General features: G+C 44.7%; 3 protein-coding genes and 1 long non-coding RNA gene across 4 annotated transcripts in view; all 4 read left to right on the top strand.

Annotated features, from left to right (window-relative positions):
- The first annotated feature begins 1,609 nt into the window (after window positions 1-1,609).
- Window positions 1,610-4,606, top strand: LOC135899755 (uncharacterized). The gene is made up of 2 exons (XR_010563709.2): window positions 1,610-2,498; window positions 4,464-4,606. It is a non-coding gene; the product is annotated as an uncharacterized lncRNA (long non-coding RNA).
- Window positions 4,607-12,188: 7,582 nt separating this feature from the next.
- Window positions 12,189-14,610, top strand: LOC135898577 (uncharacterized). The gene is made up of 2 exons (XM_065427628.2): window positions 12,189-12,753; window positions 14,468-14,610. The coding sequence occupies exons 1-2, from the start codon at window positions 12,325-12,327 to the stop codon at window positions 14,483-14,485; spliced, it is 447 nt and encodes a 148-aa protein (XP_065283700.1). The 5' UTR covers window positions 12,189-12,324; the 3' UTR covers window positions 14,486-14,610.
- A 6,377-nt stretch (window positions 14,611-20,987) lies between these two features.
- LOC135897955 (trypsin-7-like) lies at window positions 20,988-57,238 on the top strand. The gene is made up of 8 exons (XM_065426675.2): window positions 20,988-21,146; window positions 27,645-27,672; window positions 39,493-39,566; window positions 46,342-46,442; window positions 49,062-49,215; window positions 53,237-53,351; window positions 53,830-53,987; window positions 56,989-57,238. The coding sequence occupies exons 1-8, from the start codon at window positions 21,033-21,035 to the stop codon at window positions 57,196-57,198; spliced, it is 954 nt and encodes a 317-aa protein (XP_065282747.2). The 5' UTR covers window positions 20,988-21,032; the 3' UTR covers window positions 57,199-57,238.
- Window positions 57,239-63,705: 6,467 nt separating this feature from the next.
- The window catches only part of LOC135898569 (gastrula zinc finger protein XlCGF7.1-like), a 16,394-nt gene continuing 8,010 nt past the window's right edge, over window positions 63,706-72,089 (top strand). The window contains exon 1 of the mRNA XM_065427605.1: window positions 63,706-63,919. Coding sequence (XP_065283677.1) covers window positions 63,802-63,919 — 118 coding nt within the window. The 5' untranslated portion in view covers window positions 63,706-63,801. The remainder of the gene's footprint in view (window positions 63,920-72,089) is intronic.

Below are 72,089 nucleotides of genomic sequence, written 5' to 3' on the forward strand. Positions count from 1 at the left end.
AATTCGCAGGAGGCTACATTCATTCTTGACGAGGATTTCCCCCCATTATATCGCAACTTCTTTCATAATCTATTAACGACTCAGTGCTTTATATGTCTTCGTCTAACTTTAGCCAAAGCATACAATGGATTACACACATTCATCTGCTGCGAGCGCTCCTCTCCCAGTTACTGCTTTCAGAGACTATCAGCGATCATATGCTTCTGGCATTTTAACGCGAACCTTTCCGTGCCTACCATCAAATAGCTTCACCTGGGTCCTCAGTCACTGGTGAGGTTCTCACGGAATTCATTTCAATTGATTTTTTTTAAATGGAGAGAGTCAGGCGGCGGGATTCGAACCTTAGTCCCACACCGAAGTACCCTGACAATAACTATTACGAAACACCTACTTCTTTTTTTTGATACATTGGAAAGCGGACATGGTAACAGCCTAAACAGAAATTCAACATGTACAGCATGTAAAATATATTCCACTATATTGAGTGCGTCTGCCTTTATAAGAGGGGTGAATATTTTACGCATTTCTCAACGCGTTATTTTATGAAGAAGTGGGTTCAATAGGCATTGGAATGTAAAAAGAGTATAACTATAAGATAGAGTCAAATCTTTGTAATATCTATCGCCACTTCTGGTATCCTGTTCACTCGCGCTGGTGAAATGTTTTACCATATTAAAACCAATTAGACAACGTAACATCATTCGTGCCCTTAATTATAAGTGCATTCATATTTCTGTTGCAAGCCTCTGCATCTAAATTTCGGTTCAATACCTACCACATGTGCTAAATGTGTTTAGATTAGGACGGTGTGGTCAGTAATATATAATAAGGACAAAGGTAAAATGTCTGCGTGTTGCGACCGACCGGATGATTACTGTTTTTCTGAAATTATCGTTTTTGTTTTCCAGAACAAAGGCTTATCCTTTCCTTTACCATAATGAGTCATCACAGCTCACCTTGCTTGCACAAGCCGCCGCGGTTCCTTAGTGGCTATGGTGTTGGCCTGCTATGCACGAGGTCGCAGGTTCGTATCCCGGCTATGGCGGCCACATGTCGATGGGAGCGAAATGCGAAAACACCCGTGTACTTAAATTTACGTGCACATTAAGAAACCCTGGTGGTCCAAATTACCGGAGTCACCCACTGAGGCGTGCCTCATGATTAGTTCGTGGTTTTGGCACTTGAAGACCCCTATTTCGCCTTGTCAACACAGCTGTAACCTGCTTGACTTCACGTTTTCATACGTTCAAAGCAAGACTATAAGCATGCGCGTAAATGCTCATGCTTCCATAAAATAATTTTCTTCCACATCAGGCAGCGATGGAATCTGAGGAAACTAAAACGCACAATGCCGGCACATATTTCATTGTAGTAGACAACACTTCACTGCTCTTAAATTTATTATTTCTGCTGTCTATATCTGTCTGAAACGCTAGCTTCAACCAAGCCATTCCAAAATTCTCTGCACATTATTTAAACAATGTGACGAACATTGAAAGTTTCCACATTACAGAATTCGGCATTGCGATCCTAGTACCTTCCGCCCCTTAAGTAAATCTAGCTAAAGTGTCAGTCATTTCTCTTGAGCAACATTTTAAAACATCTGCATTAAAAAAATGTCAGCTTTTGTACAATACCAGGCTGTAGCAAACAGCAACGAAATGGATTGCGAAGAAGATCCGAAGAAGCCTCTTTATCATATCTAACTTACATATTACACATGTATATGCTCGCGTCGCTGATACATGGCAAGACGTTCACTATAAAATAAGCAAATCATTTAAATGTGCCAAAATTCCGCATTGCGCTTGCGCTCTCAGTGTATCTATATCTGATACAGAAGCCCAAATAAAACTAGGCTTTCAAACACCCATTAGCGACTGCCCCTTCGGGAGTGCTTCCCCCTCTCCAAGCGTGGTGACGTCAATCGCGGAAACATGTGTATGTGAACGGTGGCCTTTCAGCCTTCACCCTCACTTTCGGCACTTCAGAACCACAAGTCGGTGGAAGGCACCGACAAAGCGATCCAGCAAAACCACTGCACGATCCTGCCTATAGCCTGCAATCGGTTGGAAGGCGTGCAGCTCGGGCCAGCATGAAACGGAGCCCGAAGGAGTGCGACTGCTTGATGTGCCCGGATTGTGAACAGAAGACTCGTGCTAAGCTAAGGGGTTGGCTGCAGGGGCAGCCAGGCCCTCTAGAACTCGAGGAACAGAAGCGGCTGTCGCGAGAAGCAGGAGAAGCTGGTTTTCCGGGTGCCGCTCTGGTGTCTGAATCGCCGGCCGCTGCCGTTGGGTGTCGACAACGTTCCACTGAAAGCGAGTCGATGGAGGGCATCAAGAAAACGGAGACTTCCAACGAGGGATCTGGCGGCGCAAGTCGTGGAGGCCCTCCTTCGCAAGTAGGAAAGGCCTCTAGCTCAAGGTCTTCTGGCGACGCTGAAGGGCCTCGAACCAAGATGCCCTTTTACAGCGGCTGGTTCAGAAAGTGCTGAAGTGGTGAGTGGTTTCTTCGGCTGACACGTTTTCGTCTCCCAGTAAAGCTAATGGAACCGCTGTCATTGGGGAGGGGGGGTGGTGGAAGTACTTCTCGAACGGCCGACATGGACTCAAGAAAGTGCAATTTGACAGCACAAGAGCTTAGCCTCTTTTGCGAGTCCGTTTTGCTTCGTCCTTCTCATCTCCTCGTATGACAAGTCACCATTTCATCCACCTGTCTGTTCTACGTGAAGGTATCCATGGCGCTCAATTTAATGTTTCTTCATGAGCAGTTATCTCTACTATGTGGTTTCATGGCGCCTTTCATCTTGCACTATTTCACGCGTCTCACACGCGAACACTATTTTCTTTCAGCGGATTCGGTAAAATCGCCGGCCTGCAGATTCTTCGCATTCTTTATCCTCTCGGGTCTTCATGTGCTACCTCATCGCGATAACGCATTGCTGCTGTAGGAAAGGTGGTTCCTGGCCAAGCAGTTGGGCCGGCAAAAGTATAGCTCGGGCATTACCCAGCATCGCCATTTTGCATTCCCCTACTTTGATCTTTTTGAACGTCAACACGGGAGCCATAGCATTCGGCACGCATGCTCACTTTGCTGAAGGGTTCAGTGTAAAAACTTTATTGGGTCGCCCGTATGACGTCACGTTATCGTGCTCGTCATCTGCTACGCCCAGATTTACAGCCGAGGAACGAAGCATTAGCCTCTGGAATATGAATATCGGGGTGCGTATAACAGCCATGGTGGAACATACTTTGTTCTTCTACTGCATACTAATGATGAGCATTTGTTTCCGAGTAGTTGTGAAATATGAAAGCTGAAATAAACATCTTGGCTGTTGTCACACTATTTCTTCCCGTGTGGAATGGCACAGCTAGTTCCGGCTGAATAACGTCACAAGTATATCAATGTATGCAGTGACTACTAGCAAGCAGCCATAACGCTTCTAATTGTGCCTAAAGTATCTACAGACATGAAATAACTGACAGAAATTCTCTGTGGCATCCCGCTTGATTTTAAGAAAACTGTGAATACATTCGCCGGCAGAAATCATCGCCCATATGTTTTCCCTAAGCATCTAACCATTTACCACCTTGTCGAGCAACGCATTGTTTCATTCTGCACAGGTGGAGCGTGGTCTGAGTTTGCCGAGAACCGCATTGAATAAAATACTGCCTATCAGACTATATCTGGGATTGCCCCCATGGCGTAGTGCATGCGGATAGAGGCTATTCACTTGTAAAATCGGCACAATGCTTCTGCGCGGCTGCTAGGCTGCGCTCATAGTACCTAAAGCCACTCAATACCGACTGCATGCTCAAAGAGGACGGTACCTTCACGGCGTGGAAGGCCTATTCTTGATTTATCCGTCATTGCCAGCTGAATTTGTTACACTTTTGAAAGCTCGAGAAAAGGACGACGCAAAGGTTAATGGACAAGAACCCTCGGCATGTACTTGCTTGTCCTGACCCGCACGCACTTCTGGGCGTTTGTTCATTCATTCGTTGACCCACTGAGTATGCGCTTTACCTCTTACAAACTAGCAATTTCGTTGAGGGCCCTGTTTCGATGCTGACTACTGTGCCTCATTTCTAATGCACGAGTTGCATAATGTCACGTCCCTGTGCTACCGGTGTAAATCTAACCCCCCCCCCCCCATATGCCGAATACCACTCCAATGCGTGTTATTTCTTTTCTTCTACCCTCATTTTTTTTCAGTGGCTACATTTATACGTTGAAACGGTAATTCTGGGAGTACTGCCTGCCTAAAAACCGGTTGCAGTGCCATTACACGTTCCACTTTCACGTAATTTTGTGGAAGAGGCTTGCTGATCAGTTCTGTACGGATTCCAGTTGCTGCTTATGTTATATGGGCATTGGCTCGCATCAATATCAGTGTGGTCTTCTATACTCTTTGCGCAGATCTCGTAACGTTCACTTATGCTAAATTCAATGTTCTTTTTCAGCCTCGTGATAGTCCATGATGGCTATCGGGATCATCGACCCCGGTGCTTCCAGCACCGTCTGTTTCGTCATTGATGAAGCGATGCTCACTGCAATTATCGAAAACTTCGATCTTTAGACAATAAACGTGCTTTCGTTTCTTTTACTCATCTTGTTTCAATGTGTGCTCCCTGGCTCAACACGCTGCGCCGCAACAATTGGATTGGTTTCGCTCTCCACTGGCGATTTAACGATCTTGCTAACACAACGTGATCACTCTACACACATGAGTGGTCTCGGTTACGACGACACTATGGAAAACCAGTGGCTGCCGGTATTCCGTGTGCCCAGCACTCAAGAGTACTCAATCGCACATGCGCGGTATGTCTGTCTACGTTATCATGTGACTGGGCGTATAGCGTCATCGCAGCTCTCGTATGTCGCACGCATTCTCTCTGCTGATTGCCTCGTTGCGATTGCATTTTACTCGCACAACCTCGTCTTAGTTCGAGTTATGTGCGTCCATACACCTACCACTTTAAAAAATTTACTGCATAGCCATGCTGCACCTTTATTGTACTTTGAAGCTCATACCTGTTATTGCTATACTCCAAGCCGAAGCAGCTCCAGTCGTGTACAAGGAGCATTTGACATTACGATAAGAACAAGCGTAGCTGCGCAGCCCATGTAATGTGCAGGTTAGATAACCGGTGCACAATTAGATTTGCAGAATGCGTGTTTCCTCGCGTGCTACGGCGCATTTACAGGGTTTTTTTTTTTTTGCTGCTTGCTAGCAAACGCTGCCGTGGCTCAGGTAAGCTTGCCAGAAGGGAATCGGGTAAGTAAGATACCAGGGGAGCATTAGAAGCCACTGTAGTGATTCCGCTGGTAGCAGCGAAATTTCGGTTTAGGACCATAATATTGTTCAAGGTATTCTCAAAAATTCGAAAGCTCGGAACAGTTGAAGCGCGAAGTGTAGAAATTAATAGCTCTGTATCAAAAACACATATCGCGGGTCTGTAAGTGGCATCTATTAGGTTCAAAGCGGGCAAATTCATCATGTCAATTTATATCTAGCGTGAATTCGTTACGTTGTGTGCAAGTGTTCTGCAAGAGCTGTATTTCCATCATACCAATTGTTTTGAGCTTTGTGCCTAACATATCAATTTCGTCAGCTTTACATGCGCTGTTGGATGCCGTTCGCATAATTGTGACATCGTCCTGCGTTGCTGAATTGGAGTTTGAAAGTTCATAGTTTCGTTTCCTGAAAATTTTGTGATTTTGCCAATATAGAAGAAAGAATTTACGACTTAAATAAAAAAATTAGAAACGACCTGTCACTACATCTTAAGTTTTATCTTTTATATGCAACATACCTCGTCAAATCTGGTACAATGGATGCCGACGAAATCGAACTCTCATTTTACATGTATTCAGATAAGATCACCAGAGCTAAAGCTTCCTCTTCAATGCTAGGTCATTTGTTGTCTCGCGGATTTAAATATTTGCTTAAATAAACTTTATATACGATTTATCTACGCGAGTAGATGTTAAGAAGGAAATGCACACATACACACCCTCGCACCCACAATACGCACTCACGCACACACAATGCGCACGCAAAGGCGACCATGCACACTTAAAGGACGACACATTTGTTCGTAAGCATGCATACTAAAGCACGAACGCACTCAATCGCACACGTACACATTGACATGCTCCCGTGCATTCGCGCGCATGCAAATGCAAATACGGAGGCACAGGCACGTGCACACGTGCATACAGCCATACATGCGCACTCTCACGACATGCACACGCATAATCGCTCTCTCTCCCTTCTGGCTGCCTGTCAAAAACCTGCGCAGCAAGCAGACTGCATAACACTCTCCCTACCATTACCGTACCCGCCGCGGTTGCTCAGTGGCTATGGTGTTAGGCTGCTGAGCACGAGGTCGCGGGATCGAATCCCGTCTATGGCGGCCGCATTTAGATGGGGGCGAAATGCGAAAACACCCGTGTACTTAGATTTAGGTGCACGTAAAGAACCCCAGGTGGTCGAAATTTCCGAAGTCCTCCACTACGGCGTGCCTCATAACCAGAAAGTGGTTTTGGCACGTAAAACCCCATAATTAATTTTTTTTTTTACCATTACCGTTACAACGCAGTCTGTAAATAAACTGCTTTAGGGGTTAATTTTGACGCTTCTTCAAGTCTATGTGCCCTCTGCGGGGAGGGTGCAAAACGATTTGCTCTTGTCTTCTGGCTTCACCCCCATCTCTGACCAAAACACTGCTTTAACGCACCATAACCCACCAGTGCCCTAAGTGTATATGTTGTTAGAAGGGACTAGCGTCTTGTTGTAGTGTGTTGAAACGTTCTTATCCTCTGCCAATATGTTGAAATATATCTATATATATTTATTTTGCCATTCAGTTACGCTTCTATATTCCCGCGATGTTCCGAACAGGAATGTCCAGAAATGCGGGACATGTGTCAAGACGCGTATGACAACTGCTTCGCAATCAGTTTGCGGAAGCGAATAATGGAAGCTCTTATATTTATTTGCTCTAACGAAATAGCCACATTACTTACGAAACTCACTGAATATTGCCTAGGCAGAATAGAAACTGTGGCAACATGCATTGCAGCCGCAAATTCCGGCCGATTAACGCTTCGCTGCCCATGCTCACTCTCAACCATTATGCCCTATGAATGACGGCAAATTCAAATTTTACCGCACTCCGATCACTCGCGGACCGTTAGCGCCATCTAATTGGAGGTATCAAAAATATTTTTTCAGTTTCGTTTTCGGTTTCATTTTTCTCCGCGCGGCGATATTGAAAGAGTGCCCCCCGAGTCGGGCCATAGTCGGGGCCAGGTTGATAGGTGCTCATAGTTACCAAGATGACATCACAGTCGCGTGCCATTTTGTCCACTGAAATGTCGCATTTGTGAAGTTTCTGAAGGATCTATGCGCGAGTTTTCGGACGACGTCAGCAGCACTAACATGACAGACCGCTCCGGTTGGGCGGATTTCAGGCCAAAAGTATTGCTTTCTTCTCGGAACCACTTGGTTGCTGCCCCACTCTGATCTAAATATATTCTGCATGTTCTAATCGTAGCAGCACTTACCTGCGGGGTGCGAATGTTATTAACACGAGATAAGATGCCACCGCCGCACAGAGAGCCGTATTTCCGCTAGAAAGCGACCGGAAGTCGCACTGGATGTCATACAAGAGCTAGTCTCTGAGGCTAAGGTTTTCTGATATATCTCAAGAAATTATGTGCATACAACGGTGAAATTTGTTGTAATATGGCGCAGCTTGCCGGCAGCTGATGTATACTCTCATCTTTTTCTTTTTTGTCTGCGTTGGCTTTGTGTAATTGACGTCATTAGATCTGTTTTCTTTTTGTTACAAAATATTTGCTGAAATGCTTTTTTTTCACAGTTTATGTAATAGACAGGTTTTCTCGCAGTAGCATTGTTGTTAGAAAGACAATTCTCTACACTAAATTTGAATACAACATACTTTAGTATGAACCATTCTTTGTGACTGGAAAAAACAATGTACTTACAAGAATATCGGAAATATGAATCTTTGAACACGTTCAGGACGAAGAATTTGCATTGTTTGCCGCTTCTATAGAATATATGTTTGAACAACGCTTTTCGGTCCGAGTAGTCTTTGAATGCTGCCAGAAACAGTATTTAGCTGGCATGCAATTCACTTCTCTTGAATGGTATCGTTAGACGATGTACAACATTTAAGCGCAGCTGCTTATCTTCACTTTCATTCTGCAGCGCTTTTCGCAGAAACGGTTATTTGATTCTCGTAATCTGCCGCAATTCCGGCTATCCTCAGCAAACACTGCGGTGATTTATTTGCAGTTCCCATCATTCCCTAAGATGAAGTACTTTCAATTTATCATTATGAGTGGGTGAAGCTGGTTACGTAAGACGCACTTGTAACATATTCTTGAGTCCCGCTTTTACACCTGCATTTCCTGCACACGACTGTTCTCGCCATCTGTTGGAGAAAGTTGCGCATGCGGCAAAGTACGTGCATTTGCTACAAGGTGGCGCTTTCGTTGTGTAGCCGCAGATTTGAACCTATATCGCTCAAATGTATAGCGTTCCCACATCGCTCTAAGAACGTTGGATTGAATGGGAGGATCCTGAAAACATTTTGTCGTAGTATAAAGCAACGAAAGGGAAGAGCAGCTAAATCAAACAGCGGAAATAAGAGACAAGCGAAATAAGAAACTATGACCAGCGCATGCGAGCAATGAAACAGCAAATACTTATCAAGCTAAAGAAATGTGAAATGGAGCCACTATAAGAACAAAGTGGGCATGTAAAATTAAAGATTAAAAATGCATACTAGGGGAAACAAAAGTAGAATGGCAAGTGGAATAACCTAGCTATGCCCGAGCGTGCAATAACCGAGAAGGTGGTGCTGATGCAGCAGGCAGAATGAAAAGTATGTCGCAAGTGTAGAAAAATAATCAAGAAAGGGGGCTGCCTAAATTATGAAATTCGAGTTGATAGACTGCGTGATTCCGGGAAAGTAGATTCGTTGTGTGCGGAAGTACGGGTAGAAATAGACGCTTGGCCTTTGTTTTTATGCTCAAATTCGCAGCAGGCTACAGTCATTCTTGACGAGAATTTCCACCCACTAGTATCGCAATGTCTTTCATAATCAACCAATGAATTGGAGTTTGATATGTCTTCGTCCAACTTTTGATGAAGCGTACAAGGGATTAGCCACATTCGTCTGCTTCGAGCGCTTCTCTCCTAGCTACTGCGTTCACAGATTATCACCGATTACATGCTTTTGGCATATTAAAGCGGAGGTTTCTGTGCCTGCCATTCAATAGCTTCACCTCGGTCTCCAGACGCTGGTCGGGCTCTCACCGACTAGATCCGCATTGATTTAACAAAAAAATGGAGCGCGTTAGGCGGTGGGACTTGCGCCTCAATCCCCTACCGAAGCACCTTGATGCAATAACTATTACGCCACACCTGCTTCTTTTCTTTATACATCGGAGAGCGCACATGCAAACAGCCTAAACAGAAATTCAAAATGTACAACATGTGGAAAATACCCAAAAATTGAGCAATCATGCGCATGCATCCAGCATCTCCATCAAACCTTGCGCTTGCACCTGAGCCGCATGCACACCGTTTCGTGGACTGCAGACTCACGATAAAAAGAAGTATCTTGTAGACCACGGGCTTTAAGCACGAATATCACACATCCTGCGTTGCCATATCTTATGCAAACCAAGGACTACAATCATAACGTAAGGCAGGCCACCAGGATTTCTAAGGGGCAGATATCGAGTTTTGTTTAGTGCTTCGTCAACGTCTTTCGTTTGTGGTCACTAGGCCACAACTACAAACGTACACTTGTATCGTGTCAACGCGACCTAGCTCTTCGCGATAATCGCCTCGTGTTGATGGCTATGATTACCATACTACGGAACACACCCACAATGTCTGATCCGTCAAGAAACGTGTACGGGTGTCGATTACGATGATGAATTTGATACTACATCACATACCCATCACGTGGGCAGCCACGAAGCTGGTGCTAAATATCGTGCCAAGGCCAACTAGCTTTTTGAGGTGATTGCCGCCTGTTGATGAAGAATATAATTTCCATTCTATGCCACATACTCTTAAAGGATGATTGGCCAAGAAGGGACGGTAAATATAGTGCCAAGACAAACACACAGTCTGGGGGGATCGCCGCCTCTGGATGATTATAATTTTCATACTACAGCACCTAACGACAGAAGGGAATTGGCGAAGAAGCGGGAGGTAGATACCGTGTTAAGACCAACCACTTCTTATATGGCTTTATATGAGGGGTGAATATGTTAGGTATTTCGTTCCCAGTAAATTTCATGAGAAAGTGAATACTATATGCATGAGAACGTAAACGGGATATCATGAAAGGCTACAGTCCAGCCTTTGCAAATCTGGCATGACCACTCGTCCGTGTACTCTTCACCCGCGATGGTGACATGCTTAGCTATATTAACAACCAACTACACCATCTAACCGCATTTGTGACCTTTTTTATTTACCTGCATATTTCTGTAGCGTACTTGTGCAACTATATTCTGATTAAATGCCTGCTATATGTGCTAATTCTTAACACGTCGTCTTATTCAATACGGTGATGTATATCAGAGACAGAGCTAACAAATATGTTGCCTGTTTCGCCCTGCCGGTTGTTTCCTGCTTTTCGAAAATTGTCGTTCTTGTTTTCTAAAACGAAGGCTTATCCTGCACTTTACTATATGGAGTTATCAAAGCTCACCTTGCTAACACACCTGTATCCTGCATGACTTTGAGCTTCCGTACGTTTCGAGCTAGAAAAATAGTGTCCGGCTTAATGCTGAAGCTCATATAAAATAATTTTCTTCCACATCAAGAAGCGATGGTATTTGAGGAAAATGTAACGCGCTATGTCGGCATATTTAACCGTAGCAGATATGACTAAACTGCTCCTAATTTTAATATTCGTGCTTAATACATCTGTCTCAAGTGCTAGCTTTAACAGAACAATTCGAAAATGTGACGAAGGCTAAAAGTTCGCACATTACAATATTCGGCATTGTGATCGCAGTACCTCCCTAACACGCTGTGGTTGCTTAGGGACTTTGGCGTTGCGCTGCTAAGCACGATATTGCGGGTATAAATCCCGGCCTCAACAGCCATATTTCGATGAGAGCGAAATGCAAGAACACCCGTGTCCTTAGATTTAGGTGCACGTTAATGAACCCCAGGTGGTCAAAATTATTCCGGAGTTCCTCCTGTGGCGGGCCTCATAAACAGATCGTGCGTTTGTTGCGTAAACCGACGATCTAATGTTAATTTAATGCTTTCCAAGTCCAGATCCCTTGTCACTCCTCTCTCAAGAGCAGCATTCTAAAACTTCTGCATAACAGAAAAAAAAATTGCCAGGGGCTTAGCTCAGCTATGCGAGGATATACGTAGCGAAAGGTTAGCCTTGGTCATTCTTGATTGCAAGTCCAGGATGGTCTGGTTGTCTAGCTATGGTACGGCGTTTAGTCAGTCGTTCGACGCGCTGTTCATCTGTTTCCTGGGCGATTCGTTTCCTCTTCATCTCGTTCCGATGTCGATTCCAGGCCCCCTCCTGCTGATCAGTATTGCCGCAGTCCATACAGGCGCCTCAACTCTGGTTGCGGTGCACGCGAGCTCTCCTTTTCAATCCTCCCACATGTTATCAAGCATGCGACGCAGCTGGCGAAGCGAGCGGAGGCGAGCGCAACGACGATGAACGCAGTGTGACGAGAAGCGCGGTGTGACGTCATGTGCCTCCTCGGAGCACCGCCACGGCAAAATCGCAAGTTCGCACCAGTAAAGCTGTCGCTTTAATAGAAACTTTCGTACAATAGTAGGATGTAGCAGACTAACGCAAGACATAGCAAAGAAGATCTGAAGAAGCCTGTTTATCGTATCGAATTTACACATTACACACGTGTATTTTGGTGGCGCCGAGACACGACAAGACGTCCAACAGAAAATAACCAAATAATTTCAACGCACCAACACACTACAATGCACTTGCGCTTTCACTCTATCCATATCTGATACAACAGCCTAAATAATGCTAGGCTTACAGGCACCTATTATCGACCCCCTATTCGGAGGTGTTTCCGCTCTTCAAGCGTGGTGACGTCAATCGCAGGAACATCTGTATATAAAAAGTGGCCTAGCAGCCTTCACCCTCACTTTGCGCGCTGAAGAACTGGAAGTCGGTGAAAGGCACTGACAACGCGATCCAGCAAGACCACAGCCAGGATCTACCGAGGCTGCAATCGCTTGGAAGTGGTGCAGCTCGCGCCAACATGGAGCCCGGCCCCAAGGAGTGCCACTGCTTGATGTGCCCGGAATGCCAGAAGAAGATTCGTGCTAAACTACCGGGTTGGCTGCAGGAGCAACCTGGCCTGAAAGAGCTCGAGGAACAGAAGCGGCTGTCTCAAGAAGCAGGAGAAGCTGGTTTTCCGGGCGCCGCTCTGCTGGTGACCAAATCGTCAGCCGCTGCCGACAGAATGCTTGCTTCAGCCCTTGGGTTTCGCCAAGGTTCAACTGAAAGCGACTCCTCCGAGTGCAGCCAGAAAACCGAGACTTCTGAAGTGGGCTTCGGCGGCCCCAGTCCTGGAGGCACTCCTTCGAAAGAAGGAGAGGCCTCGAGCTCGGAGTGTCCTGACCAGGCTGAAGGGAAGGAGCCCGAATCTGGTGCATCCCTAACCACTGGTTCTGCAAGCTCTCAGCTGGTGAGTGGCTTTCTTCGGCTGGCTCGTTTCCTTCTTGCAGAATAGCAAATCGAGCCATCTCTCCTATGTGGCTTCGTGGCGCCTTCGATTTTACACTATTTCAGGTGTCTTACGCGTCACTATTATTTTCATTGGATTCTGTAAAATCGCCACCCTGCAGTTTGTTAGTCTTTATTATTTCAGACCTTCATGTGCGGCTTCTTCCCGACAATGCACTGCTGCTGTAGCTAAGGTCATTCCGTGCCAAGTGGTTGTGCCGCGCCAAGTATAGCTCGTGAATTCTCTAGCATCGCCACTTTACCTTGCAGTATTTAGTACAATCCCCGTAAGCTAACGTTTTCGCCGAAATCTTATGTGCGAAATCTTTTATTGGTTCGCACGCATGACGTCATGTCATCGTGTTCATCGTCTGCTACGCCCGGATTTACGGTCCAGCAACGAAATATTAGCCTCTGAAATATGAATGTCGCCGTGCATTAAGCAGCCACGCTGGACCATGCTTTGTTTTAGCATTGTAGACTAGCGATTACCATTGTGTTGCCAGCAGTTGTGAAATCTGAAAGCAGTAACAAATTCGTGGCTGTTGTCACACCATTTCTCCCCGCGTTGAATGGAAGAAATAGGCATGGCCGAATAATGTGTCACGTGTACCAATGTATGCAGCGGCTACTCCTAGCAAGAAGCTATTAAATTTGTTAGTTGTGCTTGAACCACTTACAATCGTGAAATAACCAGCGGACACAGTCCGTAGCGTTCTTTTTATCTGTCTAGGTATATTGGGAATAAATGTGAGGGCAGGAATGACCGCGAAAATAGTTTCCCGTTGTATTTAGTCAATTTCCACCAGGTCAAGAAACGCGCTGTTTCATTTAGGAGCGGCCGAGCGTGGCCTAGGAGTTAGCTGAGACGCGCATTGCATAAAAAAAATTTATTGCCTGTGCATGAAAGCTTTATTGACGTTGTGCGCGCGCAGAGAGGCTTTTCTCGTCCTCAATCTACACACTGATTCTGCGGTGCCACTGGGCAGCGCTCATAGTGCTTAAAGCCGCGTGACGTCGACTGCACGCTCAAAAAAAAAAAACGGCGGTACTTTTGCGGGGTGGAGGGCTTAATCTCGATTTCTTCGTCATTGCCATCTGTACTTGTTTGAATATTGAAAGTTGTAGAAATGGGCTGCGCACAAGTTACAGGAAAACAAAAAAACATTCCTCGTCATATTCTTGCTTGTCCTGCCCGCACGCACTGCTCGACATTTGCTTGTTCACTACCTGCGTCCCTCAGCGCGCGCTTTGCCTCTCGAAAACCAGCACTTGCGTTGACACCCCTGTTTCCGTGCTGACCGCTATGCGTCATTTGTGTGGCATGAGTTGCATAATGTCCCATCCTTGCACTACCTGCGTACGTGCAAGCCTCAACGTGTTGAATACCACTCCAACGAATGTTATCTCCCCAATTTTACCTGCACTTTTTTTTCAGCGGCTATATTTATACGCTGAAACATGCATTTTGGGAGTACTGGGTGCCTGACAAGCGGTTACAGTGCGCTTCCGCGTTGTACTTTCACGTGCTTTCGTGGAAGAAGCTTCCTGATCAGTTCTGTTCGGTTTCCTGTCGGTGCTTATGTTATATAGGAATTGTCTCGCATCAATATAAATGTTGTCTGCTAAACTTTTTGGGTAGACGTCGTAACGTTGCCTTCAATGTTCATTTTCAGCCTCGTGAAAGTCCATGATGGCGGCCAGGACCACCGACCACGGCGCTTCCAGCAGCCTTTGGGTCGTCATTGATGAAGCGATGCGCACTGCAATTATCAAAAGCTTCGATCTTTAGACAATAAACGTGCTTTAGTTTCTTTTACACGTCTCGCTTCAATGCGTGCTCCCTGGCTCAACAGGCTGACCCACAACATTTGGTTTAGCTCTTCCACAGCGATCTCCCTTACTTAACGTCCTTTCTCTGCATACATGGATAGCCTTTGTTACCACGACACCACAGAAAACGAATTAATAGCGCTATTCAGTGTGCCCACCATTGAAGAGAAACCAATATCGCATGCCCGGTATGTCTGAGCCTACGTTTTCATCCCACTGAACGTATGGCATCGTCGGAACTCTTGTATATTGCGGGCAATTTCTCTGCTGATTGCCCCGTTGCGATTGCACTTTACTCGCAAAGTCTTATTTCAGTTAAATGTGTCCATAGACCTACAGCTTTTAAACAAATGTACACCATAATCATGCTTCACCTTTATTGTGCGTTCAAGCTCATACCTGTTGTTGCTACATTCCGAGCCGAAGCAGCTATAGTAGTGCACAAGGCGCATTTAACATTACGATAAGAAAAACTAGTGTAGCTCGCCAGCCCATATAATGTGCTGGAGAGATAATCGCTGCACCATTAGTTACAGAATGGGTACTCATACAAGAGAAACGCAGTCGAGGATGGTAGAAAATTAGGTGGGGCGATCAAATTGAGAAATTTACAAGCGCAAGTTGGAACCAGCTAGAGCAAGACGGGTGTGATTGGTGATCGCTAGGAGAGGCTTTCCTCCTACAGGGGACATAATAGGCCGACTTTAAAGCAATAAAGCATTGCATACCAACCTCAGTCGTTGTAGTGCAGGTTTTCAACAGATTTTCTAGACGGCCACTCTCGGAGGGCCAGGTTGGGGAGTAATTTTTTTTATTGGCGATATTTCTCACCCGATAGGAAATTGTGAGTGCAAATTTGGAAAGATGCGGGGAAAGGTTGGTTCTCTTATTGAAAGAAAAACCAATATCACGTTTTACGTGCCGAAACCACGATCTGATAAAGAGGCATGCCGTAGTAGTGGACTTCGTGTAGATTTTGACTATCTGGGGTTCTTTAACGTGCACTCAATGCGCGGCATGCGGTTGCTTTCTTACTTCGCCCCCATCGAAACGCGGCCGGCGCTGTTGGGATGTGATGCCGCGACCTCGGGCTTAGTTTTATTGAAACATTTGCAACACTTGAACGAGCTGGTTCAGTGTACGCCAACGTCAGGTATTTGCTCACAGATCACCAATTATTTACATCGATACTTCTGATAACATAGAGTTTGTTAAGTCATGGCCATAGACGCAGCGTGAAGCTCTAGGCTAACCATTGCTGACAGGCAGACATGGACATCTGGCAGGATTGATCTTGTGCAGGCAATGCGACCCAGTATTGAGAAGTGTAAACAAATAAATTTCATAAATGTGTGCATAGCTCCTTCCTTGCCTTCGGTAGAGATGGAGTGGGTAACCTGTTCTTTATGCTCACCTCATGGTGATGAGGCAGCTGTAAATGAGCAGGTGCCCTAAGGATGCCGACCCTGCAATGACGAAAGTGTAACGGAAGGGACAGATAAGCGTAGTCACCCTAGTTTCAAGCTCATAACTGCTGTTGCCTTCTAAGATGTTTATACAGAAAACAGAAATTAGAAAGCAATTGTAGACCAAGAACAATTAAAATCTACAAACGCACGAGGTACAGAGGACAGCAGGAACAAATGCATGTACATCGACAAAGACTTCATACACCTTATGTCGGTTATGGAAGAGGCAAGTCGTGGGAGGTGATGCGATTCATTGGAAGTTGTAGGAAGGACGCCCAATAACAGGCTACAATTCTACAACATTGCACGTCACATTTTTGCTGGTGGTCAATTATTGTTAAAAGAAGGACGTTTATTCACGAGCTTATGGAGATTATTATTGCTACAATAAGTTCTCCTAAAATAAATGCACCTTGACTTCTTAACGCCAAGTTGCCTGCTCTCGACGTAAAATTCTGAGTGTATAGTAGTAGCAATATATCGGCTGTTATAGTTCAAGAAGATGAAGGGATTGGTACGATTTCGCACAACATCTATAGGCGGCTTCGTAACGTAGTGCTACGGTAGTCGTAAATAATTATGCATACTGCTGCCTGTAGTAGTGGGCACTGTGCTAGAGGCGTGGACAAAAAGAAGTGCGAACGTACTAAGCTAGTGGCTTCATCAAAGATTACCATCATGAACTTTCATTTTTTTAAAGAAATTATATTCATTAAGAGGAAAATATAGGTAGTAACAATCACCAAGGTAACGAGAAGCAAGGACTGATATTATGTCCCATATAAGGTTTCCATCGTCAAACTTGACGAATCCCGCCTTGTGGTTACGTACCATATGTTAAAGGCAACGACAAGAACAACCTCCTGTTCGAGAGCCAGTTCCAAAGAGTTTCTGACTATAAGAGATAACGGGAAGTCTAGAGCTGCTTCGCTTTTGTAGCGATGGAAACGCCGGGATATGGTGGCTTCGGATCGGCATCTTCATCGAACATCCAGGACACCATGTATGCGCGCCTCGCTGGCACCGTTCCATTATGGACGATGTTTAATTTTCAATGAAAACAGCACTTAAAGAACAGTTTCAGCTGTTTAATCAAACTAAGCATACTTTATTCAGTCATGAATATTTATACTTGGTGGTACAATCATATGAAACGTAAAAAAGTATCGACACGCCGCTAAATTTGAAGGAGCGATCACATGGGCCGCACATGCATAGAGACAGTTTGTCGCGTGTTCTTGCTTTCCTTTGCTTTATTCGGAACTGCAGGTAGATAAACTTCATAGAAAAATGTTATAGGGGTGAATAATAATAAAAAAAAAACTTTGATGAAGGTTTCGTTTTTACAACGCATTATCCCTGCTGTAATGTCGATGGTTTAGGCGAAGCCTCGCTTAATACTTGCCAGCACCAGCCTCGCCTATACGTACAGCGTCACTCTCATGACGTCACAGCGACCGTAAGGAAACGCGCATCGACGGTAGCGCCATATTTGCCTGCAGGCAGTATTCTGAAAAGTTCACCACGATTCTTGGTGGTATGCTGCCTCATGACTGCGATGATTCAGACGCACACGCCGCAGAAATCACTGAGCGTGCCGAGCAAGCACGATAGCTCGCGCGCGCCAGAATAACCACACAGCAAGAACGTGACGCCCGACGATACAATCTCCGCCACCAGTTCGTCGTTTACACAACCGTGCAAAGGGTCTGGGTTAGGTATCCATTACGACACCGAGGCATCTCTAAGAAACTTCTACGCCGATACTTCGGACCATACAAGGTTCTGCTCCGTGTTAGCCACGTGAACTACCAGGTCGTGGCGTAATCACGACAGCGTGATTACGAATGAATGATAGAGAGGTGTAACGCCAATGCAACGACGAAGCTGGTGGACAAAGATGACTAAACGATATCAGATCTATTCTGTTTGGCCGCATTTTCTGCCCTAGTTTCATGGCGGCATACTGTGAGTGCAGGAGAGTGCGTTGCTAGTTGAGAAAGTTAAATTTGAGGGCCTGCCCTTGCACTGAACATTTATTTCAGAAATGAATAGAGAAGCGCAGGCTTTGTTGTCTGCTCGGTGCATTGGGCGCATAGTGTCGTAGCGCCTGCTGTTGTGAGGTACCACAGAGTGCAGTGGGGCGTGTGGTTGCGCCTGCTGTTGTCGCCACATCATTCAACGGCCGCATTTTCAGTGGGTGTGGCTCCTCACGGTTCTATATGCCTTTTTCTATGAACTACGCTGAGCTAAATTATTTGCTCCTGTGCACACATGTTTCTGCAACTCCCCGATCGTCCCGTCAACTTAATGCAGGCGGCCTGCTGTGAACCATTTCAGCAGATTTAACGCGATAGCGTTTAGGAGTCCATGTCGCAGAAAATCCGTGTTGGACATCGTCTCGGCAAAAACGTTTTCGAACCACACATACCCAGACATTCCATGTGACGCAAGGGACGGAATAAACTAATTGGATTTCTCAAGCTAAAATACATGGAAAAATCGCAAACTACGACTTACGCACAACTTAGAGGCATGATAGCTCTCGAATGGTAACATTAATATACGTGAAAACATAATTACGTTCCGCGAAAACTCAAAACGAACTCCTTTTCCAGCGTTCCTACAATGCATAGACCGGAGACGGCGTCCGCCATTTGCGCACGCCGGCGCGTAAATATCTGAGTCCACGGAGCGGCGTGCCCGCTTCCTTCAAACACTTCCAGATAAGTAGATAGAATAACATTTATTATCCAACGGATAAGGGGATCTACCCACCCCCCGAAACGCAGGTCAGCGGGCGAGTACCGCCGCCTCAGATGCAGGCTGGGATGTCTTGGGTCCCAGCAGCCTCTTCAACGGGTTGGATGAGCCGGAGCTGCAGCTCAGAGTCCGAGTTACGCAGCAGGGTCTCCCAGGTGTCTACTACCTATATTGTGCGTTCCCCCGGGAGAGCACGGACATTCCCATATTATGTGGTCCAGTGTTCCTCTCACCCCAGAAATATTACACCTAACGCTCCTGGCCTTGGGGAGCATGTGGTTTGCCATAACCGGGTGCGGATACGTATACCTTTGCAGTCGTCTCCACGCGACTGCTTGTCTGTTGTTTAAATTCGGGTCTGGCGGGGATACGAGGCTACGAGCCAATCTATAATGCTGCGTGTTCTCCCCATATCTTAGCATGCGCTTTCCACTCCCTCGGTCGTCGAGGGGCCCCGTAGCGGCTAGGCGGTAGAGATTTCGAGTCAGCTCGTGGGCCGCGTCATTGCCGGGGACGGCTTCGTGCGCCGGAGTCCAAATTATTTCAATTTTTCTATTTAACTTTCTCTGGCCTAGGATTCTGGCCGCTAAAGGCGAGATCTTTCCCTTGCTAAAATTTTGTATAGCACTCGCCTCCGCCACGTCTCGGCGCATGCAAGAGGCCACATCTCTACCAGAAAGCCCACCTTTGCGCATAGCGTTTGCCGCGAGTGTTTCCCAGTAAACATTATGGTTACATACGCTACAGTTGCCTGGAAGCATGAGAAGCAGTCAGGGATCTTATAATGCTATCGCGTGCCACTGTTAAAGGCGAAGATTAAGCGTCCTCCAAATTTTTCTTGTAGCAAAAGAAATTCAGTTCAGTTCTGTTTTTATGCAGCTTTTTCAAAAAAAAAATGTATTTCCTTTTCGCTGTCACAAAAATGGCTGTCGGGATAGTATGACATCTTTAGAACAGAGTGGTGAGCGCAGATCATGTTTTTTTTTGGTCAGCCAACGGCATTCAAAGCAGTTTGACGCGCCACAGATCTTTATTAAGCTACCCTCTCAGCCATTCCCAAGTTGAATTAGTACCTCACATTTTGAGTTACTACTTAAACGACGACCGTGAACACCGCTGTCGTTGCGAGGTATACGCTCTGCTTGCTTTCCTCAGCACAAATTGGCGCAAGAACTGCACTATCCGCCTTGACAATTTTCAGTGCTTAACACTTTGAGCATCTATTCAATGGGTCCATAAAATAAATTAACATTTCAGTAAGGTAAAAGAACTGCAGTGAAGGGATAAGCCCGGAGCTGCAGCCGCGTCGCCAGTCTCCGGAGAGGCTCAAGCTCGAGATTGCCTGTACGGCTCTGGTTTTGAACAGTTGAAGATTTTGCAATATTTTTTGTTGCAGTGGCGGTACGCACCTTAAGGCGGCATGTGCACACGTGTGATATTTAGCCCCCTTTGTTTCCATCCGCCTGTAAAGAGAGATTTCCGTTAGCACTATAGTCATAATATTACTACTGTATTTAACGCATGGTTATCTTCATATATTATTGGTTTGAAAAGGTTACGCACATATTGATGGACGTCATATGCAGGAGGAGGACTCATAATTGGAGACTGTACAGGGACATCCAACAGTGATGAGCTTAGTAGAAAGTATAAGTTGCAATGGCATACGCAGTAGGAGGTCGTTTGTTACAGCGTGCCATACAATTTTAACAATACAGGACATTCTCATGGAAAGGCTTGTACTGCTTGAAGACAGCCGTATGTATGAGAATACCCGTCAGAGAACGTGCTAGTGGTTTTGCTGTGAATAGTTGGTGCGGGACATGCTCGAAAAGCAAACAAAAAGAACGTACGACACAACTGAACATAGCCTACGGTGCGTCAAGCATTCACTGCCATATTTCATGGTTTCTTAGAGTTAGTTTGGCGATGCATTGTGTTGCTAGCAGAGAGTTCGATACAAAATGAAAGAAAAAAAATCAAGATCTTCCGACAGGTTTACGAGGTGGACATCGCGGAAAATGAAGCTTTTGACAATCGAGAGGTAACTAGTGCATCACCGGAAGAAAAATAAATTTCTTGTATTTTCGAAGATACTATTTCATATGGATTCATATGTAAAAATTCACGCTACGTGCTTCGCGTTACGACATAACCATTTTCACTTCCTGTGTGGATGTTCGTAGGAGAAAATATGCCATCTTTCGAAGCTGTGCAACATATCCCTTGTTTCCAGCTCCTCAAAGTGGCCTTTGGCATCCTCGTATTGTTGCATGGAACCGCTGCTGATGTAAGTGCTTCCACAGTAACAGGACAAAAAATTGTCAAATAATTGTCTTTTTTATTTTTATAGGTTATCTTCCTGCGTTAAAGCGTTAAAGGGGCATTTGTCTCAACGGATAAAAGAACTATGCAGTGACAAATATTTTGCGGAATGAGGTGACTTAGGGAAAGATTCTAAGCTGTCTAGAGTTTGTAATTTAGCAAGTTCAATTATTATCCAAAGTTACCCGCGGGAACGCAGATGACAAAAGCTGACAAGCAACAATATATAAAACAATGCTCGAGGTCAACGAGGACCCTGGTACTGTGGACATTGTTAGAACAGGAAACTACAATAGCATGTTTTTTGATAAAACTAGTTATTTGCAGAAAAAAATATTAACAAGGGTGTTTAATTCATTTTTTAAAATTTTATCTATAGAAAGATAAATTCCAAAAAATAAATTTTGGCATTGTGGGTTAATAGAATGAAGATGATTACAAACAATTTAGAGGAAGAGAAAACCATGGTCCTGCAAAGGCGCACACGATGCATCGTGCAGGCGTGACACTCATGCCTATACTGCGGCTCGAATCGGGTGGACCCCATGCGTACCTGGAAACAGCTGATAAGTGAAGTTTTCTATGATCTTTCCTGAAATGTCTTCGCATCATGTCCCCGTCACGTTTGCGCAGTTTTATCCTTGCAGCTGAACGCACGCTCTGGTGTAATTCTGCTAACTTCTGTCTTCCCGCTGGGCTGCTTCGGTTTGCGGTAGCTTCGAGACTTCTCTGCAGGCTTTTTCGCTGCACAATTCTTCACTGCTGCGTAGTTCCTCGTTCAATTCTGTCTCTCGTCACAGTTGGTTTATTTCTCTTCGTTCTCTATACTCAGCTGCTCTTGTTGCTGACTGTTCCCTTTTTGCCTCTCCGTAGAAAGGCGGGCGTCAGGAATAGAAGGAACGTTTTATTGCGTGAGGCAGGCGTATTCCTACACAGGCAGACCAGCATTGCGCATGTGTTGTAACAATATTTTTGATGACGTTGCCCGTGGTCACATCTTCCTTCCTTTGAGGGAGAAAAAAAAAAGCAAAGAAAGCACAAGAAGGAAATGTACAACGAAATAACAGTTCAATTTCCACAGCACCTGTTGATCTGCTTATATGCGGCGTTCTGGGAGAGGAGAGCGTTGCTGCTCTCTACGCGGTCATGCACTTCCACGAAGCACTACCGGACGCACTTGTTGCTCGGTGGTGCACGGTCGACGGGAGGACTGCCACGTCGCTAACGCACTGTCGGTCTGCTGGGAGAAAACCTGTCATTGTGTTGATCTCAGGTGTTGTCACATGGGTCACAGGTGCCGTCCATTCTCTGACGCAACGACATGAGAGCGTGGTGCTCGATGGGAGTACGACGACCACTAAACGGTCACCATGGAACCAGTGGGTCATAAATGGTCACCGTGGAGCCAGTATGAATATCTGCTATATTTCGAGGTATTTCGGCCGCATTTCGTCTAGTGGCTTTCGGGCCATTTTGCTCGGTACGGTTTGTGGTTTGAGGTGGCCGTCTAGTACTGGCGATTTAGTGCTCGTCTTACGGCCATCCAGTCCTCGTGCAGGTGACTCAGGAGATCGCGCCTTGACATGTTCCCACGTTCTAGCAAGGTGCAGCAGAACTCCAGCGTTCGAAACCACCACTTCTTTAGCCATTTCTTTCTTTCCTGAACTACACTTTCAGCCATGCTTCTACCACGAGTGTAATCTAGACAGGAAGTCTTGTGGACGATGCGCAGCTGTGTGGAAAACAGCAAAAGCGCGCGCCGTTGAACTGGGGAGGGGGCGGAAGTATCTCTGCATATATTTGCTTGGATGGCGTGTGTGGCATAGATTTGCATGCGCGTGTTTGTCGCTGCTTATGCTGATGTTTGACGGAAGTGGTTTAACCTCGAAAAAAAAAAGACGGAATACAAATCTGCCATAATAAAGTGCTCATTGCCCTCCTGGTAAAAACGCCTACTCCGACTACTTTCCACGACAAAGTAGACATATCGTGACTAAGCAAAGGTAATCAGATGCTGCTGCTCTTGTACCTTTCACAAAGTGGGCGTGTCTTTGCGAGAGTAGCAATATCCGCCGACATGCCAGGCCAGTGGTTAACTTCTTTGGATCTTCCCTTAATTTTTGCTTCACCCCGGTCTGCAGCTGAAGACGAAGACGAAGGACTTCTTGTCCTGTTGACGAAGGACTTCTTGTCCTGTTGACGAAGGACTTCTTGTCCTGTTGGAGGAATGACCAGCTTGTTGCTACTTAACAGAAAACATTCCTCGACATGGAGTTCGTCGCAATTGTTCCATCACGCGCACAGGTCCAACGAGACCAATTACTTGCTCTCGGGCCATTTCTTGCTTGACTAGCTGCACAATTCATTCATTGTTGCATCTTTGAGTGACTCTTCATGGGTTCCTTGCAGTTGCCGACAAGAGACTGAAAGTGAAGAGAGAGGGTGTACATGAAAATTTAGTGATTCTTCTTTTAGCTCCGTCTTGTTCAAAAAGTGCGACAGCGCATCCGCTGCCAACAGTTTTTTCCTGGCTTGTAAGCCACAATTATAGGGAACCTCTGAACAGCGAGTCTCATACGCTGCAAGCGCAACGGAAATTCACACAGCGGTTCTTTAAATATTCAGTTTCGGGGCGATGGGATTCGACGGCGACCTCTCGCAGCCCAAGGACGTAGTCTTCAAACTTTGCGTACCCGTGAACAGTGGCTATTTCTTGCTCGATTTCCGCGTATTTTTTTTTTTTTGAGCTTCGGTATCCGAACGTGACGAGTAGGAGAGTGGATGTCCGTTTTCCAAAAGAAGTGCCCCCGACGGTTGCTGCCTTGCATCCATTAACACCTTCAGCGGTCTTTCTTCCTCATAATAAGCAAGAACAGGTGCATTTTTGAGACAGGCCCGACTGATCAGGAAGCTTTCCAAAGCTTCGTGTGTCCAGAATCATGCTGTGTTCTTTTTCAATAGTTCCCAGTGAGGCGCGGACAGCGAAGAGATATTGGGGATAAAACGTGCCACGTAGTTAATCATCCTAAGAAAAAGTTGCAGTTCCTTGCGATTTTTCGGTGGTAACCCTTGGAAGATATATGCCACTCTCCCTATATCCTGCCAGGGTCCTTCTTGTGCGAGGATATGCCCCATGTGGCTAACTTGGGGCTGCAAAAATGACACTTTTTATTGATCTTTAGGTTGTGCTCCTTGCGCCGTACAAATGAAGCAGTTAGTTTATTGTCATGCTCTTCTCGAGACTTTCTCCAGACTAGAACGTCATACATTGCAACTGCGACGCCACTCAAGCCTTCTACTACTTAGTGCATTGTCCACTGAGAAACGTGCGAGGCCGAGGCGATGCGAAAGGGCATGCGTAGAAATTTGTAGCGGCTGGAGGGAGTGCTCACAGTGGAGAATAATGAATTTCTTTATGTAGCCTTATGTGCCAAAACACTTACGATGCATCTAATGTTGAAAAGTAGTTCGCCCCCTGCAAGCGCGGAACTATAGTGCTGGCATATCGTAGTGCTCCCCCACTAAGCCCTTGTGCAAACCCGAAGCATATAAGAAATGCGTCCTTTGATGTTTCTAACCACTACGGCCATGTGGCTTTACCAGAGAGTAGGTTCAGTTTGCAACGACGAGGTCGTGCTCGAATTTATGGAATTCCTGTTTCACGCGTTCTTGAAGAGCATCCGCGAGCATTCCTGCTGGCTTGACGATTCCTCACGCTCCTGACTTGAACTCAATGTGGTCGGTAACGCCCTTCAATTCTCTGAAGCCTTCGAGTACATCATTAAAAAAAAAAGCAACCGGCGCTTCGTTCTTTCCTGGGCAGCACGTTGATTGATCGCACGCGGGATATCAGTCCCCAGAATTCAGCAATATTGCCACTGACTGTTACTGGCATGGATTGGGTGGAGATAAAGAATTCGCCTGACAACTCTTTTAATGCCATCTTCTACTGGTCGTTTCTGAGCGCTCTGGAGCGCTCTCGCGAGCGGCGTTGTCTTCGGCTGGTTGAAAGAGGGTGCGCGCCCTGCGTTCCGCTGGTTCTTCTCGATTGCTCTCCACCGTCTTCGAACGCTCTGAGGCGCTCCGAGCCCTGTCGTCGGAGCAGTCGTCGAAATTGAAACGTCATCGCAGAGCCGCGTCGCCGCTGTTGGCGACGGCCCACCGTAACCTAGGCAACCTAGGCCACTGCGACGAACGCTCGTCCCACCGGCGCGTACGCCGGTTTTCCCGGCAGCGCCGGGAGCTTTCGACAAGCGAAACATCGGACGTTGATAGCAGTCACGTGGTTTAGCATCTGCCATTGCATCCTGCGAGAGCGAGTCGCACGTTCAGCTTGCGCGCTCGTCCTCTACCTCCGAGCTCGGGGAACTCCGGATCTGCCCGACTCTGCTTCGGGGGATGGAAGCGACCAGTCGAAGATAGCATAAGATCTACGTAAAGTGATGTTCTTGAAGGAGTTTTTGGATGTGGCGGAAGAAGGGCGCGCAGAGTGGTCGAGCACGGCTGTGCCGGCTGTGTAGTTAACTTTTGGAGCGTCGCGTCAGGCATGACGCTGTAGTTGGCCCCCGTGAACATTTTGCAATCAACTCCTGCGCCTGCGATAAGAATTGCGGCCGACTAACGGTCCTCACTGGCAATAGCATGCGCTTCTAATGCGTGCTAATGCGTGCAGGAAGCATTCCTCAGTTCCGAAAACAACCTGGTTGATTTCTCGTGCCGTTGGACTTGGTCTTCGTTGTGTCTGGCGGCGGATTGAGCGAAATCATTGCTTCTGCCGCAGTTGTAGCGTTTGCCCTTAGCCAATAATTTCCAGATTTGGTGCCTTGAAGACCACAGTTGGAGCAAGGCGTTGAATTTGCACTGATTGCTGCGACAGTCGCGTTCGCTGTTCTGGCTTTTATTTCTCGAAGTTAATATTTTGCTCGCTCCCATGCGCGGCACATTTCCGGTGCTTTTGAACACAAGGGGTTTCCCGAGAGATATTTCTGCTGTAAGTCTTTATGTCTGATGCCTAAAATCATTATTCTTCGCATCAGCCGCTCCTCGATCGCTCCGAATTCGCATCTGCTCCCGAGAGCTCGCAGTTATATGACCCAGTCGTTAAATAACTCTCACTCTTGTTCGTTCTTGAAGCTAAATTGGAATTTCTTAAAGCGTAGAATCTCAGACGACAAGTAATGGGCCTCATACTTTGCTGAAATGATTTCGTAGTCCTTTTTCTCGTCTACGCTGTCGAACTTGAAAGCATACTACGATCGTCTCCCGTCTTCACCTCACGTCATCAGAAAAGTTGCGACTTGTATTTCCTTAGACTGCCGGGTGAGTCCCGTCACTGTTGCAGAAAGGTCAAACTCACTTCCCATGGGCTCCAGTTATGAAACGCGTGTACAGTATTGTCCAGTGGCATGGTGCATGTAGCAGAGTCGACGCCATTCTTGCACTGGGTGTTTGTGGTCAGTCCGTACATCCATTCACTGCCAACTGGCAGTGGTAAAGAAATGAACCATCGCCCCACTTCTGACACCATGTAGACAGCCGAGTAGCAGGAAACGAAAGAACGCTTTATTGCGTGCGGCAGGTGTATTTGTAAGAGGCAGACTTGCCTTGCTCATGCGGTGTAACAATATTTTTCGTGCCCTTGTCACACTCACGTTCTACGTGTCTTTCTGGGCACCTTCTCCCGAGTACAAACACATTTTAGGGATTGACTACGAACATTCAAATACGCAGTGGCACATGTCAATTCTTAGCTACACAGCGGCCCGAGTCGTTTATTCCTTTTATAGTAACCAGTGACGAATATCCGGTGGCCCATGTTATTGTAGAAATGACAAGGTAGCAACAGCAAGCATTCAAGAAGGGGAGAGAAGAGATGAAAGCATCATTTCAAAAAGTTTGCGTTGCTACAGGTACTTTTTCACACCTCGATATTCATCGCTATGATCTATTTGCAGAGCCACGAATCAACACTTCAGATCCTTGTGTTTTACATACAAGGAACAAATTCCCAAAGGCCAATCTTTTGCACATCCACCACAAAGTTCATATGGGCGGTGGCAATGTAAATATTCTTGAAAATAAAATAGGAGAAAGGAGTACGAATCACCTGCCGCATACGTAGGAGGCAAGCAATTGAAAGAGTGCTAATAAACATAGTCAGCTTTCGCCGTTTGCGAGAGATTTCAAGAACCCGAAAACTCGTAAGCAATGGTAAATAGACGCATGATGCGGTAAAAAAAAATAACAGAGTAGCATACAAAATCAATGTCTATAGAGAGGAAATAGACGCGCTACATTAGCAGTTCATTCGTGAAGCCAGAGTTGACTCGTAGTTCAACGCACATACAATTATAAGTTGATAAGTAGCATTACTGATTTCTTAAAAGAAATTTATGAAGGGTATCTAGCAGTTTCGCCTCATTTTCTCTGGGATAAAAGTGTGCTGTATTCTTGTTTATTACAGAAACTGGATACTAGGCTCAATCGTGACGGTAAGTGGCATCTAAGTTTTCTCGTTAAGTTTTGACACGACTGGCAATTTCGGCTAATCTAGGTCCTGCGAGCGTTGAAATTTCTGCGCAGTATGGGGGGGGGGGAGAGAAGACAATTGTTGTGTCATAATGAATTGGTTTGCGCCGAAACAGCATGCCTGCTGTGATAAGAATTTGGTACAAAACCTCCACAGCAACATATGTGGTCTTTGATGAGACCAGCAGAGTTCGCAAGGTTCTGTATTGGGTCCCCTCCATTTCTTTCTCTACATCAATTATTTACCAGACCATGTTTCATCTCAGGTCTGACTTTGTGCAGACTACGTTGTTTACCATGCCAATACAAGCAATGAGGATCGCCTTTTTCTTACAGTTCCCTTGAATAATGTTGTAGATGGTGCGATGCTGGAAAAACCAACCTTAAGTTCAGCAAGTCTGTATGCCCTGTTGAAGACGTACGGCTCAGCCATATTTCTTTCTTATCGGCCATTCTTGGTCCTTCGCTTTAAAATGTGTGAATGTGACTACTTGGGTGTTCCATTACACACATAATTTGCCGTGGTCAAAACACATTGATTGAACCTGTACGTAACTACTTTCTCTTCTCGGTGACACACTACAAATGCTTCGTTGAGCTTCTAAGGCTGCCAAATTGCTTACCAATGAGACCTTAGTTCGTCCCATGTTTGAAAGTGGCTCGCAAATGAAGAATCCGAACTTAACGTTCGACATATTGATGTTATAATTACTTGAAGAGAAAGCCAACGTTATGGTGAGTAAATTTCACACCCCTTCTAACATGTCATTTTTGAATCTCACTGCTATTCATGTGCGTCATTGAACACCTTAAAGCTCTTTACACTTCAGTGACTGCTCCAATGCTACTAATCTATACACTAGATCAAGCTTGTCAAACAATCTACGGCTAGAAATTTTCACCCTGTCTTCATTCTACCGATTTATGAGAGAACCGAGGAATTTAAAAATGGCCTCTTCCCTCGTGCACTCCAATGCTGGAATATGTTGGACGGTGACGTTAGCTCCTTTTCATTGGTGTAATTTACAGCTGCGATTGAGTACTGAATTTATTGCCTTTATGTTCAGTGAGTATTTTGCCATCTCTATTTTGCCTCGTCCCCTGCGATTACCCTTTCTAGGGTTGCAGCAGCCACATATAATTCCTCACTAAGTAACTAATTACCTAAGAAAGTAAATAAATAAATAAATAATAAACACATAAATACGATCAGCCGCGCAGGATAAGCAGCGACTTAGTCTCATAATAATAATATAATATTTGGGGTTTTACGTGCCAAAACCACTTTCTGATTATGAGGCACGCCGTAGTGGAGGACTCCGGAAATTTTGACCACCTGGGGTTCTTTAACGTGCACCTAAATCTAAGCACACGGGTGTTTTCGCATTTCGCCCCCATCGAAATGCGGCCGCCGTGGCCGGGATTCGATCCCGCGACCTCGTGCTCAGCAGCCCAACACCATAGCCACTGAGCAACCACGGCGGGTGACTTAGTCTCATGGGAACACCACATACATCTTAGTCAAGCGCACTGACAAGAAGTAGAAACCGCTTACATGGAGGCAGCGCACATCATTTCAGAGGTGATGACCTATATGCGAAGGTTGTGGGATCGTTGCCCACCTGCGGCAAGTTGTTTTTTCATCCAGTTTCATTTCTATTAATTTATCGTTTCTTTGTCCCCTATGGTGTCCTTGGTGTCAGTGTTTGTTGGCTTCTTATGATATGACCTATATGAAGTACTACGTGATCTGATGTGCAGGTACTGGAGAAGCCTGCATATACTAATTAAGTTTACAAATGAAATTGTAGTGTATTTAGGAATTCATTAAGACTACAATATTTGCTTTAGCGCGTACACAAAGTAATTAGTCAAAGCAGAAATACACCCCCTGCGACATCTGCGACATAGGAGAAGCCAGCTGTAAATGATAATGTAATTAAACATATTATTGCATGTACTGTTGAAAATGTATTAGCAGAAGGTATAATAGCTTGCTAATTTAGAGTGCTTAGCCACGTCATTTCCGTCGCATTAAAAATACCCGATAAATAAATAGTCCCATTAAAATGCCAATATTTCTTTTAAGAAAAACACGTGGTGCAACTTTATGCACACCGTCAATGGAAGAAACTTCAGATCGGCATTTAAGCAAGCAAGTGATCAGTTGCAAGAATTTTTCGGTGACGTAGCGTAATGTACTGCTCATAAGTTTTCTGCAATCCCGCAAAGTGAAAGAAGTATCATGAAAGGAATGGTACAAATTGTACGAGAAAGCCGAAAATTTGACGAATTGGGAAAAAATCGTCAAGGGCGGAAGTAAGGATATCCTAAGTTTCCATTGTTATTCACATTTTAAACGCTAAGGGCACAGAAATGCAACAGGAAAACAATGAATTCGGCTTTGATTTATCCTACATCCGGAATGGACAAATGGTACAGCAGGAGGTACCTGGACTGATGTGTGCAGACGACATATTGCTAATAGCGGACAACAAAATGATAGCCGACAATTGCGAATGTGTGTGTGGTAAACCAGCAACAAATCTAAGCGTTAAGTTTAGCACACAAAAATCGGGAATTATGAACTTTAAGGTAATTACGTGGTGTCAAATCAAGAGCAAGTAATACCCATAGTCAAGCCATAAAAATACGTCGACGTATGCATGCATAAACGAAGAAAAAACTTACTGAAGTGCCCACCAAGATAGTCGGAAAATAAAGGGAAAGTGGAATGCAGAATAAGTAAACGTAGAGCATTTTGGATGGTGTATGGAATCTGGAAAAGAGTAATGGAGCAAGCGTTAACGCCTGCAAGTGCCATTGTGAGCTTAAAATTGAATATCTTGTCGGTGCTGGAAGTTAACCAAAGGTCGGTAGACGGGTTGGCTTAGGGAGATCACGGTAAAACCACAAATGAGGCAGTGCTGAGTGACATAGATTGGGCCTCTTTTGAAGTCAGAGAAGCGCCGATCAAAATTACGTTTGAAGAATACACATGAATCTGGAATAAAATACGTGGGAGGCTAAAGTGCACAAGTGCCTGTAGCTGAAAAGTGCGGACACAGAATGGAGGAATAGGTCAATAAAGTAGACAACCAAGTACAGGTTAATTGAAAGTGTAAAAGACACTTTCACGTCATCAAAAACGAGAGAAACTCGACACAAAAAGAACGTGGAGGTGTACAAGAATTTAGACAAAGAAATTGCAATGGAAAATCTAGATGATAAGAACACGAGAACAAGGTCAAAGCGGGAGACAATGTTTCGAGACGTGGGCTTTCAAGCGAACTATCGTCTCTCTGAAAGAGAGAGTAAAAGTAGCGACAGAAAATGGCGGAAGCCATTTGCTGCCGCTACTTTTATTTTTACTTTCATAGACGACAGTTCACAGATCTCAAACAGAGCAGGTAATTCGCGCCTCCTCCCGTCGTCCAGGCCTCTTCCAGGAAAAAAAAGAACCTGCAGTGACACGTGAATCGGCTGACACACAACGTTACCTCCCACTCCTCAACCGACTTTGAATAGCACCCCTTTCTTTTCAACTCTACACCCTCGCCAGTAACACACCCTCGTTTGTTGCCTCGCCCACCCACCTTACCTCCTCTCTCCTTTAGAAGAATCGTATCTCTAATTCTAGGCCGAGGAAAGCATATGTCAAAAAGGACTTCTTCTTGGGCAAGTTGGTGCTTAGATTTCCTAGGTATACTGTGTGGCGCAAAATACATTTCTTGAAAAGGGACAGAAGAAAGGAAGACAGTGAAGCGTCAATTGGCGCTTCACTGTTTTACTTTCTTCTGTCTCTTTTCAAGAAATGTATTTTGCGCCACACAGTATACCTAGTAAACCATATTCCGCGTTGAAAAAAGACCTCCATTTCTCGAAACGTTGGCTCCGTCTTTCCCCTTGTTCTCGTGTTGATGTTCGCGTTTTAGTCATGGTGTTTCCATGTGGAGATGCGACTTTCTCTGTAACCATCTTTACAAAAAAAAATGAAGGGCTCATGTTGCATACTGGTGGGGTAATATTAGAGACATGAATAAACGTAATGAACTTGATCTGATATGAAGCGGCGAAGCACTGTACTGAAGAAAGAGATGTCTGAAGACGGACGACTCCACTTTGTACGTAAGCTCTAGTTTGTCGCTCTACAACTTTCTCTTTTACAACAGCCTCGATCATTCAGAACTGTTATCTACCCCAGTTTTATTTCAAGAAAGAGCTACGTTTTATGAAAAACAGTTACTCAATGCTCAAATTTCTGTTACTGAAAAGTTTGGACCCTGTTTTCATCCGTGCCTCTATAAGAAGACACCGTGACTTACTCACTATTTCATTACCACGCCAGCGGCCCGTGGGAACTGCATGAAAATTTAGAGCTACCTGCACTTTTCGGACTTCTACTTCACTGTGGAATAATGAAATTTTGTTTTCAGTAGTTTGTGTGGTGGCAATTTTTACTTTGGCGCAAAGATTGCCGGCGCACTGTTTGACCGTGCAGATGGTAGACGCTCACATTTCCGGACCATCAATCGAATGAAGTCGGTGTGGAAATTATGCCGTCTCCTCGAGTTGTTGTCAGGATATCAGTGGCTCCTAGTTTGATGAAGGTCAATAGAATTTCGTTCGGGCGAAGCTGAGCCGCAGAAGCGCGGAGGTTCTTTTTGTAATTCAGAATTTCGCTTGTGCTGCAATATAGCATTGTTTATTTTAATGTCCTTCGTCAATAGCTGATTTTATGTCAACGTCCTTGCTCTAAACGTGTTGCGGTTGTGTGAGGTACGATGCGAAGGACCACTAGCATCAGAAAGTCCAGTCGCTGTTTCCGTAGTGGTGCAAGTACGAGAAGTGTGTGACGAAAACCAGAGACACTGCCTGTAATGCGATGTTTTCCTTTGTATCGCAGCTGAAAAGGTCTGTTTGTTCCGATATCATAGCCTCGAATAAGTAATTGGCATCCTTCCTGTAATATACCAAAGTGTACTTGCGAAAAACAAAGTTAGTATTGAGCTACGATGTCTTCATAGGAGGAATTCACCATATTTGCATACAATGGTCCTAGAGAGGTGAATTCGTTTCTTCGCGCTCTGGACACCTAAAACGTCAATACCTGCAAGTGTTAAAATTTTCCCTGCACAACACCATAATTCGCGACTGAATGAGTAATGACAATTTTAACAATTATCGAACACAGAAAAAGGAAAGCGAAGGAAGAAATGCGCACACGTTCTAGTACTTAAGAAGTCCTTAATGGGGATAACTTAGAAAGTCAAAATGCTTTGAGATTCAAATCACGTAAGGATACTTAAGTGGCTGTGATTTTCTATCACACACCTTGTGATAAAGAACATCACAGCGACTGCAACGACGAAAATTCGCCTTGAGTATCCATATGATTGCTATCAGATTAAAAAGCTGGCGCTGATAGTTTAGGCAACCTGATCAATTCAGGCTAATATCATTCCGCAAGCTCAAAATATCGCACAGCGGAATTGTCCCCCCTTTGGCTGAAGCATATGTGGTACGTTACTGTGCTTGCATCATCTCTAAGCGAGGATTAATCAAAGAGAATTTCTGCTTGACAACGCCATTTTATGCGCGCCCGACCATAAGATGCCGAGTTAAGCCATTGATGGCCTTCTACAGTGTTCATTGGATGTTCAGTTTTGGTTTTTAGTCAAATCGTCTGGAAATAATCCTGCTGCAGAAAATTAGCACTGTTTTCTTATTTGCACAGATGTAACTTCTCTGTACTATGACGGGTATAAATGCTTGCATTGAAAATAATCGTCTGGAGGTGCTGGGAGAAAACCTAAACCAGTCTTCGGTTCCAACATATTTCTCCCATTATTATGTCGAGTCATTTTATTATGTCTTTCTCGGTGGTAAAAGCAACACAGCCTAATTATTACATCTGCTCTAGGCAAGCTTCAAAGTTGTTTTCTGAAACAGCCTATGTAACTTTTATTCAGTACTAACTAGCCCGACATTCTCTTCTGTGAGAAAAAATAGGCTCTTATTACATTTCACATATAAGGTAATGTTTAACTATAGTAATTTAGAAAAAACGTTTTCTGGTTACTCAAGCTGAGTAGTGCTAATAAGCGCTATTCCTTGTAATAATAGTTAAACGACAGTTCGTCTTACATTAGCCACGAATAAAAAAAATTCAGTGGAACGTCTCCTTTTAAAAGCGGAGCTGTTTAAGCTTGAGTTCCATCCGTGCCCGGCAAGCTCTCAAAACTTGGCGCAATAAGCAAACGGAATTGGAGAGGAGAAAAGGGTAGGCGAGACATAGGCAACAGCTAGGGAACGCGCGTCACGACGCAGGTGTTTAGGTGAGGGGGCGCACAGTGGCGGATTGGCTGCGCCTAGCGATGGCCTATGCTCTGACACGCACGTGTATTCCAAGTTGAGAGACTCGGCGTGCACCGGTGGCATCACTGTCCGATGCACCGACAAGATGGGAGACCTAGAAGGTGCTCTCTCCCGAAGAAAAAAAAAATTCTGGGATTTTACGTTGGATAGACCGCCATTGGGATCTGAACCTGGCAACGTGTAACGTTAGAACGTTATCTAATGAGGCGAGTCTAGCAGTGTTACTGGAGGAATTAGAGGGTAGTAAATGGGATTTAATAGGGCTCAGTGAGGTTAGGATATCAAAAGAAGCATATACAGTGCTAAAAAGCGGGCACGTAGTGTGATACCGGGACTTAGCCGAGAGACAAGAACTAGGAGTCGGATTCCTGATTAATAAGGATATAGCCGGTGACATACAGGAATTCTATAGCAATAACGAGAGGGTGGCAGGTCTTGTTGTGAAACTCATTAAGAGGTACAAATTGAAGGTAGTACAGGTCTACGCCCCTACATCCAGTCATGATGACCAGGAAGTCGAAAGCTTTTATGAAGCCGTCGAATCGGCGATGGGTAAAGTCCAAACAAAATACACTATACTGATGGGCGACTTCAATGCCAAGGTAGGCAAGAAGCAGGCTGGAGACAAGTCAGTGGGGGAATATGGCATAGGCTCTAGGAATAGCAGGGGAGAGTTATTATTAGAATTTGCAGAACAGAATATTATGCGGATAATGCATACCTTCTTCCGCAAGTGGGTTAGCCGAAAGTGGACGTGGAAGAGCCCAAATGACGAGACTAGAAATGAAATAGACTGCATACTGTGCGCTATCCCTGGCCTCATACAAGATGTGGACGTGCTCGCAAAGGTGCGCTGCAGTGACCATAGGATGGTAAGAACTTGAATTAGCCTAGACTTAAGAAGGGAACGGAAGAAACTGGTACATAAGAAGCCAATCAATGGGTTAGCCGTAAGAGGGAAACTAGAGGAATTCTGGATCAAGATACAGAACAGGTATTTGGCTTTAACTCAGGAAGAGGACCTTAGTGTTGAAGCAATGAACGACATTCTTATGGGCATCATTAAAGAGTGCGCAATAGAAGTCGGTGGTAACTCCGTTAGACAGGATACCAGTAAGCTATCGCAGGACACGAAATATCTGATCAAGAAACGCCAATGCATGAAAGCCTCTAACCCTACAGCTAGAATAGAACTGGCAGAACTTTCTAAGTTAATAAACAATAGTAAGAGAGCTGACATAAGGAAATATGCTATGGAGAGAATCGAACATGCTCTCAGTAACCGTGGAAGCCTAAAAGCAGTGAACAAAAAAAAAACTAGGAATAGGCAAGAACCAGATGTATGCGTTAAGAGACAAAGCTTATATCCATATATCCAAGCTTATAGCATTGAAGCACTTATTCAGCAGGTGAATGGTAACTTAGCTAATGTTTCTCTATACTGGGTGTACATTGTTACGTTTTTTTCGAATTTTTGTGACTTGGTCGCGCCCAACAGCATAATAATCTTTCTTGAGCTGGATTATTCGAAGAGGTGGACATTACTAGCACGAGCACTCGAAACACATATTCAGTTTATAAAGAAAAAAATTGTGCTTAACATGCGTAGTATTACTTTACGGCGCCCATTGCAATTTACACATTCTGTGCGGTGAGTTTGAGGAATTTTTTCAAGATACAAGACATTTATTTTGTGCCATATTGTAAAACATTCCCCCGAGGAGAGGCTATAGAAGGCAGATAAATCATGCCTCCTGAAAAGGAGTTCTTCCCGGATTTACTTAAATTGAATTTCTAGGTTGTCATCAGTCTCTAAGTAATATTTTCAAAAATCGTGAGACAGAATACATAGGCACTCCAGTTACGTGTGTGCTCCGTTGCTTAAACGAGTGGTTTGTTAAATAAAGTAACTGGCGTAACAAATCACTTCAATACCGGGTTTGATGATGCATATATGTCCAAACTGGTGGTAACTTGGAAATTCATTTTAAGTGGATACGTCTTGCAAACAACCCAGCTACAATTCATATACGACAATATGCGCTTTTAGGTAAATAATTTAAAAGTTAATAGGTCATTTTTTTTATTTGAATACATGTTCATAAATCTCATGAAAAAATTGTACGCCTTCCTATATAATCTAGCTCAAAGACTAGAATTACGTTATCTGCAACAGGTTCCTTTTTAACTACTGCGTAAAACTGCAAAATTATCACTACGTATTTAAGCGAAGTGCACTTACAACGCTGCTTTGCACACGCAATATAGCATGCTTTAAGCAAGTGAAAGTTGTAGCTGAGGTGCGATATGCGATTTATTTTCATTGTTGCAGTTCTCCTGTCACACTTCCTAACGTAATCTGTAACGAATGTTACTGTCTCATTATTTCAATGTGGCCAATTAATTCCGTAGTTAGATAGGCGTAAGGTACATTTGAAAGTTGTAGAGGTGTATGAACGATCTTAACATTTAGGGCGATTTAAACAGTCTGTCTTGTGTAATTTGCATTCCGTTGAACAATTCAGTGTTCAGTGTTGTCGTCTAGTCGCTTCTTTGCGATATGGTACGGATAACAACACGTACCGTTGTCTTAAAGGAAGCAGCGATCGAAGTGACGGTTCTTGCGAAAGGCCCTGCTGCATGCGACTCGCGGTTGCTGCAAATGTGCGCCAATTCAGGAACAAAGGGAAGGGGCTAATAACGTGCGCTGAATCAGGTTTAGTTATTCGTTATGCATGCTTGCTTCAGGCAGCCTCTATAGAACTTTGTCTCTCAATTATAGGGATAAAATAATCATTTAGCTATTCGCGCCATACTTCTATGCCTGTAAAACAAAAGGCGGTGCAGTGTCATCACACATTTCTCGTTGAATTAACACTGTGTTCACGTCGTGACTCACTGTTCCCCTTTTTTATATTACCCTCATGTCATGATGTGTCGGACAAGAGAATGCAGTTGTTTATCACTTCCAAAATGTTGACTCGATTAGGAACTCGTTTGCGGACGCTGTCACTTGCACTTGAATGTGCCCTATAGCATACGCCTTGTTAACAAGACGATAAGTCTCTTTTTACCAAGAGGATTCCACGTGAAGTTTATATATTTTATGTTTAGAAATACAATATTCAAACAGAAATCCACATTTGAAGGTCATTCTTTTCAACAAAGAGCAATAAATGGCGTTTAGAACTACAAGAAAATGAAATGTGTTCGAGTTCGCAACTCGATCTGCTGCTCTGCGAAGATTTGGTTCAAGGATCAATGTCGCTTTCTCAACTAATTATTCTCTCTTTTAATGTTATGTTGACGATGATTTGCGAAGTTTTACTTTTATAACAATTAGTAATGCTCCGAGTTTCTGAAAAGACAGTATCGCACAAATATTGAGGCAAACGTACCCTTTTTGGAGCTTAAGTGGACCATGAGACGCCCTAATGCCGTGCCACATCCAATATGCACCAATTAGAGAAAGACGAAAATCTCGCGCACGGCAGAAGAGATGACACGGTCCCTGCGTAATCGTTTTCGGTTTGCCTATAATTAAAGTGTGTCCAGTTTTATCAGCTCCTGCTGCTGGTGAATTGTCATACTGGCGGAGGTGCTGGGTAAATGTTTGGGACCCCTGCCAAGAGCCCCACGTCAAGCTCAGGACGTTTTCCGGGTGTCGAAACACCCGTTCAACGCGCCAGCCATCGCCTACTAGGCCTAAGCCCAGAGTTTGGTCCTCTACCAGGAAGTCTGCCAGTTACCACGAATGCCTCAGCCATGGAAGACGCAGGCTGTGCACAGGTGATTCTTTTGACTCTTATATCTCCTCTGAACTTTCACGGCAACGCCTACGAGGATCCAGAAGACTGGCTCGAGGAGTAGAAGCGCATAGCCAAGTATAATGAGTGGTATGCTGGACAGAAGCTATCCCATGTGCATTTCTCTTCTGGAGACAGAGCTCGCACGTGGTTCGTAAATCGCGAGGGAATCTGGCCAAGCTGGGATTAGTTCCGCCGCCAGTTCCTCCACACGTTCCGGAGCACCGAAAGCGGAGACCACGTACAGCGTCTTCTCAAATCAAGGACAGTGTTGCCAGGTTCAGCTATATATAGCCAAATTGGGCTACGGAAAAAAAAATTGGCGTCGACTTGGGCGACTTAGCTATGTGGCTATATTTGGGTTACTGAAAATCTGCGACTTCACTTTGTTTCGGCTGTAAGGGGTGCCCCAATCCACGATCCAGAGGTGGATTTCATCGGGTAGAAACAAATCTTTAGGACTATGTTTTAGCTGGCTGAATAGGCAGCGTGGCTGTGCATGTGTGCCTGCGCTAACTGGCTCGCCCCTCCGCTCGTGCGCCGTTCTCTGAGCTGGTGGCTTTGATCTTTGATGCACTTAAATTTACACCGCGCTTCACCGTGCTAACATTTGCTCCAGTAATATCGTCTCATCTTCCTCTTATCCCGACATCCGATCACTGGGCATCGGGGTGAGCACGCGAGTAGAGGATGTTTCACAGTACACTGTACTAACGTGGCGATGCTCAGAAACGCAGAGCAATCAAATACGGCTGGGCGATTTAGTCCAACCCTATTTAGCCTTTTTCATGGCCGTGAAGTGACGACGATGCTTGATGCGATGTTGCCACATGACTGCGGTGATACAGGCATGGACGCGGAAACTTTCGCTCAACGGGCTGAAGAAGCGAGACAGCTCGGCCACATCAGAATCACCCGACAACGGGACTACGAAGCTCGACGTTACACTCTATGGCGCCGCTACATCACGTATCAGCCAGGCGATAAAGTGTGGGTTTGGAATCCCAACTGTCGGTGAGGTCTTTCATAAGAGCTACTCAGGCGGTAATTTGGTCTGTGCAAGGTTGCACGGCGGCTCAGTGACCCGAACTATGAGGTTATCATTGACACTGCTGCTTCCTCCAGGGTGAGGCAGCGTTCACCAGAAGTAGTGGACATTGTGCGCATGAATGAAGTACCCACAGCTCGTCTGAAACGTCTTCCTGCCACTAGGTGAGCATCGTGACGGTGCTTTCTTTGGAGGGAGGCAAATGCCACGTCCAATGTGCGGGATGTATACAAAGACGAAGATCTCGCGCATTGCAGAAGAGATGACGAGGTGCCTGCGGACTCGTTTTCAGTTTGCCTATAAAATACGTGTGCCCTCTTTATCAGTTCCTGCTGCTTGTGAATCGTGACAGCTGCGTGCCTAGCCTTGCAAAAGTCATGTGGTTATCTGTACGCTGTCTCAGCATCGTATGCTACAGGCAAAGCCAATGTAAGATTTGGATATGTGGCCGGTTCAACACAGCCGAAGGGCACTTAAAGAATCTGTTAAAATATTTGAGAGAAGTGACTGCTCTACGACGTTCATGAAAACGTGTCAACCTAATTACACAGGTTGTGGTGAGTCGGAACCGACAGGGAGGATATACAGAGGCAAGGAAATCAGCAGGAAGCAAGTTCCGTGGATTGTGAGTACCTTGTGGCCTTAATATGCCACAATCCAACCTTTCCGTTTGTATATTTGTCGCATTAAACAGCGCCAGAAACTGACGTCACTCTTTACATAAATATGTGAGTCCTAAATAAGACGATAAGCATGCGTTCTGGAACTATTATAAATCTTTTCTGCACTGTGCTGCTTTTTCGAACGCATATTGTCTGTGGGGATTCTCAGTGTAGTATTCTGTATGCGATGTTTGCTTAGTATGAGACATTGTATGGGCTTACTCGAGGAACATTGTAGGTGGCTAACGCAAACACTTCTCCACCAAGCAGTCGTTCGGAAGTGCATAGAACACCAAACAAAGTAGTCTTTCTAGTGATTTTGTCAGCAGACAGCTATGCACTATGTATGAGAGAAAAAAGGTTGTACCACAAAGAGTATTAACCACATGTAACACAAGGGCACAACGACAAAAAAACAGATGCACGCGTCTTCCTTTTGGCTGTACACTTGCGCTACATTATGTCAATAGGTGAGCACCTAAGTAGCCATTAACATGTCCTACTGAACAAGGAGTGGCATTCGTCAGGACGATACCAATTAGCAACCTGCAAATTTATAGTTATAATTTTAAAGCTAAACCACAGAACAAACTAGTGTTATGCGCCATGAAAAAAGAAGCAATTTGCGTCGTATCTAGGGGCAGATTTAGGCCAACTGGATCGTACAAGCACACAAATTGCACACATTATGGCTAAAATACTGCACCGGAGAAAAATTTGTATAAAGGCAATGCTTAACTGACAAGCAGCCTAAACCACCGTTGTACCTTGTTTCGTATGCTATGGCAAATTTTCGACTAAAATGTTTGCCAGGACATGATGTGCTTCGTATATGTCTAGATTATATACAGTCATTCAAATGGTCGGCATTATCTGCCGCATTCTTAACTTTACTGTAACTGCTGTTCTTGTAGCACAAGAGAGCTTGCACAAAGCATTTTGCATGCACTTATACATTCCCGTTATTTAACTGGTTCACGTTACAGAAACGAAATCGCTACCCATTGTATCTTGTCTATGGGTAATCTTATGATAGTTTACAAAAGTATGCCACCTGAAAAAAAGTAGGCTACACCACGGGGTGTAATTTTAATGTTCGCGCAATGCTTTTTGAAACCAGCACCTACTGTTGTCTTCCTTTCAGGCATAAGGAGCGTATGAACTCCAATCTTATGTGCCATGGCCCCCATAACAGGGAAAATGTTCTTACTAGATACTCTTTGGAATAATAGTGTTGATGCTATCGTTGTTGGACGTGTTATTAGTGAACGCGGTGACCAATGGGAAACATCTCTTACGAGTCATGATGTTTGTTAATCAGGCTATCAGGGTATTGTATACGGTAGTAGAGACTAAACTCTACATGAGTTCTACGCACCTAAAAAAGTTTCTATCATGTAAGAAAATAAAAGTGTAGAAAAATAAACCTACAGAAGGTCTAAAAAGCAACATCGTGATTTCTGTGTAGTTTACCAAAAATACGAAATGCAAGAAATGTTTCACATTTGTTTATTGCGGTGAACACTTAATACCGAGGCCGGTATTCACAAAAGCATTGCTTACGCTAAATCTTATAAGGTCATGTAGAAAATCTTGCTTAGTGCACTCCCAATTTCCAGGGTATTTAATGCAGGAACAGTCGACAATTACAAGGTGCAAAGTGCGGTCACTGCGTTACGTCCTCCTACTCTATTTTCTGCAGAAAGAATAAAGTCTGGGGATAATATGGTCACAGCTGGCGGCGAATGTAAGCACAAGAGAATAGAGCGGCTGGGCAATAGCGTGGGTCACTGTAGCTTGCCTCGCTCACTGTCGTTTTCGACCCAACTTGGCAACGCAATGCATACTTCTGCAGCTCATACAAGTAGTACTGAACGCATCAATGCCGTGCTACCCGAAAATAATTCTTGCACTCGATCTCCGAAAGGAACTTTTGGCAACGTGAGACACGAAGCCATACTAGACCACTAGACCATCTCTACAAGTTTCTGAACTGGAGATTTTCGGTTTTCTTCATTTCGGGAAAACGGTGCGAAAGAACCAGACAAGAGAGATGAGCGGGACAGGCACTGCCATACTATCTTTCCTGTCTCGTATTTTCGCGCCGTTTACTGAAATGAAACCAACCTTAGTGACAGAAATTGCGACCGTCAAACTTTTATGCAGCCTTTTCTCATGAATCGTGCAATCACAGTAGGACTGGGAAACATGAGATTGCACCGATAGACACACGAAACAAAGGTCTGCCACAAGGAACAGGGCTTTCGCCGACACTGTTCAACGTGGACACGATGAAACTGCCGGGCAAACTTGAGAAAATACAAGGGATCAGACATGCCCTGTCTGCACATGACATCACGATATGGACGGTGGGAGGTTTTAAAGGAGAACAAGAAAAATGCATTACGGATTAACCTACATTAAGATACATGTAGTCCAGCACACTACGACGGCAGGGATTAGTCGGAGCTCCGCATAATCGAGAGAAGCGCTCATAAGGATGATAAAAGACGCTGGCACGAACCATCGGCCTGCAAATAGTGCTTCAGAAATACCCGAGGTGGGAAAACTTCGCATCCTCGGCTTTCACTTACAAAAGGATGGCGGTGCAGTATACACCACACAGACTCTACAACACCCGACCACGCAGATCCCGCGCAAGTTGCAACGAGTCAGTAAGGGGAAAAGGCGACTCAGGCAAAAGGATATAATCCGATTAGTAAGTGCGTAATGCCGCTCACTCATTGTGAACTGCATTACAATCACAATGCACAATAGCGGGATGCTGCTTCTTTAAACATCTCTAGGCATTCCGTACGGAAGGCAAGTGCATCATCGAAAGCCCCCACACGAATACCGGAAGCTGTGCTCGCCTCAGTGATTCAAAGGAACGTGCACCAGACCTTTCCCATCACATGGCAACAAGCCCGAGTGTCGACGCCAGCGAAGAAATATGAGAATCAAACGAACGTCGAGTACGTAGACGCAGCCAGCACCCGAAGGAGCTCCGCATTTGTCATCAGATTCGTCGACAGTCACAGGAAGGAAATGAATGCGTCGTCGATGTCCAGAGCCAGCTCTGTGGAGGCAGAGGAACTAGCGATAGCGTTAGCCGTCATCCCGAGACCACCGTCGGAGAGCGTTATAGTCCTGACGGATGCATAGACGGAATGCAGAAATCTTTCTCGGCCAAAATTTGGATGGCCCCACATCCCATCCCCCTTGGAGGACACCAGCTCCCACCAGACATACACTTTGTGTGTACTCCTAGGTATGCGTCCTTACGTGGTAGTCCGCGGGCACACGTATGTGCCGAAGCGCATGCAGACCAGGAGTCGCGACAGGGAAGCGCCGAGCACTTGCACCCCGAGCCGATACTCCTAGTATAGACGCACACTCTACAACACTATTGCTTACCACGAATTTCGCTAAAGCCACCCCATATTGCTTTCCCGCGAGAGGAAGCCGTAGCCAGGTGGAAAGTATGGTCAAACACATGTCTACACAAGTTTGTACCACGCGATACACTGTATTATAAATGTCCGTACTGCCATGAATGCATAACGCTCTGCCATATGGTAAGGACATGAGAAAGCACACCATAGCGCACGCCCACAATACAGCCCAGGACACTGTAATCGGAGGCAGCGTTGTCGAGCTGCGACTACGCGGACAAGCTCTAACTGGCCAACTGAGCGTGCAGGACAACTAAAGCCACTGCACTCCAGGACTGTGGGGACCACCCACTGCAGAGCGGAAGCTACCTATGCTCTCTACGCTTGCGTGCTGTTTTCTACAAGGTTTATTCTCGTTAAACAAAGCCAAACAGCCCTTTGAAACATTCTTTCCCGCTTGTTCTTCTATCCAAAATCTAGCACGCGATTACGAAGGGGGAGGAGATTGTCCATGGATCTCAGTGGAAATATAATATACACTTCTTGATTCCTTTTAACATATGTATCTGTACTATCCACAGTTGGTTAATATTCAATATAAAGTATTTTTCTGTTCCCGTTCGAATAGCGGTCATGCCAATCTTGACGAAGATGCTGCATGACGAAAATAACGCGATTCGGTGTTAATAATGAGAAAAATTTGCTTAACATGAGAGTCTCCCACTCGCAATGACGTGCTGATGTACTATCTGACACACTTCCTTTCGGGGTCGGCTAAGGGTACTGGCCCAAAAGATAATATGTTAATCACCGAGAGAGGAAGGCCCATACGTGAGAGGGGTGGCTATAATTACGTGCTTGTTTCCGAATTATATTTTATATTTTTATATATATAAATATAATATAATATTTATATTTATATATTTTATTCCGAAAATATTCTGCTGATTCTCTGTCCCCACATGATGCACCAAGTTTCTCGATGGGGCAAACACACACCTACCCACACAGGTTTGTGACACAACCTGTGACATGTGACACACAGGTTTAGTTGCGGTAGTCGATATCGCAATGGCGTAATGGAAACTTCGCACTGCCGAGAGGGACAAGACCGGACATCCAGGGCAACGCTAAGCGTTCGTAATCCGGTGCAGCAAGTGAGGGCTCATTTTTCCTACCTACGAGTGGTTGTCGGTTTCGGAATGTTTTTACCGCTAGCAGAATAAGGTTGGTTATTAGCTCACCTGCTCATCAAGCGCTGCCTTTGCCAAGCTGGCTGAAAGTGCTAGTCCACAATGTGCAGGCATCAACAAAAATTGAGTTTCCTTAACATGATGTTGAATAAGAAAGTGTAGCGATCGGTGCAATAGTGAAACATTTGTGCGTTCTAGTTACATAAGGACTGAACGGCAGTCTGCGAGCATTGTTATGTGACACAGCTGTCGTAATTTTCTGTATGGCCAAGAACATGGACATGAATTCGGCCATATTTGGCCATAAATTGGAGTTTAATGAGGAAAACGGTCAGCAAAGCTGCGTGATAGCAAATGCCTATCGAGAGCAAATGCCTATGGCTGATTTCTCATCTTTTTGTGAGGCGTCCGCGTACACTACATTCTATGAGGGAAAATCTACCAGATACTCATTCAAGAGTCCGACTAGTGTCTGTTTGGCTGTCCATTTAGCATTCTTTGGAAAGACATCAAACTTGCAAGTTTTTCATGCTTTTATTGGAGTGACACATCGTACTGATCCTAAGTTAACGTTTATATTTGCTAAAAGACTCTGCGTAAACACGACTTCGGGGAGCTGGTATCTGTGCCACGTAGAATCACTCGTCGCATGCAACCCGCGCCACTTTGCCGTCTTCTTTCTTTGTGACAACTTGCGTTTTGAGGCACCTGCCCGCTTTGCCCAGTACTTTCTCCGTAGCAGCTTACGCTACGTAGAAAGCGTGCGATGTTGTACAGACTTCATGATTTCCCCCGTTAATCTAGTTCGAATAATTATTTGTCGAAATACAAATGACATTGTCGTTTTTAACATACACCACAGGAAATAGTCGCATGCACGCGTACGATTGTCTAACGTGCTGCCAGTGACGAAGTCATATTCCGTGTTTCGCCCGCTTACGCTCGTCCACTACCTTGTAGAACCCTACAACTGCCCTATGGCAGGCTCAAGTACAACAGTCGGCGCAAGTAATAATCCCATTGCCGCGATACGACCGTCTACAACGAGGTTGTCGTGCTGCTGATGTAAAACACAATACGCTCGCGATCCAAATACACAACTACTCAAGTTAGAGGAAGACGTTGGTCCACCAGAAATCCCTTACGGAGTCCCGAGCAAAGCTGGCAAGCCTGGTACCTGCAAGAAAAAAAAAAAGGGCTGCACATAAAATTGATTTTGATAGTGTGTGGATCTGCACAATGTTTTTTTTTCGTTGCTGTTATTGCTGTTATTGAACTGCTGTTATTGAAAATCTGAACCTCTAGGTATTATGCTACGCGTTAGACTGAAGTCCTTCTGAATAGGATGGTGGTGAACATAGAGAGTCACTTCGTAAGGACTAGCATTAATAGAAGAAAATTAATGTGATGAATCAGAAGGATTTGTATCAAATATTGCTATGCTGCAGTCAAAGAAAACCCCGTGTCGCTCGCGTCAGTATAACATCAGTACGAAACCGAACATCTCGGAGGCTTCAGGTCAGCATCGGTTGTCTACGGTACTTAGTTGAACGACTGCTACCTGAATCTATGCACGTGCAGTGGACAATACGAGCCACCCCGTGTCACTGGCATCAGTATAACATCAGTACAAAACCGAACATCTCGGAGGCTTGAGGTCACCATCGGTTGTGTACGGTACTTACTTGAACGACTGCTACCTGAATCTAGGCACGTGCAGTGGACAATACGAGCCGCCTACTTTACACAAGTTAATATACCGGGCATCTAGGCCTGCAGTGCAGTCTCGGACGAATTCACCAAAATGCTTGCCCCTTTTGAGCAGTTTGTTGCTGGCCCCGTGCCTTCCCTATTATTTCGAATATCGCTGTTTGATGGTTCCTGCTTTTAGAGCAGTTATAGCAGAAGAACATTTGACGAATACGGGCTCGGATCTGTATTCAAGCAAAATATATTGCCTTTCGCTGGCGTTGTAAACAAGGGGACCTCAATATTATAGCAGAGTAAGATGTATTTTCATTTTCCTTTTTTTTTGACCCGGTCTTGCTTCGTTCACTGTGTTCGCGTGATACATCAATTCAAGATAGCTCAGGCATACTTGCCAGCACGTAATTGTCATTACTCCATTAACAATAGCTTGTGCTTGCCAGGCACACATTCTGACGTACTGGCATGACGAAAACTCACACTGCGGCGGAAGCATCATAACAAGCAACGTGCTGCTCACCGCCGCGCACTGTGTGATAAGGCCGTGAGTATAATACTCTCACATTGTAGCGTTATTAGACAGTTTTAGTTGCACGTACAGTCGACCAAAAAAGTTTCCGGACCAAGAGATCTGACAAAAAGCTGAATATCTTCTCAGCCTCAAAACGCAGCCTGGTGTTCCCATTTCCAGCCTTTAGTGGTACGTGCAAACATCATTCGGATGCTCGCTTTTACTGGCTGCTTTTAAGCGCTACTCGTATATTTAGAATTTTCTGAGATCTGGTGGTCCGTAAACGTTTTTGGTCGACTGTACGTAGGGGCTTTGCGTACGTAGAGCTTCTAAGTGTGAGCAGTGCGCATGCGTAGAACGTAGCGGGCGCGCGCGCGTCTCGCGGACGTACGTGAGATTCAATTCTTTGCGTGCGTTTCTTGCGCACGTAGACAGCTTCGCGCGGGAGTTCCGCAAGATCGCGAACAAGCGATAGCGGGCCGCGCGCGCGCAGACGGCTCGCATCGAAACACGGCGGCGGTGTTGAATTGGCTACCGCCGTGTTCAAATTTCCCGATAGATGGAGCTACGGGGTCCCTCTTGGCGTGCGCCGCGTACGTGTAGCTAAAAGCATTTGAGATGGCGTGAACGTAAGGTACGTAGGCTTTCCACGTTTGCGTACGTGAAGCCTCTACGTACGTGAAACTAAAACTGTCTATTGTCGTTTACACCGTATTGTGTTATTGGCTCATCCCAATAGGAATTTAGGTTGGCCATGGTGTCCGCCCCTGGCGTACGGTGCCCGTAGCAGCTATTGCTGGGAATATTAAAAGAAATACCTAACAGCCGCCTTGATTGAAACGGCGCCAAACGCGTGAGAGTGAGCTAGTTTACCGCTAAGCCACGCCAGCGCTTTGCATATTCGAGCGGTAAGCGCATCCTAGCGCCTGCGGAGACACGCGATGTGACGTAAGCGCCACGTAGCGTCGATACGTGCACATTCTGCATTGCAGTTGCATATGAATACAACAGGCAGAACGCGATGTAGCAGATGCACAGGAAGCGGTACGGATCAGTTGATGAAGGTTTGAGGAAGGAAAAAGCAGTTTAACGAGATGTGTACAAGAACACTGGAGAAATATGTATACTGTGTTCCTTAGTGAAGAAAACTGGCTGGGTGAATGTGTCGCTCTTGCCTTTCAAAGGGGATGCCACTAAATCATTATTATCATTGGCATCGTGTTGTCCCACTTCTCTTGGGATGTTATATGCGCACCCAGTAGCGTCTATACCTGCGCCCTTTGCATTGCAGTTGTATATTTTTACGCCAGCTGGCACACCATGCACCAGTTGCATAGGTAGCGGCACATGGTGGATAGCAAAATCTTCAGGAAGAAAAATAAGATGATTGAAATATATAAATAGTGCTGCACTGAAAAACATGCGCGGTTACCGGATTAACTCAAGCCGGCTATGTGACTGCCACAATCTCGTTTCAATGGAAATGCCATAAAATCATCATCATCAGCAGCAGCAGCAGCATCGTACCGTGTCATTTGACCAGCGATGTGACATGAACGCAGGGTAGCGTCGATACGTACAAAACTTGCATTGTATATATATGCATTGCATTGCATATATATACTAAGTATATATATAAATAAACTTGCATTATAAATAAACTTGCAATATATATATATAAACTTGCATTGTTCACCAGGTAGTCCGAAGTGTAGCAGTTGCATATAGCAGCAGAATGTTAGGTACAAGGGTGCGTGTAAAGAATTGACTTTTGGCTCATATGTTCCCGGCAGAAGATCGTTCCCTAAACAGTTTTACGAAAAAAGTTTTATAATGGTGCTGCTTAAAGATGCAGAAAAGTTTACTTCTTTGGTTTTTCAATTAAGGTATTCAAACTCGTCCTGAAAAAAGCTTCACTGCAATGCTTCCTTTCCTGCTTTTTCACCTCTCCAGTTCAACTCTTCCACTTATTGCCACGTAGGAAATGATCCTCAACTGTCGCTTTACCGCGCAACAGTTTAATGTATAATTCCTTGTTCTGCAAAAAACATGGCGCCCGTGGCCTGGTCGCGAAATATCACTGAAAGCGTCAAATGCTGCGCTAGCTAGATGTCGGTTTAGTACAATAAGTGGAGGCCGAATGAACGTTTGCCTCGTCACACATTTCTGAAAGTCAAAGTGAATAAGATGTTGACAGTTCTTGAATATATAGCAAGATTAGGAATACCAAGAAAGTGAGTAATATAGATGCTTATTGTGTCAGTTATCCCCTTGCAGTGCACTTTCGAGCAACCGCTCATTTCAAAGTATAGCACATACAGTTTTTAGTCAAACATGCCAGTTCATAGCGTGGACAGTAGCGCTCTTTAACTGCAACGTCAATAACCATGTCAGATCCTTTTTTCAGTGGCTTTTTGCTACTTAAACCCGCTCTGTGACTTTTTTGTGGGTAGTAACTGCTGGCCTTGGCCAAGAATGGAATTCGCCTCTTTTGTTTAATTGATGAATACTCTGTCTCTATTGTTTTGCCACAAATCAACATTACTTGTTTTAATATATTGCTGAATTATTGTGAATGTAATATGACTATCGAATAATATGATAACTGAGCCCTTGTGTCAGTGTGCTTTTCACCCGTTCTCGCTTACTTAGGCCGGTAAAGCCGACAAAGGTTATGGCCATTTGCAACTCAACGAAAGTTTTTGGGAAGCCAGACATGTCTGACTGGATGTCTGTTGAGAGCATGGTGGTGCATCCGAAATATTCTCTCCAATACGGTGGATGGTACGACATTGCACTTCTCAAGGCAAGAAGCTTTCTTATTTTTGTCTCTTGCACGCAGTTGTATCGTTTTGAATGAGCTGCACGCATATGAAAAAAAAAGAATGACGAATGCAGGGAAAAGAGCGCCGCAATAAAATCTGTTTCAATTACTTGTAATTGTCGTTAAGTTCGGTTTTCTTGACGGCCGATTTGCTACATTATAATGAACGCACGTAACCGCGCCACCACGGCCCTCTCCTAGGCACGCACGAGCTGCGCGGGCCATAGGTAGCCCTGGTCGACAGCTATAACAAGGACCACGTGGGGGAGTCCCGATTTCGCGGTGACCGGCAGCTGGGTTTTGCCGTGAAGCTCGATTACATGAGGGCGCGTGCCATGGCGCCACATGTCCTGTGTGTTTGTGTAGTGCTGTCCTGTGTGTTTCCTGCCTTCTGTCATCGTCTTTTTGCGCTGCCCCTTCAAGATGTTCAACCACTACCAACTCGCCCAAATGTCGATCCTTCTTTTGGTACTGCACTGCTTGAATACATCTTAAATAAATGTTATTTCTTGGGTAACCTGAGCCAACCTTGTGGCAGACGCTGCAGTGTGAGAGCATCGCAACGAAGTGGACGAAGGATGATAGAGCCCCTCAGTGCATCGTTCTAAAGGCGCTTGACTCTACTGATCGTTTACCGTACAGTGTAAGGCGTACCACTTCAGCTGTCACGAAAATGTCGGCAGAAGGCTGAACATGTTGTTGAAGCCAATCAGTGACAATGCCTTCCTGAGCAAGCTGGGGTGAGAATGGCGCGGAGTCACTGAGTATGGTGCTCTATGGAAGCGCTCCGCGCGGGTGCGGAAAAAGGCTTAAATTTAAAATAAAGCTTTCTTTGCCTACTCTCGCAGGTGTGGCGTGGGTGGTAAAATTGGACGGGTGGCTCTAACGGGGGACATAGCTGTGGGTATGTTGAGACAGGTTACATGTGTGTACCAGCGAGAAGAGATATACAGCAAAGAGAGGAAAGGCAGAGAGGTCAACAAGACGAGCTTCCGGTTTGCTACCCTGCACTGGAGATGATAGAAAGGGGGAATAAAAAGAAGAAAAGAAGAAGAAAGTGATTACTGTGTGTGCAGCGAAGTACCATGACACCAAAGTGCAGTTCCGTAGCTGGTGATCTGCGTTGATGACATCTGGAACGACGACAGAGCCAGTGGCCGTTGCGCGAATAGGAATCTGCGGGTGAGCTGTCGGGCTTACTCGATACTTCCAAGCTCTGGCTTTAAGGGCATCCAAGAAATCCACTGCACTTCGTGCTGACGAAGTATGAAGCGGGCTGAAAAGAAGACGAAGGGTATTTATGAGAGACCGAAGCATCACAACCACTTGTCGGTCTTCGAAAAATTTATCGTGAGTCACCGCAGTAGACTCTGCTGATGTGTGCCGTATCCTTTAATGTGACTGTGGCTCCGGCTGTGGCATCGGCTGTGGTATCGGTCTTGGCTCCAGCTGTGGCATCGGTCGTGGCTCCGACTATGGCTTCAGCTGTAGCAGCAGCTGTAGCTTCAACTGTGCCTTCCACTGTGCCATCTGCTGTGGCCCCGGCGGTTGCTTCGGCAGTGGTTTCAGTTGCGCTGGGGGCTGTCACTTTGGTAGCGCGAGCCAAACTTCAGTATCTGTGTTGTGCGGCACGACCATAGATTCGACTCCGCCACGCCTAGCGGCAGAGGAGGAGGAGTTGTAGGATGTAGTGTGCTCTTCACGGAGGCATTTGTGTTCTTTAAATTCCGACGACATCGGGAGAATGGCTTTATAAAGGCTGCAAGAGCTTCCCGACGAGACGAGCGGTCTCTCGCCATCTGCTTCAAGACCTCCGTTTCTTTCTTCATTTTGGGACAGCCTTTTGAGGTAGCATCATGGTATCCAATGCAACTGGGGTATTTGAGAACTGTGGCAATACATGAATCTGAAGCGCTGGGCTCTGCGCAGCGCGATGTACCAGCGAGGTTGCCCATATCACCCATAACACTCACATGGTGTAGTAAAATAAATGAAGCAGTAAAATCACTTCATGCGTACAGCTTGAGCGTTTCATTTCAGCTCACAGTCGCCACCAAAACATCTGTTAATGGTTCACAATTAATTTGTTTAGCGCAAAACAACGGACATAAGAGGGACGACAGGACAAGCCGCTACTCTCAACCGACATTTTATTGCGTCATCCCTTTATAGAGAGCAGAATCTAGAAGAGCATGCGCAGTGAGCACCATGTGCCGGAGTCACCAACATCTGATCACCAGAGCGCACTCATGTGACAGAATAAAAAAAATATTCAGCCCTGTACAAGGTTGAAGAAGGCGCACTAATGCACTGCGAACCCAATGAGTGTATGAAAAAAAGCTTCCGATAATTCTCGGGCGGTTGTATCCGGGCTCTTTATCAATATTGTCGTATCACGAAACATTGCTTTGCACTTGCATATTTTACAATGTTCCAGGCCTCTTCAGGTATGAGGCTCAAAAGAAGAGGCCTGAAGTTATGTAGTATTGCCATAGAGTGGCTCGCAATCTAATGAATGTCGCCTCTAGATACCAAATACCAGTAGTGTTTTCTGCACCTGAGAAAGTGTGCATGTTGTGCAGCCATGTTTGAAAAACAAGTAAAAAACCAGATTGTGAAAGAAACCACGCGAAGGTTGTAGATTGCAGCGTCGGTGTGGTGTATAAATTAACTTAAGATTCCGTTGTCATGTGGCAAGAGAGAGAGAGAAAGGCAAAGGAAAGGCAGGGAGGTTAACCCGAGATTACCTCTGGTTGGCTACCCTGTACTGGGGCAGGGGCAAGGAGATGCAATAGGTGAGAGGGAGAAGGATAAAAAAAGGAAAAGAAAAACCGAAACATACACGTGCACGTACACACGAACTCTTTCTGTGGTCACTGTCACGCAGACCGCAAAGGCGTTCCTAGTCTTACGCAGTGTCACCGTACAGTCCTACGTCGCCCAGTGTACAGTCACAATTTGTCAGAAAGTCCCGTGTCTTTCAAGTATCGCAGCAGTGCGTTCATAGCAGATCGCGCTGATGTTCGCGTAGGCCAGTTTCCAAAGATCTTGTTTTCTGACATTGGGCGCTTGTCCAGTTTGTCTAGGGTGGCTGAGAGGACAGCTCTTTGTAGGTTTAAACGAGAGCACTGACAAAGAATACGCTCGATTGTTTCATTGCACCCGCAGAAGTCACAAAGTGGGCTGTTGGCCATTCCTATAAGGAGTGAGTAGGCATTTGAAAATGTTACTGCAAGCCATAGACGGACTAGAAGGGTGCAGTCACGTCGTGGAAGCTAGTGTATGTAGGGCAGTCAGGCCGCTTTGTTAATTAGCGCCTTAGAGAACATGAGTGATCCATACCGACACAGGTGTTTTCGGATTTCGCCTCCATCGAAATGCGGCCGCCGTGGCCGGGATTCGATCCCGCGACCTCATGCTCAGCAGCCCAACACCGTAGCCAGTGAGCAACCACGGCTGGTTAATTTATCTTTCCGCCAAACTGAGAACAGCAATACGTGACACAAAAAGAACTGATTTCTTTTTTTGCGAGCTGACAATGTAGTAACATACACAAAGGAACAATCTGTTGTAAAAAGTATTGCAGAAAGAAATATGAAAGATGGCCAATAAATCCTAACGTTCGACTTTGTACTGAAAAGCCAAGCTGCTATTATTGTGCTTCGGTTTTCGGCATGTATATAAAATATAATTGAATTGGTTTCAGTGTCGAACGGTGCCTATGTTCGGTTAAAAATGTGCTTGCATAGGGCGATGATAGTGGTTGTAATACTGTTCGAAACCTGCTATCGTGTGCAAGTGCAAATGCTTTAAGTTTCATCTTGTCTTTTAGCACGAAGAGCCTACGTTTGCAGAATAATATTGGTTAAGTGTGTGACGCTATTTTACTGCATAACTCAAAATGTTTATTTGAAAGTTTCAAAAGAAGCCTCAAAACAAGTTTTATTGGTTTTGTTTCATAATATTTTGCATGTATGAAAATGTATGCTTTATCCACCAACAGCTGCGAAGCCGATTGAAGTTTGACAGATTTGTGAAACCAATATGCTTACCTTCTCGAGAGATTGATGTTGCCGACAAAAGACTTCTTGTGGCTGGATGGGGGAGGCCAACTAAATGTAAGCAGATATCCTAATTCCACTTTAATTCCTAGAATGCTTCGCTGCATAATGAGGCATTTACTATTTGGCAATTGCGGAAATTCACCATTCTGTACGCGTTCGAAAAGATGTGATGCTTGTTGAACTTCGTTAAGGTCTAAACGCTTTTGTTGTGTGCGACTGTAGTTTTGTGTTTGCGACAGTGTGAATTTGAGAATTATTTCTGAAAAACACTGGTTTTCTTATCAGTAAGTTGATACGTCTTTACTTTATTACATTCAGCGCGATATCTTTCACTGCAACCTCCAATGGTATGGTTGGCTTACCTCAACGACGCAAAGCAAGCATACCTCAGTATGATAACTCGTGGTGTGCTCTTAAAATTGTGCCTTCCATACATTTTACAGAGATCCCATAACTGCAATATGTAAGGCTTTCGAGCATGGCGAATATGCGTAAGTGCTGGCGAAGGCTGATATTTCCAAATCTTACCCAGATGCCCGAATCAGTCATATCCTCCTCTTCGCGCAAGTTGTTGGTATGCCAGACGACGAATGCAAAAGCGCCATAGAGACAACTGTAATAGACCAGACTACACCAATACTTGGCGGCCCACCGCTGTGTGCGATGATGCTAGACGGAATCTCATGTAAGGTGAGTATTGCACAAAAGTTCAAGCTTAACAGCTGGCTTTAATGCGTGGCAGTAATGGATTACTTCGCACTCTTTCTGGGGGCTATCTATCTATCTATCTATCTATCTATCTATCTATCTATCTATCTATCTATCTATCTATCTATCTATCTATCTATCTATCTATCTATCTATCTATCTATCTATCTATCTATCTATCTATCTATCTATCTATCTATCTATCTATCTATCTATCTATCTATCTATCTATCTATCTATCTATCTATCTATCTATCTATCTATCTATCTATCTATCTATCTGTCTGTCTATCTATCTATCTATCTATCTATCTATCTATCTATCTATCTATCTATCTATCTATCTATCTATCTATCTATCTATCTATCTATCTATCTATCTATCTATCTATCTATCTATCTATCTATCTATCTGTCTGTCTGTCTGTCTGTCTGTCTGTCTGTCTGTCTGTGTATGTATGTATGTATGTATGTATGTATGTATGTATGTATGTATGTATGTATGTATGTATGTATGTATGTATGTATGTATGTATGTATGTATGTATGTATGTATGTATGTATGTATGTATGTAACAGGCTCTCCCCTACCTAGTTGACTGGGTAGTCTGTAGTCGAATGACTAGTGCATCCAGCTGCTGTGCTGAGAGAACAGTGCTCATAACAAACTCTCGCACAAACATGGGCCACTGAGTATGCGGCAATTTGGGTGCGTTAATACTGAGTGTGTTGAAAGTGAGGGAACGATTCTCAACGTTCGCATACGTCGGCACGCCCCGCTGCTTGTCTCGATGGCGACGCGGGCAGTTCTCGGCCGCGTCACCAGATGGCGCAGCCATTCCAGGAAGTAGTTCGCAAGAAATTCCCGATGGCTGCATGACGCGTTTCTTAGCCTTCGCATGCACTGGTGCACCACGCATTTCGGAAGCCATGCGCAGATTTCATGGCGGCGGTACTAGATGGCCCCTAGTGTTCTTAAGGGAGCGAGAACATGGAATGCCCCCGCAGCACACGTCCAATACATAACTTGTTTTGACGACGGCTATCCGTTGTGTCTGTGTGTTGCTGCAATAGCAATTATATCGACACTCCAGGCGCATTTCTGCCGTCGGAGTCGCCATCAGGTTTTGTATAAAGTCCAAGGGCGCATGAAATCGCCGCCGCAGGCCGTACGCTGTATGTGCGAGGGAAAGCCGGCGAACATGCCTCAATCTCGCGTGCGCGAGCTAGGAAGGCGAAGCGGAAGCGAGTTGCAGAAGATCCGGAGTCACGACCTCGCGGTACCGAGTGTAAGCGTGCATGCGACCAGACGAGTCGAGGTTTACCGGCGTGAAGACGCGCTGGAAGATTTGCCTGTGCAGTTGTGGCATCGGAAGACTACGACGAAAGAAATGGCTGGTACTGAAAAAAAAGAGCACATCGTACGTGCATTAATGAATGAGTGTTCATTGGTGTTCGGGAGGCCAATGAGGACACCACGCAGAAAACATGAGCGAGACTCCAAGCATAACGACGCATAAACTTGGTCGAACAAAGAATAGCTTTAGTGGGGCAGCCAGCTTCACTGTTTGCCCAGTCTGCATTCCACTAGTGCGAAGCTGCCCCAATTTTTTTTAGTTGTCGCCCACGAAGGCAAAAAGTTCAGGTCTTAAGGATCAGCTATGCAGCTGTGCAAAATGACCATAAGGTAATCTGTTAAACGCCATCGCGTAAGTTGTATGATCCGCAGTATGACTCTCAAAGAGAGCCAGGAGTCATGGCTGCTCAGATATATATATATATATATATATATATATATATATATATATATATATATATATTACATTTGTCAGTAACTTCTGTTTTTCATATATTACATATATACAAGGAGTCCCAACTATATTGCTTCAAGATTTCAAATTATGCAACCGTAACGTAGTTGACAACAGTTTAACAGTCTCGGAAGAGAACAGCAGTTTGCGATAGGTAGCGAGGCTCTGGAAGTGGTAAGGGAATACATCTACTTAGGGTAGGCAGTGACCGCGGATCCGGAACACGAGACTGCAATAATCAGAAGAATAAAAATGGGCTGGGTTGCGTTTTGGCAGGCATTCTGAGATCACGAGCAGCAGGTTGCCATTTTCTCTCAAGAGAAAAGTGTATAATAGCTGTGTCTTACCTATACTGACCTACGGCGCAGAAACGTGGAGGCTTACGATAAGGGTTCTACTTAAATTAAGGACGACGCAACGAGCTATGGAAAGAAGAATGATGAGTGTAACGTTAAGGGGGGGGGGGGTGAGAAGAGGGCATATTGGGTGAGGGAACAAACGACAGTTAATGACATCTTGGTTGAAATCAAGAAAAAGAAATGGGCATGGGCGGGGCATGTTATGAGGAGGGATGATAACCGATGGTCATTATGAAGAAGCTTTAGCTCAGGCCCAACTCCGACACGGCCTGTTCAAATATATGTAAACGCCAAAACGTTTTTCTGAGGTAACACCTTGACCGATCTTGATGAAATTTGTTGCATTTGAGTGAGGAAGTTAAATTCTAGTGACCCTTCGAAGCGGAATTTCAATATTAGGCCTGAATTTTGTTACGAAAATTTTCAAAAATTCGGAAGTTTGAGAAATATAGAAGCACGAAGTTTCGAAACTATTAACTCTGCATCAAGAACAGATATCGCGGTTCTGTAAACGGCAGCCATTAGATAATTCAAAGCGGATAAAGCCAAATGTCATTTTACATCTTACCTGAATTTGTTACATTGGTTACAAGGGTTCTGCAAAAGCTGTATTCGTGTATTACAAAATTAAAAGTGTTTTTCCGAGCGTGAAAGAAGCACGCGAATACACGCAAAATTGCCGCGTCATTGGCCACCCGATATTCTTTGCGTGTATTCGCCGGCTTCGTTCAGGATCGGAAAAACACTTATGCAGGACGTATTGAGCTAAATTTCTAAGTTATGCGTACGAATCTTTTCTCTTCTTTGCTCTAGGGAGACTCCGGCGGCCCAATGACGCTCTCGAAAAGCAATGGAAAATCTGTGCAAGTGGGATTGGTGTCTTTGGTTCCCGGATGTCCAGAAGAAGGGACGTTAGCTAGGCCAGAAATACAAACCAGAATATCAGGCTACTGGTCTTGGATCCGCATGGCATTGAAGCAACCGAAACAGTGGCACAAGCTGCACGTTGACTCATACCCGTGAACATTTATTAAATCGATGAATAAATATCGGCTACAGTGGCGATGTCAGAGCCTGAATGTACAGCGTTACGCATATGACGCAGACAAGCATTGCACAAAGCCCGGCGTCTTGGTTGTCAGCCAAGCTCACGGCCGATTTCCGCTTGCAGCTAGCAACACCAGTGTTAGTCATGCACTGGGCATCCTTTCTATAAACATTTTCGCCTCTAGACTTTCGTAATCCTGCTGATCGCATGGAGTGGTACTAGATTGCATCGATATTGCACTGTTGCTTAGTAAGTTTCGCAGTGGTCATCAACACGGAGCTACTTCGCGCCTTAATATATTTGGTTGGGCAGAGTAAGTAAACAAAATTTGCTCCTCATATGGAGAACCCGCTTCACACGATCTATTGGTGCTGTGAAAGGGCAGCATACAGATGTGACAAAAGAACGTCAAGGCCGCCTGCATACAGAGAGCACAATTGCAGTAGCAGGTGAGTAGGCAAGGAACAAGAGAAGCACGATTTATTGCAAGTAGAATGCGCAGGTGCTCTGATATTGTAGCCGCGATTATCAGTGATGATTCCTAGAGATGGCGACGGTGGCTGACATTGCTTCCCCCTTTGGTTGTTTTGCGTAAAAAAAGAAAATCATTTTTTAGAAATGATGCTGTAATCTATACGCTTCTGGACATGATTCAGTGCTTGGCTTGTTGTGCAGTGCACTTGCGCGATCCTGATCCGCTGTGTACAAGTCGGCGAAGCCTCATAATAAAATTTAATTGCGAATTTACGCTGGTCCTGTGCTTCTGTGTCCATCTTCTGTACCGTCTTCGAATTGCGCTTACCAGTGTTAGGTTGTTAAATCTAACCTATGTAATTGTTCTTTGCTGTCATTTTCATAAGCAGTACTTTGAATGTGGTTTACAGAAAAAAATAGCTAGAAGAAAGTGTCGTATTCCTTACAACTATGTTAAACTGCATATATTGTAATGTAGCTGCAGCTGATGTACTCATACTTTCTCATACATTGCCAATTGGTAATGTACGCTGTGAATTGCGAGAGCTTTTTTTTATTTTACGTTCTATTTCAGACGTGTAGAAGAGGCGTCTGTGGACAGCACACAAGGCCTCAGCTTTGAAAGCCCATACAGCTGTAAAGCTTATGTCAGGTTTTTCAAAGAAAGCATTAATGTGCTTTTATCTTCTTTCCTTGATGTGGCGCCATACTTGGTTCACCTCTTTCTTATGACTTCCACGAAAACGTTTTTCTCGGTTGCAAATTAATATATCCTTTCCTTTCCACATCACCCGAGCTTCTATTGAACCATTTTTTTCTTATTCACAGTTTGGAATCACGGGAAATAAAAACGAGTAATAACAAGGTACAACTGGCTTACACAAACACAGAATTATACCAGGAGTACAGGTATGCCGGTTACCGACATGGATCAGCAAATGCGAAGGCGTTGCATCCACCTGATAATTTTTAAGCATCTTTAGCAGAATGCTGTAACATATTACAGCCCCAGTCACGTTCAGGAATGAGACGTCAAGTACCAGGGCCATCTGGAACTAGCGCGTGCCGTGGTGTGTGGCCATGGTTACAAATTGGCAATTAAAATTGTTTCTTTCTGTCTCGCTGGCAAAACAGTGTCTTGTTGCTGTGCGCTTCTACTATAGAAGTCAATGTTCTTTACCGCCTTGTCAGCAACCGTAACGGTATACTTGCTCCAGAGAATTTGCCGGTAAACCTGCACATCATTTACTTTCCCTGGCTACGTAAATACAATCAAGGATGCCCGTATTGTGTAGCTTAGATGCTGCTAATAACCTGGCCTCAAAAGTTTGTTCAGGCGTTCAAGAACCGTATGGAACTCCAATGCAGGATCGTATGTGCACGGCGCGTCACCTACACTGCCTCGTGCTAAAAACATTATGGGCAATTCTTCGATCTTTACTTCTATCATGCTACTCAGGAGCTGTTTGCGGTCGTTGCTCTCCATGTTAAGCTCCAGAAAAAGAGAATGGTGGACAAAATATATTAAGCTCTAGAGACAGGGAACGGCTGAGATCAAAATGTAGAGGAAACATTTTCTAATAGAGTTTATAAATAACGGAATGCATACATGATCAGTAGTATGGAGAGGATTTCCTTTATTTTTTCTTGCATATTGTTTTTTTGCTTGTGCTTGTCCCTTGTTTCAACTTCTGAGATCACTCAGAAAACCATGCGCACACCACCAACAAACGCAGACTCGAACGTTCCACGCAATATCCATTCAGTTGAACTCGACAAAAACATGAACAGGCTAAAATGCTTTGGGATATGGAAAAACAGACGACTGCTTGCGACCGGCTATACGAGCCGACGACGCTAAATTGAAGGTTAATGGCCCAAATAGAAAGACAAGCCACTGAAGTTTAAGTTCTCCAACCTGCTAAGCGAATCGTCTTTACATTTTGCTAATGGGGCTGTGAAACGTTCAAAGTATGACTCAGATATATCTCACTCTTTCCTCGCGACGACTGGTCCATGAAAAGCTTTCATGGGATGCACAAGCGAAGGAAAGGTGACAGTACCGTCGGGAAAGCTAAACATTTATAGCAATACGAAATTATTGCGCACATGTGGAAGAAAGGTTCGTAGTTTAACTAGCCATAATACTGTAGTCACCAGTCGCTTCCTAACTGGGCAGTCAAGGAGTCCCGTGTGCACCAATAAATATCGACAGGTCTTACTAGGTGACAATGAACAATCTCTTGAACAACGCTGGCGCCGTCTGGATTTTCGGCAGTGGGCAGCGAACGCTCCACGGTGCTGTTTGCGTCGCAGTGCCACCTAAATTGACATTGCGCAGTTTAATTATGTGCGCAGGAGCAAGCCGCCATTTCTCGGCTGGCCCCGCAGGCAGGGTTGCCTTTGTTGGCTATGTTACGCCAAAATGGATGCTTCTGACGGCTTGTGGCATTTCATATTTCTTTCTATGTGGATGCTTCTCGCATGAATACAAAATTTTTGAGTAGATTTTCTGGCTACTTTTCAAGACACCATTCAGTTGTGACAGCTGCGAAACAAGCAGAAATATTACGATCAAACAGTTTTATTTAGCCTCGTACGTCTATTAGGGAGCAAGCAATGCGACGAACGTTTAACACCTTGTATATTTACTTGAAAGGGAAACTGAAAACTCTACATTATATACATATATATATATATATATATATATTATTTCATTTTTATGTTTCTAGATATTGTGCGTGCTATAGTAACTGTACTTCACTAGTCAGAAAACAATAAATAATTTCTAATTTCAATTCTAGTATTTATTTTTCATCGTAAGCTGTTAATTGACATTGCTGTTTTCTTTGTAATAGCATCTCGAAACGACGTATATTTATTTACCTTCGTACTATTGCGAGCTATCCTCGTAAATTTTGTAAGGGAGCTGGAGCATCTGTCAGGCCTCGATATCTTTTGCTCTTCTCACCGTTTCTGTAAATATACAGAATGAAATCAGTCTTTATTCCTTTAGAAAAAGAAAGGTGATGGAAAGGTGGCTCTGCGACCTGACTCACATCACGGTGAAGAGCAAACCCTCAGGAAGCACATTTATTTAGCAATTTTGACTTTTTTTGAGTCTGCAAACATATGAAAAAAATAAACTTCACTTTCGTTAGGCACATAGGAATGAAGACCTCTTTGAGTTGCCAAGCTTCCTGCACAGCCACCAATTCATTTCGACAGCAGCATAACCTGCATCGTTCCTAACTTCGTATCATGATGAAGCTGACTTGACGCATTCGTCAGAAATGAACTGATCGTTAGGATGGCTGCTGTCCGCCAGCCTTTCTACATCATCATCTACGGAGAGTAGTAGAAGGTAGACAACGAGGGCACACCTGTGAAGAAGCAGTTTAGTCGCTGAATGGCACTGATTTTGTTTTTTGAGGGTGATATCAGGTGGTCAACCTGTGCTCCTTTAAAGAGCTCAAGGTGGTTTTGCTGACTGCAGAAAAAAATTTGCGGCACGGTCCGTGAGCAACTGTCATAGTCATACGTGGACTAAAATTACGTTGTGCAGCAGAAAATTTTAGTCTACGTAGCAAAGCCGGTGGGGATCGCTGTAGCGATAGAGGGACGAAGGGGCGCATGTTATGTGCGTGTAGAAACGTTGAAATGGAGTACAAGAGCGTGGGAACATCTTCCCGCAGTGGCACAGAAAGACGATTTATATGACCCTGAGCGCTTTGCCCTATAGCGTGGAAAATGAATTTTTTTCTGAAGCATCTGATTCTCTATAATGCGGTCAGCTCGCAGATTGCGCAACCTCCATTTTCTCTAACGCAAACAGCTCCCATGTATATCATGTCGGCGCGAACGAAAAACAAAATTAGAAGCCCCTTTGTTGAAGAAAGAAGCTTGAACGCGGAGCTTGCTCCCAGTGCAAACTCAATCAAAGTCCAAAACCAGCGACCACGCAACGAACCAAAGATATGCTGAGCGACACGATGCATAAGTGATTTGATTTGTTTGATTAGGATTGTATTTCGTCAACGCTGAACTTGAATGAATATAGTCTGAATGAATTTCGTTAAGTTGCATAGCCTTTATTTTAGATCATGTAGCCGTTGATTGCACGCACACATTCAAACTTTCCCGGACGACCCTACACTTGCACAGTATTGCCATGTGATCGCTGTGGTAGACGGTCAGAGGCTCTGCCATCCTAGCGTGACACAACCCTACTTTAAACCGTGAGATGAATGCAGGAACAATGTTGCGTCCTGGGTCTCAGTAGCGCATTCAATTCTAACGAGTAGCGATCTAGCATGAAACTCTCGATCCATCCGCCATGCTCTTTCGCCACATCGTTGTTGCAGTCACCGACCACCAGGATCGGCGCACTATGTGGCTTTAAGGTCTTCATCACTTCTACCCGGAACGTTCCCACGGCACAGCGAGACGTGTTCGGTCTGATGTACACACTGACAATCACAAGACCTGATTGAATCTCGACTGCACAAGCCGTTGCCGATACGCTGGATCAACCTTACGTGCACGATGGCGCTCGCGCTGGAGTTCGCGTATGGCAGCGGCTTCTGCCGTGCTCTTCACCCTCGGCCTATGCACGACCGGGAATGCATTGCCCCACGCGCGCAATGCAGTGTACTACTTGTATACAGTTAGCCTGGGTTGCGTGTCCTTCAACCATCTTTATTGAAGAAAGGTGCACTGCTATTTTTTCCAGATCCTAAGATGAACCCATCTTCACGAGCACTTCCTATCTCCCATAAGCAGGGAAGCTTAGTTATTTGCGACAGAGGTGGTGTCATGCCTAGCAGGCGCAACTTGCGGTTCGATTAAGTTTGTGCACATGCGCTACTCCTACTAAGCTCGTCGCTTCGCACCGTTATCAGGCACTGAGCGGCCGGCCAGTCAACGCTGGCGCGGTACTGCGAATGTAAACTGTGTTCTACCCAGATCGTGTATGTTGGCTTTCCTGCAGTGCGTCTTCGGCACTCACGAACAAATCAGTGAGGCATAGAAAGCTCCTCTTTAAAAGAGAGATACGCTTTAGAGGCGCGAGTATTTAAGAAAACTTCAAAATGTGCCAGGGCCACCATTTTGTAGGGTTAGCGTTCCCGCTGCTATTTGCGCTTCTTGAGGTTCTTCAGTGATCAGAGTGAGCCCCAGCTTCCGTTATCAATAAGATTAGCCGATCGTGAAGAGCAGTTCATAAGAATGGCAAAGAATAAAGCGCAAGCAATTGATACAATATTGCTGCTCAGAAAAGGGTACGCGAGTCACTGTAGTTAGTATAAAATTTCACCAATAGTAGTTATTGCCTTTTACGATAGTTGAAGTTAGTCTGTCACATCTTAATTGCGATAGCGATGAAGGGCTGTAAATAGTTTGAAATTATGGCAACTTACGTTTGAATTATAAATAATAGCACATAATATTTTTCTCATTTCAGCTTCGTTAGAAGTAGCAAAAGCACAAATGGTCTAACTAGTTCAAAAGGACGATTAGGCAGAACTGTACAATTTACATTATTTTCATTAGGCAACACAAAACCCTGGTCAGACGAGTCGCGACTCTAGATTGCACCCAAGAGAGAGAGAAAGAAGTTTAATGACGCGAAATGCCGAGAGGTCGGCCTGAGGTATATTCCTCTAGCCAGCTACTCGGCATTGGGGGAAGGGGAAGAGGTAAAGAAAGAGGGAAGAAAGAGGTGCGTGATGGGTGACGATGATGATAGAAGGAAGATGTAGAACATATTACAAGCAATTTGGCATGCTGAAAGTCTGCAATCCAGGCCCGTAATTTTTAAAAAGTTCAGTACAAGATTTTCCCGCGGGCAATACAGGCAGCAGCGCGTCGATCATATTGCACAGCATCCATGATAATGATGATAATGTCCCTCAATGGTGACTCGTATCAACAAATGGGAACATGCAAAAGAACCAGGAAAATGTACGCAAAAGAAGAAAAAGCACAGCCATGAGAGATGTCTTACCGAGGCCGGATTCCACGATCGGTGAGGAAGAAGAAGATATCCATCCGCCGGGCGTTGGAACAGGAGGAGGCAGCAGGTCCGCAATCTCACGCATGTCAGCATGTCATCCGTACAAGGTTCACCCGAGCTGCGCCGGCGTCTATCGGACAAGGAGACCAGCCACTCCGACATCTCTTGCATCGCTGTGACGGACACATGCAGCGTGACCATCGAAACAAGTAAGTGTATGCTGTTTTTTTCCGCCCTTAGGTATAGCCCCTACCGGACGCGTTTCATGGACGCGTCTGTTATGTTTACGCACATTACGAATACTGTTTGCAGAGCGACCATCCTGTGGATAACGTAATGAGCGCGGTGTCAACAGTATTTGTCTTGGCTGCGGCGGTGTCGATGAGCGTTAGGCAAGACGCAGAAAACGGGGAAAAATACGTGGTTGTGCGCGCTTATTGTCATTTCTTTATTTTTATTTGTGAGACCCTCAAGGCACATGGTTGTACATTGCAGAGGGGAGGGGCGAGAACGCATTGCAAGAGTAAAAAACAGGAACATTTCTAGGAATTTGCAGTGCAGGGAAAAAAAGATCTTGAAAAAAAAAACTGGTAATATTTGCATAAGAACTGGAATACCCCCATAGTATGAAGTAATCAAATACACAAAGAGTACACTTTAACAAGCAAACAATGTCCCCGACTAACTACATAAGTATACCATTTGTTACCATTCATTATATTATCTTGATCAGTGTATTCTCAAAAATGTGTGCACATTCAAGATTCCTAGGTGTTTAATGCAATCTGAAGTGCCATCCTACAGTGTCGCCGGTGCCCACGTGTTACTTTTGGTGCATTGAACACCAGACTTCTGACTTTATAGCGATGCCTCCGGCTGGCTTTTATAGCAATCCTATCTCTAAAAAGCTGTATGGCGTTATGTCTTGGAACTACCGAATATACCGACTCCTCCATCCTTAAATTTTTCTACCGCGACACATGTTCGAAAACCACATTCGTTGTACAGATTAACGCAGACATTGTGGAATTCGTGTAAATAATTCGCATGACTACTTGAGTAAACTACTTACTTTCTTCAATATTTTCCCAATCTAAGCAAGCGAATAACGCGCTGTTAGAGTTCGCGGTTAGTCTGCATGGTTGAGGCGACTATATTATGTGAGCAGCAATGGCCAGGCGACCAAAGCAGAAAGTCGTGTGAAGTCATGTCGCTGCCTTCACAGCCGCAGCTGAAAAGACGCCGAGGCCACGCGGCGTTCCAGTAGTAGTGTCGGAAAACAAGTTTACAAGAGCTTGCAGTTCAGCACACTGCAGTACAACGCGTAGCTGCATTGCTCGACCTCGCTGTGCCCACCTGGTGCCACAGATTGCACTATCGGCAAAACGCTCCCATGCTTGCGTTTCAACTGTCCACAGTAGTTGAAAATGGCGCGAGTGCAAGTGTACAGGAAACAGTAGCAGTTCAACTAACAAGCACACCTTTCTGTACACTGCAAAAGCTGCGTTTGTATTTCAATCGATGGCGGAGTTAACGCCCCCCTTTCTTTAGCAGGCGCTAAAAAGGGGTATTCATTGTTCACTTCCTTTCTCACGGTATGTATCTAAAATTTAATAAGGATTTTATTTACGCAGAATCAAATTAGGCTGAGTGTTGATTTTATTTAGACATGTTTATTTACAGATGTTTGTGCACTTTTTACCTAGTCGCGCTTCGATCGCTGCTCCCATAACCGCCTCGGTGGCATCATTCGCAACTGGTTCTGGACGGCTTTTCGGCGGAAGCTTCGCGACCCAATTGAATAAACCCTGGCGCATCTCTCGCGTCTAGGCGTTTTAACCCTCCACACGCACATCCCACGTGCACCACCGATACCTTGACAGCACAGCGATGACCTAAGGCACGGTGTTCTCTTCAGCATTCTTTGCAGAAGATGTCCTTACCGTACACTTATTTCTTTAAATAAGCAAAAGCGCCTCGAGTGATCATATAAATGCTATCGCAATTTCAATTATTCTCGCGTTCACGACCGCCAACATTTGTATGATGTGCCTTCGAATGGTGGCCGTTTACGGCACTTGAGCGAACTAGACTGCTGTGTCATTGCCGGGAAGCCACCGCTCGCGTCTGTGCGATGATCTGACATAAAATATGCACCATTTACGCGTTTCAGGACGTATTCATTGAAGTTGCGCGGGAATGCGAATATTTTTTCGCATTGTCATTCCCATGCAGTACTTTAGTCTTTTGTTTTAATTTCTTTGTCTTGCCTTATTTGTCTGCAATCAGCGTAAGGAAATAAAATATCTTTTTTTTTAAATAAATCGCGCGAGCGTTGCTTTCAGGCCAAGTGGGCACCCTAAACGACGAGAAGAGCCGTGATCGATGATAGTACAAACATGCGCGCAGAGAGCAGTCCAATACGTTGTTCACTTCGAGGGGCCACTTACCCTTGCCCAGTTTATCTGCGTTTTCCTGTTTACATAAAAGCGGCGTGGCGCGTTTTAAGCACTTGCGCCTACTGTCACAAATCTGGCTTTTTCGCGCCCTTATGAGGGGCTGTCATTGAGGCGGCGACGAGGCGAGGGCTCGAAGTCCCCTCATGGAAGACCTGAGCCCGGGTCGTCAAATTTGCCGGATTCAAAATGAAGTTGTTACGATCCATCTATCATTTCATGCAGTCAACGCTATCGTGATTATAGTAAAAAAAAAAAAACGCGCGAGGCTGTACACGAGGCAGAAACAAATTCCTTTTAGAAGTTCGCCCCTTATATACACAAGACAGCAAACGAGTCCTTTTGCTTTCGCGTGCACCATGCCTGCTTTCCGTCTCTGCTATGGTCTAGGGGTAATTAAATATTCGTTCAGCGCTTCTGAAGCAGCTCACGAAACACAGGCACGATATACGAAACGGTAATAGGGTTTAGGTAATTCATGGTATTTGTTCATGCGTGCCGAACAAAGCATGACAACATGAACACCGGTGACCGGTATAGACGTGTATTGAGACAAAGCACGACTAACTAGTTATAAGCATTGTTTAACAAGCTGGTTGCGATCGTGTTTTCTCGTTATCTGCCTTAGTTTCCCTCTCATTGTGCTTCGTATCTCTTCAATACACCGCCGCTAAAGACGCGATACAAGACCGCATTGCGTCACTGCCTTCTATAGATCCGTGTCGGCGTAATAAGGCGATTAGCGATCAGCCTAATTCTGCCATTTTGAGCATGATCTATCTATCTATCTATCTATCTATCTATCTATCTATCTATCTATCTATCTATCTATCTATCTATCTATCTATCTATCTATCTATCTATCTATCTATCTGTCTGTCTGTCTGTCTGTCTGTCTGTCTGTCTGTCTGTCTGTCTATCTATCTGTCTATCTATCTATCTATCTATCTATCTATCTATCTATCTATCTATCTATCTATCTATCTATCTATCTATCTATCTATCTATCTATCTATCTATCTATCTATCTATCTATCTATCTATCTATCTATCTATCTATCTATCTATCTATCTATCTATCTATCTATCTATCTATCTATCTATCTATCTATCTATCTATCTATCTATCTATCTATCTATCTATCTATCTATCTATCTATCTATCTATCTATCTATCTATCTATCTATCTATCTATCTATCTATCTATCTATCTATCTATCTATCTGTCTATCTGTCTATCTATCTATCTATCTATCTATTTATCTATCTATCTATCTATCTATCTATCTATCTATCTATCTATCTATCTATCTATCTATCTATCTATCTATCTATCTATCTATCTATCTATCTATCTATCTATCTATCTATCTATCCTCTTACGGCGACCCAGTGGCCCAAGCTGTCTACCAGCGCAGGGCACTAATCATGTGGTCGTGTCGTTACGTAATCGTGGTTGTTCCATCAGCGTAATTGCAGCTTCAGCATTTCACTATGGTCATTCCATCGTCGGCACGCCTTATAAGCCGAATCAGTGGACCATGGTGTATAATAGATTAGGCCGCAAGGTATGTGCTCGGGGTCGTGACATTGATAATTTCATCCTCATCACTCCTGCTTTGCCATCCAACTCCTTTGAAGCCGTTTGGGTAGCGCCATCGTCGTCATACAGCCGTCTTGCATTCTTTGTCACACGACGGCGGTGATGCCGTCGTGATCGTTCCATGGTCGTCACTCGAGCTTCGTCATCTGACTCACGTCGTGCCATCGTGGTCGTACAGGATTCGTGACACAGTCCTCAATTCATTGCGGTCACACATTCGTCGGCATTCCTTGGTCCTCATACCTTTTTCATGCCGTCGTCAATATGTCATCGTCATACAGTGGTCGTCATGCATTCATTGTCTTACCATTGTTCGTGTCGATGTCGCGGTCATTCCATCGTCGTCGTCCTAACTTCCTCAGCCGAGTCTCCTCATGCCATAGTCCTAACACAATCACCGTCTTGCCATTGTCGTGATGCCGCCATCACGACATGTCCTTTGACTGTGGTCATCACTGTTGTAACTTCATCTCGTTGTCATCATGCCATCATTTCCATACCTCCTTCATACTTTCATCGAGGCCACTACGTTGTCGTCATCATTCTATCGTAATTCTTCTGTCTGTCGTCATTCACCCGAAATTATGGCACCGTTGACATGTCATCTTTGCTCTTTCTCCTGGCCAGACAGTCGTGACCATGCACCTGTTTTCATGCCATAGTCGCCATACCGTCGTGTTTGTGTGCACATCGCTCCAGCTTCGTCACTCGACTTTCGCCATGCGTAGTTGTCACGCCATCGCCGACATGCTATCGCTGTCATACTGGTTTCGTGACATATTTGTCGCAAACCACTGCTCTCACACTGCAGTTATGCCATTATCGTCATTGCATTGCCGTCACGCAATTTTTGCCATACCATCGTCCGATGCTCCTCACGATATCGTCATTCCAACTTCGGTATTAAACATTCATGCTGTCGTTGTCACATCGCCGGCATCACACAGTTGTCGTCGTATCATTGTCCGCACACCGTGAAGGCAGTCTCGCTTTAGCATCCTCACCACCTACGTAAGTCATTTCATTGTCGTCGTTACGAATTTCTATTTGATTCAGGCTGTCATCATTCAATACTTATTACGCTGTCTTTGTCATGACATCGTCCTCGTTGGGTAGTCGTCAGACCGTCGCTGTATTGCATATTATCGTAACATCGTCGTCATTCCAGCTTTTTTATCCGTTATCTTCATACACTCATCATTTTCCATAACTGGCTGTCTTCACATTGTCCTCATGTCCTCGTCGTCACGCTGGGGTGGTTAGACTATCGTCAGCATTTCAGAATCATCGTCTGATTGTCGTTAGGCCATCGACGTCATAGCGCATTCACCCTTGCATCCACGTAATTTATTCTTTGTCATTCCATCATTGTCACTGAGCTAGCGTCATCCACTCGCTGCCATGCCGCCATGCTGATGGGCGACCTTGGCAATCGAGTGCCATACGCATAGCGGGAAGATACCGGAGTGTGTTCCATGCAGTAGAAGCAACGGATGTCTCAGAATTCCCACTGCACATGGCACATAAACGTGACTTCAGAAATACTGTTTTTCGCTACGTTGATCGTATGCTAATCGCATTGCCATCGACACTCATCGTGAGTTGAGTTCTGTAGTAACATTTTTTTGTCCTTAGGCAACCCGTTCGAGCCTTAAATGGTAGTTAACCGCCTTTTGTGCGACATTACAGATATTGTTTCTAATTTCTTTCCACGAGGAGTTCTGCGTCACAGAAAACTTATATTAAAGGAAAAATAACTGACACGTTGTTCTTTTTGCGTAGGCAAAGGGTAAAGACTTTCTGGTAATTGAAGCTTGTAAAATAAATTTTGTTTACGAGTGCTCCTAAGAGTTACATCTGTTTTACAAGTGGTGCAAAGAATTTCAACTCGCTGGCCGGGCATGACTACAATTGCCACCGCCCTTAGATTAGCCACCATACGCAATGAGAAACTTTTATGGGAATGTAAATGTATGCGAATCAAATACAGCCTCTGCTAAATATTTCCTAATGAGTTTAAACCTGTGATACCGCCATTGCGACCTATGCTTTCCTATGTCTCGAGGTAACTCTGCATTCCAGTATGGTGGTATTTTGCTGGAAAATAAATTCAAGGGGAAGCTTTAGCTCGGGTGCTCCACTCTAAATACACATAAGATGAAAATTCCTTTTTCTCGGCACACACTGCACCAAATTTGTCGAGGTTTGTTGCATTTAAAAGAAAAACGTAAAATCTAGTGTCCATTCGTTTCAATTTTTCGATTGAGATTGTCCAATTTTTATTAAAAATTGGCCAAAATCGTAAATTTTCAGAAAACAAAACTATCAAGTTTAGAACTTTCTTACTCAGCAAGCAAAAATTATATCACAATTCTGTGAGTTGCATCTGATAGTACGTCTAAAGCGGACGAAATTGATATGTTACGCATAAATCTTAAGAAATGGAGTAATATCGAAACACAGCTTTTGCAGAACCCTTGTAAACAACGCAACAAATTCACGTAACATATAAATTGACATATCCAATTTGTCCGGTTTGAATGATATAATTGATGCCATTTACAGTACCGCGATATGTGCTCTTGATGCAGAGCTATGAATTTGTAAACTTCGTGCTTCTTTATTTTTCAAACTTTCAAATACTTGAAAAATTGTTGTAACGAAATTGAGGACGTAAATCGAAATTCCGCCTCTAACAGTCACTAGAATTTAACTTTCTCTCTCAAATGCATCAAATTGCATTAAAATCAGTGGAGGGGTTATCGCAGGAAAATTTTTTTGCGTTTTACCTGTATTTCAATAGGCCGCGTTGGAGTTGGGCCCGAGCTAAAGCTTCCTCTTAAGTACAACGTATGGAACGGCTTTAAATTGTCCCTGAGTAGTTACGACTGTTGTAGCTACTTACTGAACCACGTTATTGCTCTTTTGCGCTTTCTTTATGCAGAGACATTGGTCGTTTACGTATATGCAATCTGTTTTGGGTGTATGCGCTTTCTTATTTGAATGATCAACAGCGAAGCGCTCGTAGAACAAAGACATAAACTTGTACTCCCATTTACGGTGGGTGTGCGTTATCGTTCAAATGAGACTAAACTGTTTGCTAGTTTCATGTATCTGGAATAATGTGAGCGTTCGGTTCTTTCTCGCTCACGAAGCTGATCGCTTCCTTCATATAAATTACATACGAAAGAAACGTAGCCATTGCATCCCTGCTAAGAGGTAGGAACGCTCATCTTGCTAACAGAATAACGATTTCGACCTTGCTGAGAATATGGTAAGTGGACATACCGCTTTAGGTGTTCCCGTTAGATTCATTAACCGCAATGGCGTACAACAATGTTCTTATCTAAGTTGTGTGGAATGGCTCGGAGAAGCGCCATAAAAAGAGAAGTGTGGTTAGGGCAGAACCTTGAAAACCAGGTAACGTCTTGTGATGCAATAGGAGTCTTGCACAAGTGTAAGTCATCACATTTCATGGCATCGAGACCAAAGCTTCGTGATGAGACGCACATATAAATTCATGCCAATCGCTACCATGAAGAGGAGATACAGGGTAAAAGTAAGTTCACGTAAAATGCCACCATCATGCCCTTTGTCCTAAAAAAGACAGTGTATCCCACATTTTCAATCAATTGCTTACATGATAGAAGCATGCGGTCAAATACCTTCCAGTGTTATTGAGCAGGTTTGCAATTACCATGTCTGACGTGGTAAACTATACAAAAGTGCCACATGGGATGTATGTAACAAAACGTTCGTAGAACAGCAAATGTAACCGAGCAAAAATATACTACAAAAGTAGGGTTTACAAAAAAGCAGAGTAACAACGGTATTAACAGGCGTTTCACCACACATGCGACAGCCCTAATTCAGGAGCATCACTCGTCTTAGATTAAATACAATAAAATGACACATCAGCGCGGGGTGCGCATGTGTGTCAGCGTGCGCATGTGTGACAGGTGTGCAAACAACTTCTCTGGCGAAGTGCCATAAAACATGCAGTGAAAAACGAGCTTTTCAGTCGGGAGTCAATGAAGATGTAATTCTATATTTCACGGATGAAAATGGTATTGTGCCCGTGTTTTCGCTTAACCTAGAAGCCACGGCACAAAATTTAGGGATTAGATGTGATTCGTGAACCTGTCTTTTGTGGTGCGATTTGATACTAGATTATACATCATTTCTTAATTTCAATGAGTAAGTACGGGTAACTTCCTCTGTGTTGTCCTTGGCGTCTTTGTTGTCTTCTCATGATATGGTTAATAAGAAGTGGGCCCCTCGGTTAACCCCGTTTCCTCACGCTTTTGAATAAGTTATCT

Source organism: Dermacentor albipictus, chromosome 10 (genome assembly GCF_038994185.2).
Source record: "Dermacentor albipictus isolate Rhodes 1998 colony chromosome 10, USDA_Dalb.pri_finalv2, whole genome shotgun sequence".
NCBI lineage: Eukaryota > Metazoa > Arthropoda > Arachnida > Ixodida > Ixodidae > Dermacentor > Dermacentor albipictus.

What these genes read in the sequence shown, in the direction of transcription:
- LOC135898577 (XM_065427628.2), top strand. Translation starts at nt 12,325, where the DNA reads ATGGAGCCCGGCCCCAAGGAGTGCCACTGCTTGATGTGCCCGGAATGC.
- LOC135897955 (XM_065426675.2), top strand. Translation starts at nt 21,033, where the DNA reads ATGTTCGTAGGAGAAAATATGCCATCTTTCGAAGCTGTGCAACATATC. An exon ending in TACTAGGCTCAATCGTGACG is followed by an intron (nt 27,673 to 39,492) that starts GTAAGTGGCATC and finishes CTAATTACACAG; the next exon opens with GTTGTGGTGAGTCGGAACCG. An exon ending in ATGGGGGAGGCCAACTAAAT is followed by an intron (nt 53,352 to 53,829) that starts GTAAGCAGATAT and finishes AATCTTACCCAG; the next exon opens with ATGCCCGAATCAGTCATATC.